Source organism: Artemia sp. Qi Xiang Cuo, chromosome 11, assembly GCF_049724085.1.
Source record: "Artemia sp. Qi Xiang Cuo chromosome 11, ASM4972408v1, whole genome shotgun sequence".
Lineage (NCBI taxonomy): Eukaryota > Metazoa > Arthropoda > Branchiopoda > Anostraca > Artemiidae > Artemia > Artemia sp. Qi Xiang Cuo.
Genome location: NC_142804.1, coordinates 19,835,093 through 19,907,181, shown reverse-complemented (window position 1 = coordinate 19,907,181; position 72,089 = coordinate 19,835,093). Strand labels below are relative to the sequence as shown.

Sequence of the window (72,089 nt, the reverse complement as noted above, 5' to 3'; positions counted from 1 at the left end):
AACAGTGTTTGACAATTTACTAAATTTTAAGGTTTTTTTTAGTTTCAAAAATGTTTTTTGTCAGTCATCATCTTTTACCATTCGCAAACAATACTAAAGAAAACCACTTTCCACGGTTTATCGATGTTAAATTATTAAGAAGGCTATTATTCCTTTGAAATATACATTTTACATTTTTAATTTTCATGCTTTTGATAAGTATCTTGTCCTTTTGGTGTAAATTGCAGCTGAAGGCTTATCTCAAAATCACTGTTTCAAGTTTTTTCATATACTAAAACTGAAGGAAGCTAGAAAATGTAAAAATTCTTGTTACCCGAATTTTCTTCAGAGCCCAACCTAACAACGATGCGATAACAATAATATAACTTATAGTTGGACAAAAAATTTTCTAAATATCTCTTTCCTGACATCATTTGGAACTTGCAAATTATTATAAGTAGTAACTAATTACTTAATTTTTAATGAACTTATAATTAATCGAACCAACAATCCAAATTTTTTTGATACCACCAATAAATGGCAAACGAAAAAAGAATATAAAAAAACTACAACATTTTAAGAAGTACAGAGTTTGGCTCATGAAATTGAATAGAACAACGGACTATGACAAATAGCTTCAGAATCAAAATCTGACCCAGTCAAATAAAGGTCCATCCGCCATTTTTAGTCATTCATCCCCCCACCAAACAAGCAGTGCAGTTAAAACCAACTTAGAATCTGTACTTAGACCTTGAAATTAGAAGAAACTAAATTTTCTGCAAAGTTATGACTAGCGTAGATTTATTAGAGTGACAAAAATGTTTTTTCCAAAACCCAAAAAAGGACATTTTTCAACTAAAAGTAAAGAGCTACTAGACTAAATTAAACATGTGCTGAAATAATAACGAATAATTGTTCAAACTTAAATTTTCTGTAAAGTTATGTCTAGTGATAAACTTATTAGAGTGACAAAAACTTTTTTCCATAAGAGAACATTTTTCAACTAAAAGTAAAGAGCTACTAGACTAAATCAAACATATGCTGAAATAATAACAAATAATTGTTCAAACTTAAATCTTCTGTAAATTTATGTATAGCGATAAACTTGATAGTGACAAAAACTTTTTTTTCACATGAGGACATTTACAACTAAAAGTAGAGCGAGGGTTGAGGCGGAGGCAGTCCCATTCATATACAGAATAATTTTTGTTCGTCCTAAGTTTTAATGTTGCTTCATAGTTCAAACTGAAAACTAATTTTTTAATTTTATGTTTTACCTTTTTTCAAATCGTGTCATAAATATCCGTTTGAAAAGACCCTCTCTTATCAGTTTAATTCGATTTGAGTACTGGATCGATTAGAGCAGCAAACATTTTTTCAACAATGCTGGCATTAGTCAAAATGCTTATGCTGAAAATGTACTATTAGTTAGCCATACTAGGTCAGGTACCATACCTGGTAACGGACCTAATTTCTTGAAGTAATTGATACTTAATGAAGAAAAAGGTGAAAATTAGAGGTTTTTCGGCAAGCAGGTTTTCCATTGAAAATATTTAAATACGATGAAAATACGTTTCTAGAAATTTTTGAGTTTGGGGGGAAGGGGAGATTTTAAAATCCGCTGGAAAATTTGAGTTTGGGGGACGGGGGTGGGGGGATTTCAAGAGCGAGGGTTGAGGCGGCTGACATCCCCACTCCTAGAGACTTTTCTTTCTAGTTTTTTATAGTTTCGACAAGCATGTTTTCCATCGAAAATATTTAAATACGATGAAAATACGTTTCTAGAAATTTTTGAGTTTGGGGGGAAGGGGAGATTTTAAAATCCTCTGGAAAATTTGAGTTTGGGGGAAGGGGGTGGGGGGATTTCAAGAGCAAGGGTTGAGGCGTGTGGCGTCCCCACTCCTATAGACTTTTCTATGAGCATGTTTCGTTTGACGCAATTACACTGTATGATGTAAGAAGTTTTGTTTTGAAACCTTTCCCCGTGAGTGCTATGAGATAATTCCTTCGAGTGTTAAGTGATAAATAGAATGTAATTATTTTTCGAAAATCATCACATAGCACGATTTTCGTAAATAGATAACCGTTAGGTCAGTATATTTCAAGATTTTGAAGTTTTAGAAATCAGTATAAGCTGAAATATAGAACAATATATAAAAATAATGGATAGTTCTTCAAATGTATGCTCTCCAACGTTTGATGTAAGTTTAAATAATATGGCTTTTCAGTGTGTTTTCCAACTAAAAATATGTAAAATACGATGAACTATGTACCCTTGATTATAATTCATATCCTCCAATTAGGGAGGTCAAGGTTTGGCTAAAAAGGAATTGTCAGTGAAAAACTCACAAATTTAGCTCTTAATATGGCTTTTCGATGTGTTTTCCAAAAGAAAATAAAAAGATGAAAACACAAGCACTCTTCTGAGACCCTAAAGGCAACTGACTGAAATATGCTACCGGTAATCCCCGTACTCGATCTTGTAAAGTAGAAGCAGTTCAAACTTAAATATGGGTATTTTTTTTTAAACACGAGTTTTAAGCAGTTCGTGGTAACGAACTTTAAGTAAGGAGTGACCCGGCTCAATAGTAACCGAAACTAAACAGCAGAGTTTTTATACCAATAGATACACCAAAAGAATCAGATTTTTATGCTGATTTCATATATATGTTTCGTCAAGTTTCTTCCAACCCATCAAAAGTTATGTGAATCTGTCTCACATAATTATTTTTTAAAACAATAAAAAAATTTAGTGTTAAAAGCGAGCCATTGAAGAGGGGGCCGCCCCTTTCGTATACGGAATAATTTCTGTTCGTTTTAAGTTTTAATGTCGCTCCTTACTTTCAGTTAAAAAAACACTGTTTTTTTTACTTAATTTAATTTATTAATAAAGAGTCCGTCCAATGCTTTTTTTAAAGGCATTTTTATCATAAGTGATATTCCACTTTTCTCAATGAGGACAAGATCTTTTTGGCATCATGGACCGTAGAAAAGCGCTAAGTTTATAGGAGGCTGATACACAATTAGTCTCAGTAGGCTTTGTGTTTTGCTTAATAGTATGAAGAATGCTCTTGAAGGTAGCATATTAATTTGTGACACATATTTCTAAATTCATAGAAAGTAGCCATTTTAATGGTAAAGGGTGAAGGTAGAATTTTAAACATTTTTTGTTACGAAATTCTGGTCTAGATTTACTTTTGATCAGAGAAGCTGTAATAATAAATGAAAAGTTATACTATTAAAATCAATTTGCAATGAGTCTTCAGATAATTTAATTATTAAGCGATTCATTTGATTTAAAATGTTATCAGTCTTAACATTAAAATCTTGGTAAATCCAAAATACCAGTGCAGTGATTTTTGCAAGTGCGTTTAGGAGTTAAATTCCAATTAATAGGCTCGTAACTTCAATAAAACCTCTAATTTTCACCTTTTTCTTCATTAAGTATCAATTACTTCAAGAAATTAGGTCCGTTACCAGGTATGGTACCTGACCTAGTATGGCTAACTAATAGTACATTTTCAGCATAAGCATTATGACTAATGCCAGCATTTTTGTAAAAATATTTGCTGCTCGAATCGATCCAGTCCTCAAATCGAATTAAACTGATAAGAGAGGGTCTATTCAAACGGATATTTATGACACGATTTGAAAAAAAAGGTAAAACATCAAATTAAAAAATAAGTTTTCAGTTGGAAGTAAGAAGAATTTTAAACATTGTTTGTTATCAAATTCTGGTCTAGATTTACTTTTGATTAGAGAAGCTGTAATAATAAATGAAAAGTTATACTATAAAAATCAATTTGCAATGAGTCTTCAGATAATTTAATTATTAAACGATTCATTTGATTTAAAATGTTATCAGTCTTAACATTTAAATCTTGGCAAATCCAAAACACCAGTGCAGTGATTTTTGCAAGTGCGTTTAGGTGTTAAATTCCCAATTAATAGGCTCGTAATTTCAATAAAACCTCTAGTTTTCACCTTTTTCTTCATTAAGTATCTATTACTTGAAGAAATTAGGTCCGTTACCAGGTATGGTACCTGACCTAGTATGGCTAACTAATAATACATTTTCAGCATAAGCATTATGACTAATGCCAGCATTTTTGAAAAAATGTTTGCTGCTCGAATCAATCCAGTACTCAAATCGAATTAAACTGATAAGAGAGGGTCTATTCAAACGGATATTTATGACACGATTTGAAAAAAAAGGTAAAACATCAAATTAAAAAATAAGTTTTCAGTTGGAAGTAAGAAGAAATTTAAACATTTTTTGTCATCAAATTATGGTCTAGATTTACTTTTGATTAGAGAAGCTGTAATAATAAATGAAAAGTTATACTATAAAAATCAATTTGCAATGAGTCTTCAGATTATTTAATTATTAAGCGATTCATTTGATTAAAAATGTTATCAGTCTTAACATTTAAATCTTGGCAAATCCAAAACACCAGTGCAGTGGTTTTGCAAGTGCGTTTAGCTGTTAAATTCCAATTAATAGACTCGTAACTTCAATGAAACCTCTAATTTTCACCTTTTTCTTCATTAAGTATCAATTACTTCAAGAAATTAGGTCCTTTACCAGCTATGGTACCTGACCCAGTATGGCTAACTAATAGTACATTTTCAGCATAAGCATTATGACTAATGCCAGCCTTTTTGAAAAAATATTTGCTCCTCGAATCAATTCAGTACCCAATTGAATTAAACTGATACGAGAGTGTCTAGTCAAACAGATATTTATGACACGATTTGAAAAAAGGTTAACCATCAAATTAAAAAATAAGTTTTCAGTTGGAAGTAAGAAGCAACACTAAGACTTAAGACGAACAAAAATTATTCTGCATATGAATGGGACTGCCCCCGCCTCAACCCTCGCTCTACTTTTAGTTGAAAATGTCCTCTTGTGAAAAAAAAGTTTTTGTTAATAACAAATTTATCGATATACATAACTTTACAGAAGATTTAAATTTGAACAATTATTTGTTATTATTTCAGCATATCTTTGATTTAGCCTTGTAGCTATTTACTTTTCGTTGAAAAATGTTACCTTATGGAAAAAAGTTTTTTTCACTAATAAGTTTATCGCTAGACATGACTTACTGAAAATTTAAGTTTTAACAACTATTCGTTATAATTTCAGCAAATATTTGATTTAGTCTAGTAGCTCTTTACTTTTAGTTGAAAAATGTTCTCTTATGGGTTGTGGAAAAAAATTTTTGTCAATCTAATATGTTTATCGCTGGACATAACTTTGCAGAAAATTTTGTTTCTTCCAGTTTCAAGGTCTAAGTACAGATTCTAGGTTGGTTTTAACTGCACTGCTTGTTTGATGGGGGGATGAATAACCAAAAATGGCGGATGGACCTTTATTTGACTGGGTCAGATTTGATTCTGAAGCTATTTGTCATAGTCCGTTGTTCTATTCAATTTCATGAGCCAAACTCTGTACTTCTTAAAATGCTGTAACTTCTTAAAAATATTCTTTTTTCGTTTGCAATTTATTGTTGTGGTATCAAAAAATTTGGATCGTTGGTTCAATTAATTATAAGTTCATTAAAAATTAAGTAATTAGTTACTACCTATAATAATTTGCAAGTTCCAAATGATGTTAGGAAAGAGATATTTAAAAAAAAATTTTGTCCAACTATAAGGTATATTATTGTTTTCGCGTCGTAATTAGGTTGGGCTCTGAAGAATATTCGGGTAAAAAGAATTTTTACATTTTCTAGCTTCCTTCAATTTTAGTATATGAAAAAACTTGAAACAGTGATTTTGCGATAAGTCTTCAGCTGCAATTTACACCAAAAGGACAATATACTTATCAAAAGCATGAAAATTAAAAATGTAAATTTCAAAGAAATGATAGCCTTCTTAATAATTTAACATCAATAAACCGTGGAAAGTGGTTTTCTTTAGTATTGTTTGTAAATGGTAAAAGATGATGACTGACAAAAAACATTTTTGAAACTAAAAAAAACCTTAAAATTTAGTAAATTGTCAAACACTGTTAAAAAGTAATTTTTCCTGAAATTGAAACCTCTTAGTTTAACTCAGGTATTGGACCTTTCATCAATGCCGAACAAAGAAAATAAATAGTTGAAACTGCGATTAAATTCTTCATCAAGATAAAATCAAAAAAATGAAATTTAAAAATGTAAAATGTATATTTCAAAGATATAGTAGCCTTCTTAATAATTTAATGTCTACAAAAAGTTGAAATTGGTTTTCTTTAGTATTGTTTGTGAATGATTAAAAGATGATGACTGACAAAAAAACATTTTCGAAACTAAAGAAAACTTTAAAATTAGTAAATTGTCAAACAATGTTAAAATGTAATCGCTTAGTTCAACTCAGGTAGTGGACCTTTCATCAATGCCGAACAAAAAAAAAATAACTAGTTGAAGCTTTGATTAAATTCTTCATCAATATAAAATCAAAAACATGAAAATTAAAAATATAAAATATATATTTCAAAAAAATAGTAGCCTTCTTAATAATTTAATGTCGACAAAAAGAGGAAATTGGTTTTTTTCAGTATTGTATATGAATGATTAAACTTTACTATCATGATCCTCATATATTATTTTTAAGTTTCAGGAGGCAGAGTCATTTGATTTCAGTCAGTGGAAAGAAATGCCAGTAACTGTAGAGGAGAAGGAGGAAAAATTATCAACTGTAGAAAATTCTGTAGACCGGGGGGGAAGTTGAAAACTCCGGTAGACATGGCATTGGATGAAGATAAAATAGAGTTTCGCCCCCCACCCACTAAAAGACGAATGATTGAACAGTTGAAATATCCAGTAGACCTGGCAGTGGATGAAGATAGAATCGAGTTTCATCCCCCACCCACTAAAAGACGAATGATTGAAGTTATTAATCGATGGTGATAGCAAAGAGTTTCTCCCTCCACCAGCTAAAAGACGTAAAGTAGATATTAACATACAGAGATCAACAATTGATGATGAAGATGATGATGATGATGTCAAAATATTAAAAACAATACAATATATAGATCTTTATCCTTTATTTCAATAAAACACCTTTTTATATATTGTGTGTCCCACCTTTTTTATATTGTGTGGAAATTGTGTCTTTTAGAATCATGCTATAGTTTTACAGATAAAAATATTAGAAAAAAGGGTTTATGATGATAACGATGTATTGATTGTAGATGACAACAATCAAATAAATAGCTTTACTCATCCTCAAATTGAGGAAGAAATTATCATTATGGAGGAGGAGGTTGATGATGATAATGATATATTGATTGTAGATGACAACAATGAAATAAAGAGATTACCTCATCTCAAATTGAGGAGGAAATTATGGAGGAGGTTGATGATGATAATGATGTTTTATATTTAAAAAGCGTTATATACACAGATTTGATAAATGAATAAAGATATTTAGAAGTATCATTTATTTTTTTTTATTATTGATAGAAAACTTGGTTGTGGACTGATAATACTCTATGGAGTGATCTAATAAAACTGAACTATTCATGTACAGAAGTCTCTGCTGATATCCTTATTCTATATATATCTAGTATGAGAAAATAAATATAGTACAATCAAATTTATTGTATGATTATAAAATAAAACTCGTTATGCATATCAATAATTAGATTTATCGTTAAATCATATGTGAGAACTCTTCCACCACGGTTTTTGTTGTTTAAAATCCATTTTGTAGAATGATCTCTTATGTTGTCTCTTAAAGGGGCACTTTTTCTCTTCTCTTAGAACATATTCATCATAATACTCAATGTTATATCTTGCACTATACGCATTTTTCTTTGGGTTTTCACTGCTGTCTTTTACACTATAGAGAAAGCCCTCTTTACCCAGTCTCTTCTTTCGATCTTCCTTTTCTGTCATATCAAGCCTTCTTTTATCTGAGCTTACTTGCAATTGGTATAGATTTCTCTCCGTATCACATATAATTTTTCTTCTCATTTCCTCCAGATTCTTCCCATCTGTCTCTCCCTCTATACTGTGTAAACATTCAGTAGGCTCATATGAATACTAAAAATCACGAAAATGACCTTTACAAATAAAACAGTCACAAAAAAGGATATTTCCAACTCAATTGTTCACTCATGTCATCATAGTGCTAACTAAAAACTTTTCCTATTTCTGGAAACTCATAACATTTGCCTGGAGTATACAACAACAACAACAACAAATACAGTTTCCTATTTCTGCATCATAACATTTGCCTCGAGCATACAACAACAAATACTATTTCCTATTTCTAGATCATAACAGTCTCCCCTAGCATACACTAACAACAACAAATACTGTTTCCTGGATCATAACATTCTCCCCTAGCGGGCACTTGGCCAAAAACACCCCTGGAGAAAGAGGTCGATTACGCAATCATTCTCCCTAATGACTCTATGCCCAAATAAGGAGTCCCCCCTGGAGTCAATAAGGCATCTCTACTAATATAATAACTAGGTTTTTGATGATGGCTTAATCTGCCAGAGTCCCCAGGGGAAGGGCTTCAAGCTATGAGCTTTGCCCATTGTATAGATATATTATTGGCTATTGGGGAGTATACAGAAGTATTCAGGGGGATTTTATTCTGGTATTTGGGGGGGATAGGTCGGTATTTCCTTCTGATGATCTTTCCATGGAGGAAGTTTTCATGGGGGAAGGAGAATTACTATGAATTGAACGCCGGATTTCCCAGCATTATTTAAAAGAAAGATCAGAAATTAAATAAAAACAATTTTTTCAGCTGAAAGGAAGGAGCACCATCAAAATTTAAAACGAACAGAAATTATTACGTATATGATTGAGAATAGTGGGAATGTTTGTTGGTTTTGGATATGATGTCCGACACGTTTGTCGGTTATGTTTGTTGATTGGCGATTATGTTTGCTGAATATGAGTGTTGGTTATGTTTGTTGGTTATGTTTTCTGGATATGACTGTTGGATATGTTTGATGGTTGTTGGGTTTGTGGTTTGTTTCTTGATGGTTATGATTGTTGGTTATGTTTGTTGTTTGTTGGTTACGTTTTTTGTTATGTTTGTTGGTTGATGGTTTTGAATGTTGGTTGTTGGTTATGATTGTTGGTTATGTTTGTCGGTTGACGGTTTTGGTTATGTTTGTTGGTTATGATTGTTGGTTAAGATTGTTGGTTGTTGGCTGTTGGTTATGATTGTTAGTTATTGGTTATGTTTGTTGGTTATGTTTGTTAGTTATGTTGGTTATGTTTCTTGGTTGTTGTCTGCTGGTTATGATTGTCGGCTGTTGGATATGATTGTTGGTTATGTTTGTTGGACATGTTTATTGGTTATATTTGCTGGTTATGAGTGTTGGTTATGTTTGATGTTATTTGGTTATGATTGTTGGTTATGATAAATGGTTATGACTGTTGGTTATTTTTGTTCGTTATGTTTGTTGGTTGTTGGTTTTGATTGTTGGATGTTCGTTTGGATATATTGATATAAAAATGGATTTACTAGCCAATACCATCCCTTGTTGTATTTCCCCCACGATGTTTTTCTATGGAAAAATCTTAGACGAATCATGTCTAAACATGCTCCCAGGTGGCAGAGGCCATTATTTTTAGCATACTAGATAAGTGAAGCTACAAGCCCCTCGAGCCATCACACCTATACAATGAGTTCACGACAGACCCCTTTAGACTCCAATGATGTCACAACACACTCCGTTTCATACGCTCAGGTCTAATATCCTTGACGCAATTTTGTGTAACCCTATCTCAGCTTCCCATGGGGGAATCCCCGCTCATAACACAACGACAACTCGCACCTTACGCAATGATTGTGCAACACTGTAACGTAATACTTTTTTTGCCATTTAATTTTGCACCCGAAACGGACAACATTTTTTTTTCTTTCTATCCTTAACTTAACAGCAGCACACACTTTATGTAACGTCACATAATGATTGCGCTACCATCACTGCCAGATAAAATCTTTTTAACATTTTTTGCCCTGAAACGCTCAATACATTTTTCTTTCTTTAGTTGTTCCTTTTTTTTCAAGAGTTCTTGATCCTGCCAGGTCTCGAAAGGTCAATTTTCTTCCAATAGATTTGCTCCCTAACCAAGAGGACTAACAAGGCATTTTCAATATACTTTATTAGAGAAATACTTTCAGTAAATAACACAATCCCCTTGACGTCACAGGTGTTCCCTAGCGAGTGCCATTGTTTCTCCATGCACCTGCAACATTTGATGCGAAGCCGGGGGAGTACTGATTTTTAAGAGACATTTGCTAGCAAGGTATGTATAGTGACAAAGGAAGATGCATGCTTTACTTGTGCTAAATAATAAACCTTAAAAACACAGACTGTGTAAATAAAAGCTTTATCGTTTCAAACAAAATCACAAGCAATATTAAAAACACGGAAAAAAACAGTTAAAACACGACAAACAAAAAATAAAGGGTGAAAAAGGCTTATCGTAATATATGCAAAAGATTCCCAGATTATAGAAACGTGATGGGATCCAGGCAAGTACTTACAAAGGAGAGGAGCTTGATATTACATGCAATTTTTTAGGCATTATTGAGCTATTTCTGAGAACCATTAACGAAACTACAGTGTTTTTGAGTAATTGCTAGATTTCAGTTCCCTTGTACCGAAAATTTATTTAGCACCTTCCACCTTATCTTTAAGCTCTAGAGTATATGAGTCCTTGGAAATGAAAACCCTGGCACTCTCTGACACCCCCATCTTCATTCCTAAGACATTTTTCAGGTATTTGAATGTTTAAAATCACGCATGAAATCCATTCGTTCATGTTTTCGCAAGCCAAGCCCGTCTTTATAACCGTGCAACTGAGCCCCTTTAACTGGACCCATCTTCAATAAAACCCCGAGTTTTTCATAACCTCCCTTTGTCTCAGCCCTAATGCAACCCAGAGAGAATTTTTCAGAAAAAATATCAAAACGTGCAAATGGGAAAATCTATTTTGAGAAATTGTTGTTCCTACCTATCCCACGTGCGGGGGAGTTCGGTCAGTGTCTACTCGTTCTGGGGACGGAATCTGGACTTCGGCTTGGAGATAAAGGAGGTTAAAATAAGAATGGTCTTGCTCGAGATAATTTAAAAGTAGCAATAATAGGGAATTAACATAGGATTGTAAATGAATGCCCCCTCTTTTCCCTTAGGACTCTAAAGACATGCCTGCTGACTCGACAGCATCCCTGTTTTTAGCACTCAGCTGGCAAGATTCCCAACCCTGACAGGCCACCCGGGATTCCAGGCGTTCTAGCATTTATTCTGTATTGGCATGATTCTACTCATTTCTGGTACATTGTTTTTCTGGAAGATCCCCAGGATTTCCGTGACCAGGTCTAATATGGATGAAGCCATCCTGTCTAACAAGCTAGACTATAGGACCCCATAGAGGAATCCCCGTGCATGGCACACACGTGGGTTCTGCGTAATAACAGCGGTGCACATCTTAAGCAATTGGGAGAGGTTGGAAGGTAAGTGACTCATTTTGCGAGACAAGTAGACACCCTGTTAAAAGGTACCCTGAAACTGTTAAAAAGTATACTTATGAGCCAGGGCGGAATGACGCTGTGACACTTTTTTCACAAACAACTGAGGGCAATTTTGACTTAGAGTTAAAAATAGAGTTGAAATTGACGATAAATTACAACTCTAGTTAAAACGACCTTTAATGCAAGACTCTGAAGTTGGAGTTCTACGGATGCCCTCCCTCCCTCCTTAGCAATTATTTTCAGAGGACAAACAGATATTAGAGCTAATTTAGAGCTAAATTTCATTAGTGCATGTTACCTGAATTCTACTGATTGCTCTTGATTTGTTTCTTATGAATTTCTCGGGCTTTCTTTGTTTTGGTAACGATTTTACAGGTTGACCGCTATTTCTGCACTTTGCCCTTGATCTCTACGGTGGTCTTGATTTCTATGGTTACCCCTGATTTCTACAGTTTGTTCTTGTTTTTTATGAATTTGTCAGGCTTCATTGTTCTGGCAATGATTGCTTAGAAAGACAAAAACACACAGACACAGACACACAAACACAAACACAGATACACACAGACACACACACACACACACACACACACACACACACACACACACACACACACACACACACACACACACACACACACACACACACACACACACACACACACACACACACACACACACACACACACACACACACACACACACACACACACACACACACACACACACACACACACACACACACACACACACACACACACACACACACACACACACACACACACACACACACACACACACACACACACACACACACACACACACACACACACACACACACACACACACACACACACACACACACACACACACACACACACACACACACACACACACACACACACACACACACACACACACACACACACACACACACACACACACACACACACACACACACACACACACACACACACACACACACACACACACACACACACACACACACACACACACACACACACACACACACACACACACACACACACACACACACACACACACACACACACACACACACACACACACACACACACACACACACACACACACACACACACACACACACACACACACACACACACACACACACACACACACACACACACACACACACACACACACACACACACACACACACACACACACACACACACACACACACACACACACACACACACACACACACACACACACACACACACACACACACACACACACACACACACACACACACACACACACACACACACACACACACACACATAGACACAAAGTGAAAGCAAGACTAATAAAAAGAAATGGAATTCTGGAAAATTCAGGAATTCTCTCCCAGTGTACATTTCCCTGGAAAGTTCACCTCCTGGAGACTTCTCTCCAGTGAAAAATTTTCTCCTTGGAAAATCCTCCAAGAAAAAAAATTCACGACAAAAACACACAGACACACAACACACAAACACAGACACACACAGACACACACACACACAAAGACACAGACACAGACACAGACACACACACAGACACACACACACACACACACACACACACACACACACACACACAGACAGACACACACACACACACACACACACACACAAACAGACACACACACACACACACACACACACACACACACACACACACACACACACACACACACACACACACACACACACACACACACACACACACACACACACACACACACACACACACACACACACACACAGACACACACATACACACACACAGAAACACAAACACACACATACACACACACACACACACACACACACACACACACACACACACACACACACACACACACACACACACACACACAAAGTGAACACACACATACATACATAGACACAAAGTGAAAGCAAGACTAATAAAAAGAAATGGAATTCTGGAAAATTCAGGAATTCTCTCCCAGTGTACAATTTCCCCTGGAAAGTTAACCTCCTGGAGACTTCTCGCCAGTGAAAAATTTTCTCCTTGGAAAATGCTCCAATCAAAAAATTCACTACCACCCCCTACCCAAAAAATGTATGCATACTTCTCAATAACAAATACCATACGTAAACAATGTCAAAATTTATAAGTCAAATAGCTTTCCTCAGGGACCGTGGGGGGTCATGTAACTCATTGTTACCTCCAAAGGCATAGTTATTGCGCCTTTGCACTATCTCAATAATATGACTCTTTCAAAGTTTTGATCGGAGAACTTTGAGGAAAAAGAGGGGTGGGAGGGGGGCTAGTTGCCGTCCAACCTTTTTGGTCACTTAAAAAGGGTACTAGAACTTTTAATTTCAATGAGCCCTTTTCCATATTCTTGGACTATTGGTTTGATGCAGTCACCCCTTGGGAAAACAAAAAAAAATACAAATAAATAAACAGGCATCCGTAATTTTACTTTTGGCCAAAAATGCAAAAATACACATATTTTCAGATGGGAGCTTGAAAACTCTACAGTATGGTTCTTCAATACACTGAATCTGATGATGGGACTTTCGTTAAGATCCCTCAATGGGATCTTTACTCCTGCCATTTAATCGTGCCCCAGCACGAAATACTTGATATCTTTAATTCCTTTATTTTTAGGGGTTTTCCCCCTTTTTCGAAAATCAGGCAAACTTTCTCAGGCGCGTAGCTTTTGATGGGTAGCACTAAAGTTAATGATAATTATATATTTGGAATCAGCATAATAAGCCGATTCGTTTGATGTATTTGTTACGGTTAAAGACTGAAATCTGGTAAATGTCGACATTCACCAGTGAATGTCTGAAATTCCCTTTTCTCTGCTTAGTTTCAGTCAGCTTTGTCGGTCATCTTTGTCAGTCTTATGCATGGTTTGAAGGTAAACGTTAAAGCCAGGTTATATTGGTTTATGTTAGGTTAAATCAGCTCACAAATCCCAGAAATGGGTTAAAAACCTAACGTAACCTGTTACCATCAAACCTTGCATAAAACTCAAAAAGCTGACCGGCGTAGCTGGATAAATCCAAGGAGAAAAAAAAAAGTAATTTCGGACATTCACCGGTGAATGTCGACATTCTCCAATTTCGCTCTTTCACAGTAACATATTTATGGATATACAAATTACGTGTTTTAAAGATTCGGTTACTATTGAGCCACGTTGCTTCGTACAACAGTTTGTTACTACGAACAATTTGAAAATAGATCATGAAGATCGAATTGTGACTTAACAAATATTGCCCTGATGATACTTCATTTGAATGCAACTCAGCACGCTATTTTTGGCAATCACTTCAGAAATGTGAAAATGTCAGATACGACCTTTAGTTGTAAGAGGGACGATATGTTTCTCACTGTAAAGAAATGTCAAAACTTACCCAGTGATTTTTTTGTTCCCTGAATCCAACGACTTTGTACTTCAGAAGTCTATTCAGAAGTTTTACAGTCAGAAGATGTTATTTGAGAAGTTTGAAAAGTCAGACGTGACCTTTAGTTGTAACAGGGACGATATATTTCTCATTGTAAAGAAATGTTAGAAGTTACCAAGTGATTTTGTTTGTTCCCTGAATCTGACGATTTCTCACTTCAGAAATAATTGCCATAAGCTGTTTTCTAAGCTATTCATAAAGAGAAGATTAGCAGCATGATATAGATCAGGAGAACTGGACTATTATTGAACAAACAGTTCCCTACTGATCATCCCTTTGAATGCAGCTCAGCAAACCGTTCGTCGACATTTATTTTAAAAGTTTGAAAATATTATATACGACCATTAAGCCTAACAGCAACTATATTATTTTAGATGTTACCTTAGGATATCTTGCTTTAAGTCTATGTTTCTAGAGCTGATATCAGACAGGGTAATTACTGTGATTGTTAACGTCTTGAAAACCTCGTCGTCATTTGGGCCCGATTCTTTTGTTACTAAGGTTGTTAAAACCATTTTTCTCAATTAATTTTTCCCCTAACAAAACTTGTCAGTATTTCATTAGAACGTTGAATTTTCGGAAAGCTCTCAAGCCTCCTTGAAAATTGCTTTTTTTACAAAGGGGACAAAGAAATGAACCAGCAAACTATCGACCAATTTCCATCTTATTGTTATGTAGTACGACAAAATGGGGCGTTGGAGGGGATTCATTAGCAATCATTGATAAGAATCACTTGTCAATGAAATTTGTTTTTGAAGATTATTCTTAGTCAAGATGTGGTGAGTTAACAATTGTTAGTATCATTTTGAAGTTTGGTTTAGATTGTATTCACGTTCGGAAGGTCTCTATTCTTTGTTCTCTGCTCTTTCGTCTTCTTTTTTTTGCAGCTGTTTATCCTCAGTGGAGGTCCTATAGGTAAATTTATAGTTGCTTTCTATTTTGATGCTGTGGAAATTCTTGAATTTGTGGTATAATATTAGCCATGACTCTTTGTGTTCAGACGTTTCATGCTTTTCTTTTTTGTTTCATGTCTGCCTAAAATAAAAGAGCGTATGCATTGTTTGCATAAGTACTTTACAAAGATAACATGATGTTACCTTTGAAAAATCTTTGCTCTCGCTTCTCATTGCTTTTCCAAATCCTAAACATTTCATTTATGAATTTCAGTTTGGTTTTTGAATGAAGCACTCAGAAGAGCATGCGTGGGCTGCTATTTTGATTTATTTTTTTTTATGTTTTTTGTTTAATTCTTGATTAACTCCTGCTGCTCTATTCCTGGACACTTGAGTCTCTAACCCATGAAATTGTTTTGACAAAGCTGGCTCACTTTAAGGCAAGGTGAAATATATTTTCTTTGTTTAAGGCTAGATTAATCCATATTTATCTGCTTTTACGCTTATCTTTAGGGGTGAACTATGACGTCTCTCAGGGATTAGTTTTAAGGCCTGTGCTATGTCTAGTTTTTATAAATAATCTTGCCTCATTTGTCTTACAAGTAGAAGAAGGAACTGATGTAGCTAAAGGGCTGGGCACACGTATCTGATTTTGGGAACTGATTTCCAAATCAGTGCCGATTTTAAAAGAAATCGGCGTCGATTAGAGCTTGAAAAATTTTCTAGTTCTCGGTGCCGATTAAAAAAATCAGCGCCGATTTTCATCATCTTACCCTAAAACTAATGATCGCATAACAAAGTAATGTACTATATATTTTTAGTGAAATAATGACATGTAGAATAGTAATTTAAAAATATTTTTCATATATTATTATACATTATTAACATCATTGAACAACTTTGGGCATTTTGAATCTGTTCCATAAAATAAATCAGCATGTTCTCTCTTGGTACTATAGTTACTCTCTCCTCTTAGTTCGTATTTAGGAGAATAATCATTATTTAATTTTGAGTCTTGTACTTTTTTTACTGGGGTGTCATCTACAGGTTCAATATGCGTTTCATCTTTGGTATTATTAGGTTGATTGATTACATGATCAATAGTAGTAATAACGTTCACTTGCGCTTTATCTTCCATCGATTCATCTTTATATTCATTAGTGATAATATCTACCAATGACATTTTTATTTTGCTTTCGATTTCATTGTCTATTGCCGCCTTATTTTTACATAGCTGACAATTTTGTCATACATATAAGAAATGATTTTTAATATTGGTGGAGAAGTATTCCTTTCTTTTTCTCTTTGATTTCATTTTAATGCTAATGCCAGAACGGTGGTGATAGAGTACCAACAGAAAACGCGTTTCCCGCACTATGGGAAAGAAGTTGCCCCTCTTCATCAACTATCTGGTTCAGGCTTGCATTCTCATTGAATACGATCATCTCTGGGAATAATATTCTCGCAAATCCACCACGAATGCTGTTGAATGGTTTCGGTACTCCAAAGAAATCTAATCTCTCACTGTCATTACAATACACACATACATTCCCAATAGTGTTACCTCTAGAGCTTCTTTCGTAGTTCAAATATCTTTATCAACATTCATTGCTACGACAACTCTATTATGTTTACCCACTTTCTTGGAATAATTCATTTTCAAATTTTTTTAATTTGATGCAAGTGTTTATCCTGACAATGTGAGAAAACCACTGATTTAATACGCATAATAAACAAGGTAGTCTCGATCAGTACCCATAGAGTACCACTGGGAAATCCGCGTCGTGTCTAAGAGTAAGCATAGAGTACAATTGGTACAACCACAAGCATATTTCATGTCATCTTAAGATTAAAAAAAAGTTGAATAGTTTTTTCCAAGTCCAAAAAAATTAAGTCCAAAAAAAGTGCTACTACAAACATTATTTTCTAATAATAAAAGTCACTACTAAAATATCTATATCATTCTCATTTTGAATTCAGAAAATAATAAATTTGAATTTATTATGTTTTAAGTATGCTTCATGTCATTCTAAGACAAGTAAAAAAAGTTGAAAAAAATTATCATGGTAAAAAAAAATAAAAAAAAGTTCAAAAACAAAACTTCAAAAAAAATATAAAAAATGGGGGGATGGGCCCAAAAAGCTGGATGGAGGGGGGACCCTTGGAGGTTGGTGATAGAGGACCCTTGGAGGTAGAGGTCCTTGCGGGTTAGGGTCATTGGTGGTTGCGGTCCTTGATGGTTCAAACCCATAATCATCTCACTAGTTGATTTCTAAGGATTTCTAAGGATTGTTCTGAATTTCTTTATTAAAATTCTTTTCTTGGCATCTACATCTTTATTAGTATCAACTTTTTAGTATACTACAATGTTAAAGCATATTTTATATTGGCAATACTGCTAAAAATGTTACTTGCGTATTATACAGAACACAGTCGAGAAGTAAAGCTAGGCCAAGTCATAATGTTCTCTTGACACCGATGACTCTATTACTTTCCGTTTTTTTGCATGCTCCATTGCTAAAGAATATTATACGTTGCCCCCATCCATCATTATGTACTTGTGTATTATACAGAACACAGGCAAGGAGTGTGGCCAGGTAAAGTCGCAAGATCTTCTTCTTATTGCTAACCATATCCATAGAGTGATACATATGATGGCATTTTAATATTTATGTTACATTGCATAAGACTTACCACGCCCTCGGGCTTACCTTAACTAGTAAGCAGTTTAGCCCTTTTAGCACTTTCATACAATCCAATTAAACTATTTCTCGAGCTCTGTTTCACCTCTATTATTCAATCACTAATTAATATCATTCAGAGCAGAGTTATCCAAATGGAATACCTTTTTCACAAATTGAGATAGCTTTACGCAAATTGAATCCTTTTTACCACTTTCATAGAATCCAGTTAAAATAATTCTCGTATTATTCTCTTCTTGGCTACAAACCTATATTCGTCGTAATGTTACAAGTTAAAACAATTCTGCCTGCATTACTTTCCTCGTTCTGTAATTAGCCGCCACGTATTCTTAAGCAAACCTGAAAAGATGCAAGATACCTTTTAAGCTAGAGGCTATTAATCTGTTTTTACAAGTTTTGTCTCCAGAAAATGGGTGCTGCCTCAGAAACCTGTTTGGTCGCATTATACGATATCTTCCTTGAATATCTAGTTCCAAAATGTAACGTGTTTGGTCGCTTTATGGGTCCATAATATAGAGTGTTTGATCGTATTATGCAACCTCCGTTCAAGTCTTATACATGCACACTACGACCTGGTATGGTAAACAAAAAAATGGCATGGTGAAGGTAAAATATAGAAAACAAAAACCCTAAGGATGCAAAATTTCCTGTGGTCATAGAGACGAGAATAGACATCATTTTCTTTTTAACCTGTGTAAACTAGAAGTAAAATGAAAACTGTCGTAGCTTAGAAAGAAATTTTTTATGAAATATTTAACGTCGGACTAGCAAAGAGAATGACGTTAGCTGTTTGAATCCTGAGATAAGAAAACCTTCTGTCTCTTCCAATTTTGCATGAAATAATTTGGAAAAAAAATCAATCTGTAAATTACATGCTCTAATTTTTTTTTATTGAAAATTTTCTATTTTGATTGAATTTTTTGAAATTAACTGTATCAGTCTTACCCCTAGAAGTAGATTGAAGCAAGTCTAACCATGATCCGAATCAGAGATGGGGATAGGAAGAGGATTCCAGTATCTGGTCATTTGCAAATCTACAAGAAGAGGCTATCCTCAACCAAAATTGATAGAAAGTACAACTAGAAAGCGTTCTAGTTTTACCTTTAGGTTGTTTTTACGCTATCCGATCCCTGCATGGGACACGGGACTGGGGAGGAGTGCTTCCTAAATTCTTGCCATAGGAACTATCCTCTCTACTAGAGAGGATAGATAGGCCTTGACGAAAATGTCGGTAAGTAAGAGCAAGTGCCCTAAAGTCCCTTTCTGAGATTCACTACCTGACCCAACCTCCGTGAGGGACGGAAAGGTGAGAGACTAATTTTTGAAATTACAACATCTAACAGAATAGGTTGTCGGATCTCAACTTAACTTGGTGCAAAATAGGAGTAAGCGCTCAAGCTGCGCTTAATCGAAATCGTAATCGCAATCTGTCCTCTCTGGAGTGGGGGAATGGGTTCCTGGTCAGTATAACATCTAACGAAAGAAGAACCGAACTTTAAGGAATCAAAAGGAAGCGTTCCAGTCGGCTCTTTTGAATTTCCAAAACGGCTTATGGTTGCCAAGATGGACACGAGAAAGATTAGGATAACAAGCTCTAAAGCCACTTATATGTTTGTTTCGGCTTTTACCTCATGAAAGGATCATTTACACAAACTAAACATAGTACAAGCCTTAAAACTGACCCCTGAGGGACGTCATAGTTCACCCCTAACGGTAAACGAACAAGCAGATCAATATGAATTAATATACCACTGAAATAAGACTTAAACAAAGAAAATACATTTCGCCTTGTCTTAAAATCAGACAGCTTTGTCAAAATAATTTCATGGATTAAAGACTCAAATATCCAGGAATAGAGAAGCAGGAGTTAATCGAGAATCAAACACAAAACATAAGAAAAATCAAAATAGCAGCCCACGCATGCTCTCTGAGTGTTTCATTCGAAAACCAAACTGAAATTCATAAAAGAAATGTTTAGGATTCGGAAAAGCAATGAGACGAGAGAGCAAAGATTTTTCAAAGATAACATTATGTTATCTTTGTAAAGTACTTAACAAAACAATGCACAAGCCCTTTCATTTTAGGCAGACATGAAACAAAAAGAAATAATGAAACGTCTGAACACAAAGAGTCATGGCTAATATTATAGCACAAATTCAAGAATTTCCACAACATCAAAATAGAAAGCAACTATAAATTTACCTAGAGGCCCTCCACTGAGGATACACAGCTTGCAAAAAAAAAAAAAGACGAAAGAGCAGACAAAAAAGAGTAGAGGCCTTACAAGCACGAATATAAGCTAAACCAAACTTTAAAATGAGGCTAGCAATCGTAAGTCCCCACATCTTGAAAAAGAATAATCTTCAAAAAAATGTTAATTGACAAGTGATCCTTATCAATGATTGATAATGAAGCCCCTTCAACGCCCCATATTATCGCACTACATAATAATGAGATGGAAATTGGTCGATAGTTTGCTGGGTCATTTCTTTGTCCCCTTTTTAACAAAGCATTTTCCGACGAGGCATGCTTCCGACGAAAGCATTTTTCGACGTGGCATTTTCCGACTACGCACGCGCGCGTACGTAGGCTAACCTAGCCTAACCTAAATTAACCTGACCTAACATAATCTAACCTAACCTAACCATACACCTAACTTTTTGCCTGTCTCTCGCCTAATCTAATCTAACCTAAGTGATGCGTACGTAGGTAAATATTTAAATATGATGAAAATACGTTCCTAGAAATTTTGAGTTTGGAGGGGGGGGGGATTTTGAAATCCTCTGTAAAAGTTGAGTTGGGGGGGGGGGATTTCAAGAGCAAGGGTTGAGGCAGGGGGCAGCCCCGCGTACGTAGGCTAACCTAGTCTAACCTAAATTAACCTAACCTAACATAATCTAACCTAACCTAACCATACACCTAACTTTTTGCTTGTCTCTCACCTAATCTAATCTAACCTAAGTGATGCGTACGTAGGTAAATATTTAAATATGATGAAAATACGTTCCTAGAAATTTTTGAGTTTGGAGGGGGGGGGGATTTGAAATCCTCTGGAAAAGTTGAGTTGGGGGGGGGATTTCAAGAGCGAGGGTTGAGGCGGGGGGCAGCCCCACACCTAAGAACTTTTCTTTCTAGTCTTGCATATCAAAGCTAGAAACCATAGTTTTCACGGCCCCTCCTGTGAATTGGGTGCTAGCCACTTTAATTTCCAATCAAATGAGCCCTTTTCAAAGTTTCTGTGACGACTCCTTCTGTGAGTACTTAGATAATATAAAAATGATATATCCAGGATATTCTTAAAACCTGATCCCCCCCGCCCCGCGCGTCATTTAAGTTGTAATAGCTCTGATTTTGGGGCATATTTCAAAATATCTTTTATCAATTTTTCTTATTTTTTCTTTCTGATTACACAAGAAGTGTGAAATCACAGAGTTGATCAATCTTTGATAGTTTTACAGAAATTCTCACTCCCACCGATGCTTTCCTATATCCAAAACAAAATCGAACGTAACAATTAATTAATCTGCATTGAAGATGTCTCGTTTGACGCAAATAGACTATGTGATGTAAGAAGTATTGTTTTGAATCCATTCTCCGTGAGTGATAATTGGCAATTCTAGTGAGTGTTAAGTGATACATAGAAAGGTAATTATTGTTCTAAAATCAACAGTTTACACGATTTCGTAAATAAATAACCGTTGGGTTAGTATATTTTAGGGATTTGTAAGGTTTAAAAGTCAGTATATGCTGAAATAAAGGACAAGATAAAAAAAAATGGAAGGCTCTTCAAATATAAGCCCACCAAAGCTTGATGCAAGTTCAAATAATATGTCTTTTCAGTGTGTGTTCTAACAAAAAATATTTAAAAAATTATGAACTATGTTCCTTGATTATAATTCATATCTTTCAATTACGGGAGGTTAAGGCTTGGCAAAAAAAAAAAAAAAAAAAAAAAAAAAAAAAAAAAGGAATTTTCAGTTAAAAAAAAATTCAAAAATTTAGCTCTTGATATGGGTTTTCGATGTGTTTTATAAAGAAAATATACAAAATACAATGAAAATATGCCCCCCCCCCCCAGAAATTTTTGAGTTTTGGGAGGGGGAGATTTTAAATTGCTATTATATTTGCTTTTTTGTGTGCACTTTTTGACTCTAAAATGTGAATTCAGCCCATCTGGGTCTGTGGTAGCTGGTACGTCCACACAGAATTTGCTTTTTATTCCAATTGCAAATATTTAAAATGAATTAGTCCCTACAAATTACATACCGTAATCAAGTTTACTATGCTTGAAAAGTCTAAAGACTAGAAAGAATGTTTGCTGTTCGAATTGAACCAGTACTCAAATCGAATTAAACTGATAAGAGAGGGTCTATTCAAACGGATATTTATGGCATGATTTGAAAAAGGTAAAACATCAAATTAAAAAATAAGTTTTCAGTTGGAAGAAAGAGTTTTCACGCTCCCTCCTGTGAATTGGGTGCTAGCCACTTTAATTTCCAATCAAATGACTCCTTTTCAAAGTTTATGTGACGACTCCTTCTGTGAGTACTTAGATAATATAAAATGATATATCCTGGATATTCTTAAAACCTGATTCCCCCTCCCCTCGCGTCATTTAAGTTGTAATAGCTCTGATTTTGGGGCATATTTCAAAATATCTTTTATCAATTTTCTTCTTTTTTCTTTCTGATTACACAAGAAGTGTGAAATCACAGAGTTGATCAATCTTTGATAGTTTTACAGAAATTCTCACTCCCACCGATGCTTTACTATATCCAAAACAAAATCGAACGTAACAATTAATTAATCTGCATTGAAGATGTCTCGTTTGACACAATTAGACTATGTGATGTAAGAAGTATTGTTTTGAATCCATTCTCCGTGAGTGATAAGTGGCAATTCTAGTGAGTGTTAAGTGATATATAGAAAGGTAATTATTGTTCTAAAACCAACAGTTTGCACGATTTCGTAAATAAATAACCGTTAGGTTAGTATATTTCAGGCCTTTGAAAGGTTTAAAAGTCAGTATAGTCTGAAATATTGGAAGAAATTAGAATTGAATTGTGTTCTTTGGTAAAATTCCGAAGAGAACTTGAACTTTTTTATCTTCAGTGAAAAATTTGGAACAGTATTTTAAATTTTTCATCTCTTCGAGCCAGATCTGCACTAAAGTGGAAAATTTTTATATTATTTGGAAAAATAGAAATGATCAATGACTAATTTCTTTTTCATTGAGAAAATTCAGAAGAGAACTTGAACTTTCCTTCACTTCGTTGAGAAAATTTTAAATTGAACTAGAACTTTTTATCTTCCATGAAAATATTCACAAGTATGGTATTACTTTTTTTATCTTCCACAGACAAATTTAGAATTGAACTTTAAATTTCTTTATGTCTTTGTGAAATAAGGAACTGAAGTGGAAGATTTTTATTTTCTATGGTGAAATTAGAATTGAATTGTGTTCTTTGGTAAAATTCAGAAGAGAACTTGAATTCTTCTTCACTTCGTTGAGAAAATTTAAAATTGAACTAGAACTTTTTATCTTCCCTGAAAATATTCACAAGTATGGTATTACTTTTTCTATCTTCCACCGAAAAATTTAGAATTGAACTTTAAATTTTTTATTCGGGAAATTAGAATTGAATTGTGTTCTTTGGTAAAATTCAGAATAGAACTCGAATATTCACGATCAAAGTATAACTTTTCCTATCTTCTATGAAAAATTTGGAACAGAACTTTAAATTCCTTCATCTCTTTGAGAAAAAAATCTGAACTGAAGTGGAAATTTTTATGTTATTTTGGGAAAATAGATTTGATCAATAACTTATTTCATTTTCATTGAGAAAATTCAGAATCGAAGTTGAACTTTTCTTCTTCCGGAAAAATATTTGGAACAGAACTTTAATTTTTTTCATCTCTTTGAGAAAGGTCGGAATTAAATTAAAGAAAATTTAGAATTAAAGTGAAACTTTTTATCTTCATGGAAAATAATCACAATCATAGTATAACTTTTCCTATCTTCTACGAAAAATATTAGAAGTATCCTAATCAGAAAAACCCGAAATAATATTTTACATAACTCAAATAATGATTACCTAAAGAACAAAAAAATGACAGCCTAAGATATCTAACTTCGAAAAGCCAAAAACAGTAAACTGCATATCCCGAACTAAAGATTTGAGACAACAAACACATATGATGGACTAAGAATCCTAGCTCTGAAAAGTCCAAAAAGCAAACTACAAATCCCAAATCATAATTTTCTGACAACACACACCTATGAAAGGCTAAGAAACCTAGCTAATAAAAGCCGGAAATAGCAAATTAACCATCCCAAATCATAAATTTCAGACACCACTCACCTATGAACGGCTAAGAAATCCAGCTCGGAAAAGTAAAAAAATAGCAACCCACACATCCCAAATCATAGGTTTCAGACAACACAACCCAATGAAAGACTAATAAATCAAACTAGGAAAAGACCGAAATAGATATTTACATATTCCCAAATCATAGGTTTCAGACAACAAACACCTATGAAAGGCTAAGAAACCTAGCTCAGAAAAGCCTGAAATAGCAAACTACTCATCCCAAACTATTGGTTTCAGACAACAAACACCTATGATGGACTAGGAAACCTTAGCTCAGAAAAGCCTGAAATAGCAAACTACACATCCCAAATCATAATTTTCTAACAACACATACCTATGAAAGGCTAAGAAACCTAGCTCAGAAAAGTCAAAAATGGCAAACTACACATCCCAAATCATAGGTTTTAGTCAACACATACCTAGGAAAGGCTCATAAATCCAGCTCAGAAAAGTCCAAATTGCAAACCACTCTTCCCAAATTATAGGTTTCAGTCAACACATACCTATAAAGTACTAAGAAATCCAACTCAGAAAAGCCCGAAATAGTAATTTACAAATCCCAAATCATAAGTTTCAGACAACATTTACCTAGGAAATACTAAGAAACCTTAGCTCAGAAAAGTCTGAAATAGCCAACTACTCATCCCAAACTCGAAGTTTCAGACAACAAACACCTATGAGTGACTAAGAATCCTAGCTCTGAAAAGTCCAAAAGCAAACTACACCTCCCAAATCATAATTTTCTGAAAGCACACACGTATGAAAGGCTAAGAAATCTAGCTCAGAAAAGTCAAAAATAGCAAGATTGAAAATATAGGACAAGATAGAAAGTATAGGACAAGATAGAAAGTAATGGAAGGTTCTTCAAATGTAAGTCCGCCAACGTTTGATGTAAGTTCAAATAATATGTCTTTTCATTTGTGTTTTCCATCCAAAAATATGTAAAATATTATGAACTATGTTCCTTGATTATAATTCATATCTTTCAATTACGGGAGGCTAAGGCTTGGCAAAAAAAAAAAAAAAAAAAAAAAAAAAAAAAAGGAATTGTCAGTGAAAAAAAAACTCACAAATTTAGCTCTTGATATGGGTTTTCGATGTGTTTTATAAATAAAATATACAAACTACAATGAAAATATGCCCCCCCCCCAGAAATTTTTGAGTTTGGGGAGGGGGAGATTTTAAATTGCTATTATATTTGCTTTTTTGTGTGCACTTTTTGACTCTAAAATGTGAATTCAGCCCATCTGGGTCTGTGGTAGCTGGTACGTCCACACAGAATTTACTTTTTATTCCCATTGCAAATATTTAAAATGAATTAGTCCCTACAAATTACATACCGTAATCAAGTTTACTATGCTTGAAAAGTCTAAAGACTAGAAAGAATGTTTGCTGTTCGTATTGAACCAGTACTCAAATCGAATTAAACTGATAAGAGAGGGTCTATTCAAACGGATATTTATGGCATGATTTGAAAAAGGTAAAACATCAAATTAAAAAATAACTTTTCAGTTGGAAGTAAGAGTTTTCACGCTCCCTCCTGTGAATTGGGTGCTAGCCACATTAATTTCCAATCAAATGTATCCTTTTCAAAGTTTCTGTGACGACTCCTTCTGTGAGTACTTAGATAAAATAAAATGATATATCCAGGATATTCTTAAAACCTGAGCCCCCCCTCCCCTCGCGTCGTTTAAGTTGTAATAGCCCTGATTTTGGGGCATGTTTAAAAATATCTCTAATCAACTTTTCTTCTTTTTTATTTATTATTAAATAATAAGTGTGAAATAACAGAGTTGATCAATCTTTGATAGTTTTACAGAAATTCTCACTCCCATCGATGCTTTCCTATGTCCAAAACAAAATCGAACGTAACAATTAATTAATCTGCATTGAAGATGTCTCGTTTGACACAATTAGACTATGTGATGTAAGAAGTATTGTTTTGAATCCATTCTCCGTGAGTGATAAGTGGCAATTCTAGTGAGTGTTAAGTCATATATAGAAAGGTAATTATTGTTCTAAAACCAACAGTTTGCACGATTTCGTAAATAAATAACCGTTAGGTTAGTATATTTCAGGGCTTTGAAAGGTTTAAAAGTCAGTATAATCTGAAATATTGGAAGAAATTAGAATTGAATTGTGTTCTTTGGTAAAATTCCGAAGAGAACTTGAACTTTTTTATCTTCAGTGAAAAATTTGGAACAGTATTTTAAATTTTTCATCTCTTCGAGCCAGATCTGCACTAAAGTGGAAAATTTTTATATTATTTGGAAAAATAGAAATGATCAATGACTAATTTCTTTTTCATTGAGAAAATTCAGAAGAGAACTTGAACTTACCTTCACTTCGTTGAGAAAATTTTAAATTGAACTAGAACTTTTTATCTTCCATGAAAATATTCACAAGTATGGTATTACTTTTTCTATCTTCCACCGAAAAATTTAGAATTGAACTTTAAATTTCTTTATGTCTTTGTGAAATAAGGAACTGAATTGGAAGATTTTTATTTTCTCTGGTGAAATTAGAATTGAATTGTGTTCTTTGGTAAAATTCAGAAGAAAACTTGAATTCTTCTTCACTTCGTTGAGAAAATTTAAAATTGAACTAGAACTTTTTATCTTCCGTGAAAATATTCACAAGTATTGTATTACTTTTTCTATCTTCCACTGAAAAATTTAGAATTGAACTTTAAATTTTTTATTCGGGAAATTAGAATTGAATTGTGTTCTTTGGTAAAATTCAGAATAGAACTCGAATATTCACGATCAAAGTATAACTTTTCCTATCTTCTATGAAAAATTTGGAACAGAACTTTAAATTTCTTCATCTCATTGAGAAAAAAATCTGAACTGAAGTGGAAATTTGTATATTCTTTTGGGAAAATAGATTTGATCAATAACTTATTTCATTTTCATTGAGAAAATTCAGAATCGAAGTTGAACTTTTCTTCTTCCGGAAAAATATTTGGAACAGAACTTTAATTTTTTTCATCTCTTTGAGAAAGGTCGGAATTAAATTAAAGAAAATTTAGAATTAAAGTGAAACTTTTTATCTTCATGGAAAGTAATCACAATCATAGTATAACTTTTCCTATCTTCTACGGAAAAATTTAGAAGTGTCCAACTCAGAAAAGCCCGAAATAGTAATTTACATATCCCAAATCATAATTTTCTGAAAGCACACACCTATGAAAGGCTAAGAAATCTAGCTCAGAAAAGCCTGAAATAGCAAACTACTCATCCCAAACTATTGGTTTCAGACAACAAACACATATGATGTACTAAGAATCATAGCTCTGAAAAGACCAAATAGTAAACTACACATCCCAAATCATAATTTTCTGACAACACACACCTATGAAAGGCTAAGAAACCTAGCTAATAAAAGCCGGAAATAGCAAATTAACCATCCCAAATCATAAATTTCAGACAGCACTCACCTATGAACGGCTAAGAAATCTAGCTCTGAAAAGTAAAAAAATAGCAACCCACACATCCCAAATCATAGGTTTCAGACAACACATACCTATGAAAGACTAAGAAATCCAACTCAGAAAAGCCCGAAATAGTAATTTACATATCCCAAATCATAGGTTTCAGACAACACTCACCTATGAACGGCTAAGAAATCTAGCTCAGAAAAGCCTGAAATAGCAAACTACTCATCCCAAACTATTGGTTTCAGACAACAAACACCTATGATGGACTAGGAAACCTTAGCTCAGAAAAGCCTGAAATAGCAAACTACACATCCCAAATCATAATTTTCTAACAACACATACCTATGAAAGGCTAAGAAACCTAGCTCAGAAAAGTCAAAAATAGCAAACTACACATCCCAAATCATAGGTTTCAGTCCACACACACCTACGAAAGGCTCAGAAAAGTCCAAAAAGCAAACCACTCATCCCAAATCATAGGTTTCAGACACCACACACCTATGAAAGACTAAGAAATCCAACTCAGAAAAGCCCGAAATAGTAATTTACAAATCCCAAATCATAAGTTTCAGACAACATTTACCTAGGAAATACTAAGAAACCTTAGCTCAGAAAAGTCTGAAATAGCCAACTACTCATCCCAAACTCGAAGTATCAGACAACAAACACCTATGAGTGACTAAGAATCCTAGCTCTGAAAAGTCCAAAAGCAAACTACACCTCCCAAATCATAATTTTCTGAAAGCACACACCTATGAAAGGCTAAGAAATCTAGCTCAGAAAAGTCAAAAATAGCAAGATTGAAAATATAGGACAAGATAGAAAGTATAGGACAAGATAGAAAGTAATGGAAGGTTCTTCAAATGTAAGTCCGCCAACGTTTGATGTAAGTTCAAATAATATGTCTTTTCAGTGTGTTTTCCATCCAAAAATATGTAAAATATTATGAACTATGTTCCTTGATTATAATTCATATCTTTCAATTACGGGAGGCTAAGGCTTGGCAAAAAAAAAAAAAAAAAAAAAAAAAAAAAAGAATTGTCAGTGAAAAAAAAATCACAAATTTAGCTCTTGATATGGCTTTTCGATGTGTTTTCTAAATAAAATTTACAAACTACAATGTAAATATGCCCCCCCCCCAGAAATTTTTGAGTGTGGGGAGGGGGATATTTTAAATTGCTATTATATTTGCTTTTTTTTGTGTGCACTTTTTGTCTCTAAAATGTGAATTCAGCCCATCTGGATCTGTGCTAGCTGGTACGTCCACACAGAATTTACTTTTTATTCCCATTGCAAATATTTAAAATGAATTAGTCCCTACAAATTACATACCGTAATCAAGTTTACTATGCTTGAAAAGTCTAAAGACTAGAAAGAATGTTTGCTGTTCGAATTGAACCAGTACTCAAATCGAATTAAACTGATAAGAGGGTCTATTCAAACGGATATTTATGGCATGATTTGAAAAAGGTAAAACATCAAATTAAAAAATAAGTTTTCAGTTGGAAGTAAGAGTTTTCACGCTCCCTCCTGTGAATTGAGTGCTAGCCACTTTAATTTCCAATCAAATGAGTCCTTTTCAAAGTTTCTGTGACGACTCCTTCTGTGAGTACTTAGATAATATAAAATGATATATCCAGGATATTCTTAAAACCTGATTCCCCCCTCCCCTCGCGTCATTTAAGTTGTAATAGCTCTGATTTTGGGGCATATTTCAAAATATCTTTTATCAATTTTTCTTCTTTTTTCTTTCTGATTACACAAGAACTGTGAAATCACAGAGTTGATCAATCTTTGATAGTTTTACAGAAATTCTCACCCCCACCAATGCTTTTCTATATTCAAAATAAAATCGAGCGTATCAATTAATTAATCTTCATTGAAGATGTCTCGTTTGACACAATTAGACTATGTGATGTAAGAAGTATTGTTTTGAATCCATTCTCCGTGAGTGATAAGTGGCAATTCTAGTGAGTGTTAAGTCATATATAGAAAGGTAATTATTGTTCTAAAACCAACAGTTTGCACGATTTCGTAAATAAATAAGCGTTAGGTTAGTATATTTCAGGGCTTTGAAAGGTTTAAAAGTCAGTATAATCTGAAATATTGGAAGAAATTAGAATTGAATTGTGTTCTTTGGTAAAATTCCGAAGAGAACTTGAACTTTTTTATCTTCAGTAAAAAATTTGGAACAGTATTTTAAATTTTTCATCTCTTCGACCCAGATCTGAACTAAAGTGGAAAATTTTTATATTATTTGGAAAAATAGAAATGATCAATGACTAATTTCTTTTTCATTGAGAAAATTCAGAAGAGAACTTGAACTTTCCTTCACTTCGTTGAGAAAATTTTAAATTGAAGTATAACTTTTTATCTTCCATGAAAATATTCACAAGTATGCTATTACTTTTTCTATCTTCCACAGAAAAATTTAGAATTGAACTTTAAATTTCTTTATGTCTTTGTGAAATAAGGAACTGAAGTGGAAGATTTTTATTTTCTCTGGTGAAATTAGAATTGAATTGTGTTATTTGGTAAAATTCAGAGGAGAACTTGAATTCTTCTTCACTTCGTTGAGAAAATTTAAAATTGAACTAGAACTTTTTATCTTCCGTGAAAATATTCACAAGTATGGTATTACTTTTTCTATCTTCCATCGAAAAATTTAGAATTGAACTTTAAATTTTTTATTCGGGAAATTAGAATTGAATTGTGTTCTTTGGTAAAATTCAGAATAGAACTCGAATATTCACGATCAAAGTATAACTTTTCCTATCTTCTATGAAAAATTTGGAAAAGAACTTTAAATTTCTTCATCTCATTGAGAAAAAAATCTGAACTGAAGTGGAAATATTTATATTATTTTGGGTATATAGAATTGATCAATAACTTCTTTCACTTTCATTGAGAAAATTCAGAATCGAGGTTGAACTTTTCTTCTTCTGGGAAAACATTTGGAAAAGAAATTTAAATTGTTTCATATCTTTGAGAAAAGTCAGAATTGAATTAAAGAAAATTTAGAATTAAAGTGAAACTTTTTATCGTCATGGAAAATAATCACAATCATAGTATAACTTTTCCTATCTTCTACGGAAAAATTTAGAAGCGTCCAACTCAGAACAGCCCGAAATAGTAATTTACATATCTAAAATCATAATTTTCTGAAAGCACACACCAATGAAAGGCTACGAAATCTAGCTCAGAAAAGCCTGAAATAGCAAACTACTTATCCCAAACTATTGGTTTCAGACAACAAACACCTATGATGGACGAAGAATCCTAGCTCTGAAAAGTCCAAATAGCAAACTACACATCCCAAATCATAATTTTCTGACAACACACACCTATGAAAGGCTAAGAAACCTAGCTAATAAAAGCCGGAAATAGCAAATTAACCATCCCAAATCATAAGTTTCAGACAGCAGTCACCTATGAACGGCTAAGAAATCTAGCTCGGAAAAGTAAAAAAATAGCAACCCACACATTCCAAATCATAGGTTTCAGACAACACATACCTATGAAAGACTAAGAAATCCAACTCAGAAAAGCCCGAAATAGTAATTTACATATCCCAAATCATAGGTTTCAGACAACACTCACCTATGAACGGCTAAGAAATCTAGCTCAGAAAAGCCTGAAATAGCAAACTACACATCCCAAATCATAATTTTCTAACAATACATACCTATGAAAGGCTAAAAAACCTAGCTCAGAAAAGTCAAAAATGGCAAACTACACATCCCAAATCATAGTTTTCAGTCAACACATACCTACGAGAGGCTCAGAAATCCAGCTCAGAAAAGTCCGAAAGGCAAACCACTCATCCCAAATCATAGGTTTCAGTCAACACATACCTATGAAATACAAAGAAATCCAACTCAGAAAAGCCCGAAATAGTAATTTACATATCCCAAATCATAAGTTTCAGACAGCATTCACCTAGGAAATACTAAGAAACCTTAGCTCAGAAAAGTCTGAAATAGCCAACTACTCATCCCAAACTCGAAGTTTCAGACAACAAACACCTATGAGTGACTAAGAATCCTAGCTCTAAAAAGTCCAAAAGCAAACTACACCTCCCAAATCTTAATTTTCTGAAAGCACACACCTATGAAAGGCTAAGAAATCTAGCTCAGAAAAGTCAAAAATAGCAAATTAACCATCCCAAATCATAGGTTTCAGTCAACACACACCTACGAAAGACTAAGAAATCCAACTCAGAAAAGTCAAAAAATAGCAACCCACACATCCCAAATCATAGGTTTCAGACACCCCACACCTACGAAAGACTAATAAATCTGGTTATGAAAAGTTGGAAATAGCAAATTAAATATCCCAAATCATAAGTTTCAGTCAACACACACCTACGAAAGGCTAAGAAACCTAGCTCATAAAAGCCTGAAATAGCAAACTACTCATCCCAAACTATTGGTTTCAGACACCATTCACCTACGAAATACTAGGAAACCTTAGCTCAGAAAAGCCTGAAATAGCAAACTATACATCCCAAATCATAATTTTCTGACAACACACACCTATGAAAGGCTAAGAAACCTAGTTCAGAAAAGTCAAAAATAGCAAATTAACCACCCCAAATCATAGGTTTCAGACAACACTCACCTATGAACGGCTAAAAAATCTAGCTCTGAAAAGTCCAAAAAGCAAACCACTCATCCCAAATCATAGGTTTCAGTCAACACATCCCTACGAAAGGCTATGAAATCCAGCTCAGAAAAGTCAAAAAATAGCAATCCACACAATCCAAATCATAGGTTTCTGACAACACACACCTACGAAAGACTAAGAAATCTGGATATGAAAAGTAAAAAAATAGCAACCCAAACAATCTAAATCATAGGTTTCAGACAACACACTGCTAAGAAATACTCTGAAATCTGACTTTGAAAAGCCTGAAATAGCAACTACTCATCCCAAACTATAGGCTTCAGACAACAAACACCTATGAGGGACTAAGAATCCTAGCTCTGAAAAGTCCAAAAAGCAAACTACAAATCCCAAATCATAATTTTCTGACAGCACACACATATGAAGGGCTAAGAAATCCAGCTCAGAAAAGTCAAAAATAGCAATCCACCCATCCCAAATCATAGGTTTCAGACAACACACACCAATGAAAGACTAAAAAATCTAGCTTAGAAAAGCCCGAAATAGTAATTTACATATCCCAAATCATAAGTTTCAGACAACATTCACCTACGAAATACTAGGAAACCTTAGCTCAGAAAAGCCTGAAATAGCAAACTATTCATCCCAAACTAGAAGTTTCAGACAACAAACGCCTATGAGAGACTAAGAATCATAGCTCTGAAAGGTCCAACTTGCAAACTACACATCCCAAATCATAATTTTCTGACAGCACATACCTATGAACGGCTCAGAAATCCAGCTCAGAAAAGTCAAAAATTGCAATCCATCCATCCCAAATCATAGGTTTCAGACAACACACACCAACGAAAGACTAAGAAATCTAGCTCAGAAAAGTCCGAAATAGTAATTTACATATCCCAAATCATAAGTTTCAGACAACACACATCAAGGAAAGACGTGGCTCGGGGAGAGCCTTTGAGGGTCTGTGGGACCCTTGAGGGCCGGGTGGTTCTTTGGGAGCCCGGTGGACCTTTGGGGACCGGTGGAGGGCCTTTGGGGGTCCGGGGGGCCCTTTGGGAGCCTGGTGGTCTTTTGGGAGCCCGGTGGACCTTTGGGGACCGGGGGAGGGCCTTGGGGGGTCGGGGGGCCCTTTGGGAGCCTGGTGGTCTTTTGGGAGCCCGGTGGGCCTTTGGGGACCGGGGGGCTTCCTTCGGGGTTGGGGTGGGGTATGAGGAGCCTTTGGGGTTGGGGTAGAGGACCTCACAAGACTGTTCAAATGGAACTTGTGTATTATAAGGACCACAGAGTTTTACCCTCAAATTCTCTTCTAAAATCATCTTTTAAATCATCTTTTAAAATGTCTCTAACCGTTTCGCCGAAATAATTCCCTAAAATAATAATTTGTTCTGAAAAGATATAATAAAGCCTTAAAAAAGTATTAAAATGGGGGCTCAGGGGCCTTTGGGGCGCCGGGGCCCTTTGGGAGTCCGGGGGACCTTTGAGGATCGGTGGCTTCCTTCGGGGTTGGGGTGGGGGGATCGGAACCCTTTGGGGTAAAGGTATGGGACCCCATAACACTGTTCAAATGGAACTTGTGTATTATAACGACCACCGAGTTTCACCCTCAAATCCTCTTCTAAAATCATCTTTTAAAATGTCTCTAACTGTTTCGCCGAAATAATTCCCTATAATGTCTAAAATGGTTTCGCCCAAATAATCCCTAAACGTAATTTCTGCGTGTTCCTTTTGTTTGGCATCCCTGTGCTTTCACATTTGAAATTACAAAGAAACCTGATTCGCGCGCTAAGATCAAAACATTCGCTTGGAAATGATTCTCTTTAGAAACAACAAATTAATTCCCCTTTCATGCCAATCAATCAATCATGACATCATCTGTCATGTGTGATCTAAACTTTGCCCCGGAAACATTCTCTTTGGAAATACATTAATGACATTAATTAACTTGACGTCATCTGTCAGACATTCCCTGGAAACAATTTGATTAATGACTCAATAATCCCTGAAAGTGAGAAAGTTCCTGTTTTTCCATTCTCACTGACAAAATCCATAAAAACAGACATAAATGTGAGAAAGTTCCTGTTTTTTCATTCTCACTGACAAAATCCATAAAACATCCATGAAAAACATCAAATAAATCGACAAACACACATAACCATCCATGAAAACATCCATAAATGTGACCAAATTCCTGTTTTTTCATTCTCACTGACAAAAACCATAAACCACGTGGTTCTATGCCCATATATGGTGTGGTGATCGTGTCAATAGGGTCATCTCTACTTCCCTGTTACAACTAAAGTTCGTATCTAACATTTCCACATTTCTGAAGTAATTGCCAAAAATAGTGTGCTGAGTTGCATTCAAATAGAGGATTAGCAGGGCAATGTGTGTTCAGTCACAATTCGATCTTCATGATCTACTTTCAAATAGTTCGTAGTAACGAACTGTTGTAACAAGCAACATGGCTCAATATTAACCGAGTCTTTAAAAAACAGAAATTTTATATCCATAAATATGTTACTGTGAAAGAGCGAAATTGGAGAATGTCGACATTCACCGGTGAATGTCCGAAATTACTTTTTTTTTCTCCTTGGATTTATCCAGCTACGCCGGTCAGCTTTTTGAGTTTTATGCAAGGTTTGATGGTAACAGGTTACGTTATCTTTTTAACCCATTTCTGGGATTTATAACCTAATTTAACCTAACCTAAACCAACCTAACCTAACTTTACCTTTTATCTTCAAACCCAGCATAAGACCGACAAAGGTGACTGGCAATTGAATCTAAGCAGAGAAAAGGGAATTTTAGACATTCACCGGTGATTTGTGTCGGTGACATTCACCGGTGAATGTCGACATTTACCAGATTTTGGACTTTCACCGTAACAGATACATCAAAAGAATCGGCTTATTATAATGATTTCAAAAATATAATATTCATTAAGTTTAGTGATACTCATCAAAAGTTACGATCATGAGAAAATTTGCCTTATTTTCGAAAAAGGAGAAAACCCCTTAAAAGTCAAGAAATCCTAACAAAAATCACACAATAAGATTCAACGTATCAAAAGAAAAACCTGATGTAGTGGTTTCAAGCTTCTATCTACAAAAATGCTGAATTTTGCATTTTGTGGATCGCGGATGCATGATTCCCAGGGGTGATCGTATCGAACCAATGATCCTAGAAGATCGGCAGAGGGCTCATTCAAACGGAAATTCAAATTTCTAGTGCCAATTTTCAGTGACCAAAAATATTGGGGGGCAGTTAATCTCCATCCCTCTCCCCAAATTTTTCCGATAAAAATTTTCAGATAACCATTTTTTTTATAATAGTTCAAAGGTCCAATACCTATGCTTTTGCTGATGGTATGACCCTTCTTAGTCCCTGGGGAAAAAGCTGTAAGTTACGCAATTGAGGTGACACAAGGGGAATCATCTTCAACCAATGCTCCTAGAAGATCAGCAGATGTCACATTCAAACGGAAATTAAAAGTTCCAGTATCCTTTTTAAGTCACCCAAAAACTTGAAGGGCAGTTAGCCCCCTACCCTGCCCTATTCCCCCAAAGTCGTTCGATAACAATTTTGATAGCCATTTTGTTCAGAATAGATGATTGGTCCATTAAATATAACTTTGGGGATGACTTGACCCCCATAACACCTGGAGAAAGGGCAGTAAGCTGTGAAATTTGTTCATATTGTTCACATATATTATTCGTAATAGCTATTATATAATTTTCAGCATATTGTCCCTAAATCCATAATCGCTATGTTTTAAAAACTCATTTACCATAGTATTAGTACCAAAAACCTTGTTCTTTTTTAAACCTTTGAAACTTGTCTCTGATTTCCCATTACCAAACAAACCTTTTATTACTTCCAAATTATTAGAAATACTGTTATTATTTGTGCATGACTTTCTATAAATTTGTCATGTCATTACATTCCCAAACTGTTCTACCAGTCTCTTTTGTACTTTCAGTGCCAGTAACTGAGGCCCCCATGCCCCATGAAGCCATCGTACTGACTACTCTCTTTCAATCTCTAAACTGTCGATACAGTATATATGCATATTCCAGATCCTATGCAATTTGTCCATATCTCTATTTCACATTTCTTTTATTCATATTTCAACTCCTTCCCTCGCATGCGAAGCATAAGGCCTTCGACAATTTTAAGTGTGAATTACACCCTACACCCCTTCGTCCAAAAGTGTGTGAATGATCCTTCCCCTACTACCAAACCTATCGCCAATTTCATTATCAGTTGTACACTCAGTAATTGTTCTAACAACAGTTTTTTTCCAATGAGCCCCCTTTTTCTGTTTAGGCCAGCGTTTCTCGATGTTTTTGGTTTACGCAGATCCTTTAAAATAATATATATTTCTCAAGAAACCTGTTAGCAATTTATCTTTTTTATATTTTTTTTCGAACTCTACGTGATTTCATCATAGCTTATCATTTCTCATTGGACCTCTAGGAACATCTGTTCTCGGGTTCTTGGGAGCACCGGTTGAGATATTCTTATTTACGATGCTTCATCATCGTTCTGTATTTTCTGTTGTTACTTTAACAAAAATAGATTTCAATTTTTCTTAAGACTATTGTCTTTTGGTGATTGTAATCTCTTATAAAAACACCTTTTATAATTCCTTTAATTATATTTAGAAACCGATAAAAATCTGCGAAAGTTACGAAATCGAAAACCTAATAATTTAATTCAATTTTTCCCCTGATTTATACAAACGCTGGAGGGACGTAATCATTCGAATAATTTACAATAGAATAACCATAAATTCTACCTAAAGTACTTTTAACGGCTAATGATTTTCATAGTAAAATAAAAAAAGATCTTGCCACTTTTACTTTTTTGTGATTTTCTCAAGCTGGTGAAATATAGAACAATGTTCATGGTTCTAACTTCATTGTCTCCCTCTTTTACTTTATTCAACCATTTAATTAAGATTTAAATACGAGGTATTACCTTCCAAGATACCAGTTTAGAAACGAAATCTAATTAAGTGGCACCCTAAGGAATAGACCCAAATGTTTTTGCTGAAATTTCTCTGCTTTATTTTTCTGCTATTTGATTTGTCATTTGCTGGAGTTTTAAATACAGATGAAGGAAGCATATTAGATGATACAAGCGAGGAAGAAAACGGAAGATTTCTCATTATCCTTCCGAGTGGCGCCTTGAATGCATCAACATTTGGCACCATGTTAGGACCACTTTTGTCCTTAGTTGGCACGGCCTCACTGTTGGCTGCTCTAGCATTTCTGCTTTATTGGGTAGTTGCTGCTAAATTCAAAAGTTCAGGCTCGTCTGGCCCAACATATGCAATTGCTTCTTATGGATCTGGAACTGGAGGATACGGAACTGGCGGATCTTCTTACAGGTAAAATTACATGTATTTTTTCTTCCACGAAGATTTAATTTCTCCTCTTTATTCATCACATACGCGCAAGGCCGTACCCACAGGTAGGATTAGGGGGGCTTGAACCCCCCCCCCCGAAATGTTCGTTTGACTCGTAAAACGTAACAAAAATGGATATAAACTAATTTTCTATGTGTTTTTTGGATTTTTTGTGTAACTCCCCCCCCCCCGACAAAAAATTTTTGAGTAAAAAAACCCTAAAACAACCTACGCGACTGCATTTCATAAACAACTTACAGTATATCGAAATATTTTAATGCACTAAACGTCGTAAAATGGTAAAATCTAAAACTAGTTCCATAATCTTAAGCAGAGAAACCATTAGTTTGTTTCTGTTGGTTGGCAGTATAAAACCATTACGAACAGGGGCACGAATTGAGGGGGTAGAGGGGGGGGTTAGAAATTACCCCTCCTCTATAATTGGGAAAACTTTTTTTGTCTCTTCATTAAAAGTCAAAAAAATTATTGGGTCCTTCTCGCGTTTTCGAGAATTGGAGCCATTGCAGGCAAATCTTAAAAACAAACGATATCGACATAGGTATCAACAATAAAAAATATACAAAAATTGCATAAATTATCTAGGGGGGTTGGGAAATCTTGAATAAATATTTCAAGAATATTTCCTAAGCGATGTGCACAACTTAAAACCGAAATCCACCTTTTAAACGAAGCCTAACTATACTTACTTTATTTGGGTATCGTAAAGTTAAAATCTTATTAAAGCATTTAGAAGCTAAAAAGCGTACCTCTTCCTAGTATTCAAACCAAATGGCCAACGTAACAATGCTTTTACTATTTTCCTAGGAAGCGAGATCGAGTCACATTTTGTCGCACAGTTTAGCAATGGATATACGGCCAGTCTAACGAGTGTTTAAAGCCCTAATTATGGCTTTAGTCCTGCTTAGGCGAGTACCTAAAAGCCTGTTCAAGGCCCTATTATGGCTTTTTAAGATGAGTCCCCCTCCAATCTGGGATAATGTGCTTTTCAATTGGCCCCTGCAGTGGTGTATCCAGGGGGCGAGGGGGGTGCCCTCCTAGCGTAGTCTAAAGTAGTGTAATTTACTTAATTAATTCAAGTTTGCGTTAGTTAAACCTGCTCCTAACGCAAGTTTATCGGATCAACCTATTTTGCGCCCCCCCTCCCAAAAAAAAAAATCCTAGATCCACCCCTGGGCTCCGGATTAATATCCAAAAAGTAAAATCTTTGGCAATCTGTCATCTTCCATTGGCAAAATGTTATCAACTATAGGAAAGGGTCACAGATTTTACCCCAGCTGATGACATATTTTCTATAAGACAGGCTCTCCATTATGAGGGCAAGATTATGCCTTGAACCTTTTGAGTGGGTAGTGGGTACCTTCTCGTCACTCAAATTTACCTTCATATCTATATGTTTTGTTTTGCAACGATCTAAAAATAACCAAGAATTTACAACCCAGTTTTAATAAAAATTTAATAAAATTCAAAGTTATGTGGATAGTACTGGAAGTGTGATCGCCCGAAAGGCACGGATAAAGTTGTTATTAGATAGTTACATACACAGGATATTAGAATGTTTCTTTTGCTTTTTCGATTCTCCTGTTTTAAAAAATCTCCATCAAGATAAAATTTCATAGATTTCTTTAAAGTCATATTGATTGGTAACATGATATTTAATTAATGACCAATTTCCATCTTCATCCTTAATTATTTTGGGTCAAATGAGGACTTCTACTATGAAGACCGTCTTTTAAAATTCTCAAAGATAGAAATCAGATGAAACTCAATTTGAACTTGTAGGTAGGCATTCCGAAGCCTTACAATCCCATTGCCTGAGGTTTTCCGATTATTTGGCTTCTGTTTAAATCCTGGAACCATCAAGGGTGCTACGGGTTTGGCCATCATGCCTGGAAATCAAAATCAGCATGCCATTTGTCTTCATAACAAATAACGCAATATTTCGAGATGTTAAAATAACTTCTATATATCAGCTGCCCTGAGAAGCACTCATCGTCAGATAGTCCCTTATCTCAGGGCAAAGACCACAGGAAAAAATCTAAGTTACTTTAAATATCCCTTATATCCTCTTTTGTTTCTGTGATTAGTCTGCGTTTAGTTCTATGCAACATTAATAATCAGCAGTCAGAAACATAATACTTTAATATTCTCTACACTACTTTAAATTCTAATGCAGTTTACAAAAACAAAACTCTTACTTTTAATAGTCACTATGGATAGTCAAGAGTCTCCCAAGGGAGAAGGGGGATAGGAAATAACTGAGCGTTAATCATAAATGAGAAACTTAGGCTGTTCCGAATAAAAACCCTTTATAAAAGTATTTTCAAATAAAAGCTCTTCACACTCAGAAAAATAGTAAAGAAACTCTGACCCTCCCCCTCAACCTCCCTTGATATTTAATACAATGCAACCAATATTAGGAATGGATATTCGTTCTCTACTTCCTCCATTATTTCTTATGGAGCTGTTCAATTGGCATATGATCCACTCATGTGGACCTGCTGTTTGACTCCAATATAATAGGGTTATTCCCTTAGACTTTACGAGCACATATCTGCACGTGTCGTTACGTTATTTACCTATAAATTACATACACGCACCATCTAAATATTTAAATACATATGAGAAATATGGAACGGAAATTACATGGAGCTTGAATGTGCATTGTTTTCTATTTATTTTCTTATAGATTTTGATTAATAAAATAGTTAGCAGTATAAGAAATCGTACCCTTCAAATATATAAATGCTTAAAGCTGTTTGTCTAGGCCTTTTGTATTTCTTCTCATAAAATAAATTTTAGAACCTTTTTTTAATATAAAAACGGTAAAATAATTCTAAAAATTTTGAAAGGAATATGGTTACTAAACAAAATATACATTACAGATTTTTTTTTTTATATTGTTTTGCACATTCCACGGTAGAGAAAAAAAAACAATGGTATGAATGAGATGTATATTGTTGCGAAACGGGACCAATATTTTTTTAGTAATGTTTACTAATAAATACTTAATTATCCTTTAAAAACTATTTGCTTGAATAGCTTCAAATTTATAATTATGAACTCTAAGAGAGAGAGAGTAAATACCAGATCTAATACAATAGTTAAAAAAAAGAAAATAGTTTCTTCATGTTTAGTGAAAGGAAACCCACCGGTGAAAGTAAAAGGTTAAGAGTTTGGCTATGAATTTTCCAGCTGGCTGCATATCCTAATCTCCAAGTTTGGAACTTGGATCTTTGCCTCTGTAATAATGGTGTCACAATGGCTAAGTAGGTTTATCTACTACTACTACTACTACTACAACTACCAGGGCCGTATTCAGTTTTTTTTGGAGGGGGGGGGGCACAAAAAACCTTAAAAAAATGCATTAAAAATTAGGTTATATTCATTTTTGTTACATTTTCACGAGTCGGCAAACATTTAGGAGAAGGGGGTTCAAACCACTTAACCCCCTGGATACGGTTTCGACTACTACTAACAACTCACTTCAGCTCCAAACCGCCTGAGGCCAATACAGCTACGGACACTCCTACTCCATCCAAATCCATTCAAAGCCTCCCTCTGTCTGTACACCCTCCCGAGAAGTCCCAATCTCTCTTAAATCTTTTCTTACACCTTCCCACCCCATTTGAGGACGACCTGCTTTCCGTTTGACCCTAGACGGTTGGCCAACAAGGGCTATCTTTGGCAATCTGTCATCAGACTTATGACTCTGATTTTGGGTTTCTAGCTGGGAGATTATTTTATTTTTATTTACTTTTTTAGATGATGAATCAAATACTGCTCGTTTCACACTGTTCTGTGATTTGTGTTCCGTCAAAAATGTGCAATTTTCCAATCTGCCAACAACTGTAACTTGCACCTAGAAGTCAAGATCCTTACATAAATGAATTCGTTCTTCTCAGATATATACATTCACCGAAACAGAATTATAATAATACTTTTGTTTTCTAAGAGTACGACCTAAACTTGCTTAGAAATGGGAAAATTAATCTTTTCTCGCATGTTTTCAATGCATTTTTCGATCTAAAAAACAAATTAAAAGCAAATTTCAAAAATATATTTCGGTAGGTAGATAAAGTTTCAGCTATCGAATGATATCAAATGGTTATCTTACATTGAAGTATTATTATCGTAGAACAGCAGAAAAATAACATACAAAACGCATAAGGAACTTAAAACTTAGGTTTAGGCTCACTATGCAACTTGTGAAACCTGTGATTTTGTGATAAGCTTACAGGTGAATGAAAGATCAGTATGCTAGTACCAAGATTCATTAGTTTCATTTCTATCCATTCAGCACGACAACACGACAACGGTATTTCTTAGACTTTTTCATAAAGGATGACCTAAACTGGATTAAAAATACAGGAAAATTGTCCTGCTTTTTTCTTTACAGCCTGTTTTCAAAGTGCTTTTCAGCCGAAAAATATATATAAACTAAATTGGAAAAAAATGTAATTTGGCAGATTGATACAGCTGAATTTCAGCTATCGAATGATAGCTAAACTGCTATATTGTACTCAGAGCTGTCCCAAGGGCTGGTGGCCCACAGGAAAAAATAATTATAGCTCTCCCTCCTGGCTCAAATAAAGGTCAAATCAGAGTTAAAATTTTTATCAAAGTGGGAAACCCCCGCGACCCCCCCGTCTACGGCACCAGTGCAGATTGCCCCAGTCACTCTCCTCTTTTGAACGGCTCTGATTGCATAGAAACATCAAAATCGTCGAAGGCTCTAAGGAAACATTTCCAACAGTGTTATGATATCGTCAGCAGATGTTTTGTATTATTAGAAACATATAAATATAGAACCATAATAGACTCAGGTCGTAAGCCAACTCGAATTTAAACGGTATACGGATACAATAAATAAAAGTTCAAATAGGGATAAAATCCTTTTAATAGACAGTGTTTCACAAACAGTGATAAGAAATTCACAAAAAATACCAGATATTTCGGTCACATATGCAGTGACCGTCATCAGTAGTAGAACATCAGTTTTACTACTGATGACGGTTTTACTACAGTAGTAAAACATCAGTTTTACTACTGATGACGGTCACTTCATATGGGACCAAAATATCTGGTGTATTTGTGAATTTCTATCACTGTTTGCGAAACATTGTCTATTAAAAGGATTTTATCCCTATTTGAAGTTTTACTTATTGTATCCGTATATCGTTAATTTCAAATTCAAACAATTTTAGTGTATGCAAATAAGTATTGAAGTAAATCTAACCCACTAAGAAAGTGAAAAATCAGTGCTCCAAAATATAGAGATTGGTTAAAATGTTAAAGCTAGCAGGATAGAATCATTCTATTCTAAGAGGAAACCTTTTGCTCATTTCTATGTTTCATCACAGGCGAAACGACGATATTGATTGGGGCAACCTAAACATTCTTGACTATATTGCAATGATGGAAGAGATGTGGAACAAGTCCGATATCACAGATCCAGAATGTCAGAAAAAGCTAATTTGTGAACTTCATCAAGATCAACATACAATTGGTGGCATCGCTTCAAAAGTAGTATCCCTCTTTAAGTAAGTCCTCTTCGCTTTTTTTTCAGACGTGACCATCCGACAAAGAAAAACCAATTTGACTATACTGTGGTCGAAGGATCCCAGGAACTATCTTAATGCAAGCCAAAAAGATGATCTGTTTTATTGAATAGCCTCACATCATTAGTTACCTTGATTCAGAAAATGTTTGGTTCAATAAACTATCTGCAAAATCCTTTAGTAGGGAATACCAGAAGGTGACAAGGTCTTTCCACTTTACATTTAATTAGAGATAAAGTAAAAAACACTCAATGTGTTCTCCAATAGCCTGGAAAATCCAACATCTAATAAGAGATTTGTGGATTTTTTTAGCCCCAAATCTTTGGTGGAGTATAAGAAGACTTATGTTTCGTGAGAGGGGGGAGTTATATAAATCAAGCACATTGGAACCTACTTATCTTTGAATCCTTATGGCCAATCAAAGTGATATTTACTCCTCTATGCTCCTGTGTAAGGGTAAGGTTTTAACCCTCAAATTCTTTCGTAAATACTACCCCTTAGATTTGAGACATAAAAAACTCGAAGCTACTTCTGATCATTTGTCGTCAAAGCAGATTTCTAGAACAAAAAGTGTTTCGAAAACTCGATCTATATATTGAGCCTACTAATTCAGGTCTGTGTAGGGTTCCTACTTGACGGAGGATTGTGGTGCTTTCCTATGACACAAAAACGCCTTTGCGACTAGCCCTTGTCCTATTACAATTTTGTCTTGAAATTAAACAAATTGTTAAACTTGTGTCAAAAAGACAAAGATTTCACTGAAACAATACATATATGAGGGCACAAGCGGTTTTTCTTCTCTTCCCTTGAGATATACCTGGCTCTTACTAGCTTCTTTCCACAAAAAATTTGACACGGCGTCTCTTGGTCAGTATTCGGATTCAATCGATGGGTACGCACTTGTATAATGACGAAATCGATGCGTGTTGATGTCCTGAATCCCCTTCACGGTAATTCACTCAGTTGTACAATTTCAGTTTCATTGTCCTAATTGGACAATTTACTAAATTTCAATGGTACAGCATTGGAGACACATTTTTCTTTTTTTTTATGATATTGCCAGTCGTTTCTTTTACGTAAACTATAAAAATTTTCTGTTTTAGATTGTTATGACGCCAAAACAGATGCTAGAAACCAACGTTTCCACTTTTATTTTCAAATAATCAGCAAAACCTTGACGATGATTTTTGAAAGAAATTCACTAGAAGGCTCATCTACCGATTTTCTACCGATAACAGTTTCCGTATCTTCTTTTTATTCGGGAAATGGATTGGGGATTCAATGGATATCCCCGAAATCGGTAGAATTGGAAACACTGCTCGAAACTGAGTTAAAAATCACAAGAAGTTGTCAACCGAAAACCTCAAATCTACTTCAAACATTCTAATCTCTCCGCTGCCGAGAATATTCGAGGTCTACATGTTATCTTTTCACCTGATATTCGACTTCAGTGAATCGCCCAGTTAACATCTGGTAAATGTGACACTATAAACATGGTGAAAAGGACAATTTTAAATGAATTACCGAATAGCTTATAAACAGTGAAGGGAGATTAATATATAGTAGGCTACGCTTTTTCATTTGCAGCAGTTAAAACTTTTTACAGCAAAAGGATCCAAGCACAAAATATGTTACATGTTTGAAATTAGAATGAAATTAACAAGCTATTTCAAATATTATTTGAACTAGCAGTCTTCGAATCTGTAATGGTCAAACAGTATCAACAATTATGTTTATTCGTTGAACTGCATGATTGCAAAGGGGTAGTCAAAGTAGCTCACATTGGCAGAGAACTTTGTGCCAAAGAAGTTAGCCTAAAGAGAATTTTGAAAGAGGCAGCCAGCAACTCAACCAAAACAATGCCAATGTTTTCGTCTATAACACTAGGGAATGCCTTTATATAATGCGGTTTTCAGACTTCTTCGTTTCTAAAGGGAACTATGAATGAAAATGTTTCAGTCATGAATATCAGATAAAACAAATACAAAGGAAATGTCTTGGCTATCCCAGCTTAAGTAATTTTTGTCAATGTTAAGCCTGAATTCACAACACTAAAATGGAACAATTTTAAGAAACTTAAATTTTACAGGAGGATTTGACAACTTACAATTAATGGTTTCAGGTTCTCATAAGTACGCCGGACAACCCTCCAATCATTACTGCTCACATATCTACCTATTCTTCCCCAAATGTTCATAGAGTTACGATTTTCATAAATTTATCGCATTATTCATCTGTTTAGGGAGATTTTGACGAATTTTTTCTCTCGCGATACTTGACTTTTACTTGATTTATGTCTGTAGAAAACCGAATTCCTGCTCCCCTCGTGAAATTTTGATTTCACAGGACTTTGAATTTCCAAAATAAGCAATGCTCTAAAAAAAATATGTCTAGGGACCAACCAAGCATTTTAACTACATACAACCAACTAATATTTATTATATTTATAAAATGTTATTATTTTTCCTCCTGGCCATAGAGCCTTACGGAGAAAACTATGTTGAAGTGTTTTTGTTGTGGATTTATTGATTGAATAAACTAATTGATAACTTTATTTCAGCTATCTACGGTACCTACGGCTCATCAAACTTCCTGACGAAATTCATGAGACGTTTTCAGACTTACTAACAGCAGCTGACGAAGGACGAAAGAAACAGAATAATTGCTCCAAAACATACGCTTCATGTCCATTCTCAGTAAAAGATACTTATGACAAATACTTTCCAAAGGATAATAATATAGACAAGAAAAAATAGTGTCCCAAATATGAGCGTTAATGAGAAAGACAGGTGTGAACAAGAACGCCACTACCATTGTTTTTAACTTTTTATTTATATGATTATTTATTGAACTTTTATAATAAAGCGTAAAACAATACAAAAATTATACAAGAGTAGGCCCTCAGTGCCATCTATGTATCCCGCTCCTTTGTATGATAATTACCCTAAAAACTTTAAAAAATACTCCAAAGGAAGAAGAATAATATAGTAAGACTGGATAATTCATCCTGAATTCTTTCAAAATTGGAACGAAAATACAGCAAGATTTTTTCCCGGATATGAATAAAAACAAAAACATGTTGTAAATGATTTGTTATAGCCAATATCTGTTACTGCAATTGACTTGTGAAAAGAAAAATGGAGGGTGAAGTTAGATGACTAATTGCTCGGTAATTAATTTAGTTGTTAATAGTTGCTAAACATTTTGTTCTACATAGTTTCCTTACAATCTTGCTTGCTAGCCACTTGATAGAATAATTCTGTAAAATAAGCAGTAAATATAAGACTCATTAACAAACTTTTAAAATAAGGAAAATTGCTAGGGTGGAACTTAGATGATAACAAACGGTTGCTTGGATATAGCTTTCTGCTGATTAAAAAATACTATCCATTTTTTTGCCAAAAAGACCTTGGAGTATTGATGCTTGAAGTTCTATTTTCACGGTAAAATAAGAAATTTCTTAAAGAACTAAGAATGGCTATTTAGCTTCTAATTTCGTTTAATACAAATTTTAAAAATTATTTTCTAACACAGTTCACATTTTCACCAACAACTGGTTTGCATGATACTCTTTTATTCTTCTTCTTCTTTTGAAAAACAGCACCTGGAATCTACGATAGACTCCTTTCGGCTTCTAGGAGGTTTCATCTAAATACACAATTAATACAACGAAAAGCAACAACCAACAGATAAACAAACAATTTTTTTTTTTTTTTTTTTTTTTTTTTAGCAACAATAATTTTTTTTTCCTTCAATTCTTAAGGAATATAATACTCTTGGTTTTCATACTATTCGTTTTTTTTTGCGAAGTTTATTCCATCTTTAACGTTTTTTATTATAAACGTAATTTCTCTTCTATTAAAGAGCCGTAACTTATTATTCTCCTGATGTGATTTTTTTTTACGCTGAATTTAAGAAGACGAACAGTCTTATTATTCACACCCATAGCTGCTATATATGATCCAAATTTGAAAAATAATAATAAATATACCTAAAATTTATGATTATGAAAAAAAAAAAAAAAACTGCGCACAGACAAAAATATCGGCAGAATTTACGACATGAAATATTGCACAAAACATTGCAAAACAAACATTTTAATAGAACTTAATGTGCATAGGAGTTATACCCATAAAAAATACGAAAACTAAGACATAAAAATCCGCATAAAAACGACTTTCCAAAAAACTGCAGTTGAATGAAGGAATCACAAGTTAACACAGAAACGTCCATCACTGAAAGTAAGAAATGTTGAACTGGTAAAAATCTTATTGAGCTTGTAACTTATATTTTTTACTAAAACTATTGGAAGGGCCTCAACTACCCTCTAGACGTTGATTAAGCTTTTAGTCCTGCCGAACTAATTGGTTCGCAGAAAATCAACCCATGATCATCACAATAAGAACCTGATAACCTAATGCAAGAGATTTGTCCATCCATTTGCAACCAAAATCCTGTTTGGCCTCCTTTGGCCGCAGGGACTGAGAATAATTACCAACTTTACAACAGCTTATTCGTCATTAACATTACGGCATAGGGATTCTTTAATATTCCCTTAATATATGTACTTAGGCTACTTCTTTAAGGCGGGGTTCACATGCAGGCTATAAAAGGGCGTAACCCATTTCCTTCTACCTAGTAAACATCACAAAGCACTAGGTATACCGCACAGCTTCGCCACGCGTGGTACAGCTCTTGCGACGCTTGGCACACTCTCGCCTCTCTTGAGATGCGCCACCTCGTGTACGTGATTTCTGAAAGTCGATGACCCGTCAATTCTAGCTACAATTCCACGCCTAGCTAGACTTTCATGTCAAAACGTAGCTATTTGGCCAGGCTCGTGCATGTACATGGAAGTCTACCCAGAGATACACGTGAATGCCGCTTGTATCACACATTATGTCTGAAAATGATCCCTTTAACAAAAGAATGTTCCTCATCGGGTAATTTTTAAGTCCTAAATATAGAGTTCTAGACCCTAGAACTGGACGCCTGGCTGTGACTGGTTCCCTCCAAGAACCAAGTGTTATGTTTTAATCGGGGCTGCCTGGATACAGATGTCTGACCAAACATCTGTGTCTGAAATTAAAGCTAGACATGTTTGTGAATGCTACTTAAATACCATCTGTATTACAACGACTACTACTAACAATTCATTAAAGCACAAAGCTACCGGAGGCCAACTCAGCTATGGACACTCCTCTTCCACTTTAATATTTTAAAACCTTTTTTCTTTATCCCCTCCCAAGAGCTTTCCTATAAATTATGACTCACGCCCAAATAAGCTCTCAGCCCCTCCTTATTTTTTAAAACTGTTGACTCCTGAGTAAAATACGACATACACCTTTGTTGCTTGATTTACAAGAATGGCAAAAATAATCAACTTCTGAGCCCAACTTTTTTATCTCTAGAAAACACTACTAAAAGATATTAAATAATTTATACTCCGCCTACTACAAACAGATTACTCATGGCACGAACCTTATCCGAAACTGACTATAGCTGTTAAAAGCCCATTTATAATGGTATTTTACTATTAATCAGATTTAGCATGCACTTATTTGAGCCAGTCAGAATATTTCAGCCAATCAGAGAATTCTATCAAAAATCTAGTTGGCTCAAATACGCGGTAGCTCAGCCTCGATCTTAACTAATTCTTATTAAAAATGGGGCTTAATAGGCTTGACATTTTCACGTGCAACTGAATATCGGCACATATATAATTTTTTGTGTATGCTTTGTGCAAAACTCAGCTGGCTGGATGTTTTCTGCACATCTAACCAAAATTACACTTTTAGCAATTTTTCAAACTTTTTCGTACAAAGCATCTTAAACGGCTCTGAAAAAAAAACTTCATTTCCCATTTATTGAAATCAAATGAACAAAAGCAAAATAAGAATGGAATCCATAAATAAGCATGAACTACATTCTTGTACTTCCTAAAGGTCAGGCGCAAGCTGACGATCAGATAAAACAATCTTCTCTCCGGGCTTGAAAGCAGGCATACCTAAATACGGACAGCTGGCACATCTGAAAGCATCTCCAAGGTAGCACTGGAAAAACAAATCAACAATTTGACATTTCGAAAAATCATTTTCTTTTTTCAACCAAGACTCACAGTACAATCAACAAAATCGATATACAACTTGTCATCAGCTATTATCTGATAACAGATTGATACTCTTCTCGGAGGAATTAAAGATGGCTTGATAAACAGGGAGGGGGACAGTCCTGAGCCCCAAGTCCTCCTCTGAAAATGACCAGATTTTTAAGTGATTGTACAACTTGTCTTTTTATGTTTCGGTGCTTTTAGTTATACGAGTCTCTTTGAATTTGTTGATTGAAATGTAGTATTTCTTCTTTTTCTCTGCTTCAATTTTCTGTTGCAAAAAAAAAATTAAATGTGAATTTAGAATATTCAGAGGCCCTTTGTATCGTATTCTCGACATTTTTATCAAAGACTACTGTTACTTTTATTTCTTTTGAATTTTTTCTTTTGGTTTTACAAAGTAAGGCAGTGCCATCCAAAGAATAATTATCAAAAAAGCTTATAAAACATCATTAACATGTTTTCAACTGAAATCGGACATGATTCTTTTGGCCAAAGTAAAGCAGTTTAATGGTTCTTACGATCAATGTTTTGATAGAAGAGGATCGCGAAAACATTTGATGGTAAAATAGAGAGCTTCATATTTTTCTGATAATTACCAGACACTAAGTAAAAGTTATTACAATTCAACTCCTAAAAAAAGAACTTTCGACTTCTGATCCAACGAGCCCTCTCCTAAGTTTGTTCGACCACCCCTTCTACACGATATGGTCTGGGGAAAAAAATACATAGAGGCCACGTCGCTATTTACCAAGTCCCCTTAGCGGGGCACTTGACGGTGAACAATGAGGAAATAATAATTCACAATGCCATAATAAAAGAAAGTGTCATGTCTTAGTATTTTGTATTAATTTTTGGAACATGACTGTACCAGCTTGGAATTCTTTTTCTAAGAAGACGCTTTGAATAACAGCCCAAGAACATAGGCATGTATACGAAGGGGGGGGGAGGGCTCCTTTGGATCCTTTTTGTCATTTAGTAGATTCAAGAAAATCTGAAGTGGAAAACGACCTTGAAAACCACGAAGCCATTCTTTGATAAATATAATATAGACAGTACAAGTGATAAACTTTCGGCTAAAGCAGAAACTTTGGTTGAATAAAAGTTGATCGATCATAGCACTAAGCCTGCCCCCCCCCCGTCCCCAAGACTGCAAAAAAAATATATCTCCTTTACAACAAGTTTCTCCTAACTCCGTGCTTTTTCCTCCTTTAAAGGATTTACTACTTGGTTGAAAATATCAACAAAATTGCTTGGATCAATAACAGGAAGCCTCAGAAGGCCGTTAAAATTGAAATATTACTAAGTGGTACAGAAAAGCCCTCAATATTGCTTGTCTGCAACTTCCGTTGTTGAACATCTTGAGGCATGGAATAAATTGCAATAAGGAGACAAATTTATAAAGCTTTGGTTGTGGCCAGCGGCAATTATTCAATTACTCATTTGAATGAAACACTAAGCACGTTTCGATTCCTTGTTGCTGCAAGTACATCTTAAAGGATATTATGAATAATGTCTTATCAGTAACTTGGTACACCATACAAGAGACAAGCTTGTTCGTTGGATACTTTGCTTGGAGAAACATTTTGGCAATAATAAGGCAAATCTAAGCAGATTTTCAATTCTTTTTTCTTTCAGATATTTAGAACTTAAAAAAACACTAATAGATCACCTTTCCAAGTCAGTATCAAAAACCAACAGGCCCTTTTTTCACATTTGTACAAAATATCCATCACTATTTGTGCCGATTTTTGCTATTATGCTATTAAAATTCCTGTTCAGTAACAACCCTCTTTCAACCCTCTTTTTCGTCCCTTCTTCTTCTTTCTAAAAACAGCACCTGGAATCTATAATAGACTCCTTTCGGCTCCTAGGAGTTTTCATCTAAATACACAATTAATACAACGAAAATCAACACAACCAACATATAAACAAGTTTTTTTTTAACATCAACACAATCAATGTTTTTTTTTTTTTTTTTTTTTTTTTAATTTTTTTATTTAAATTTTTAAGGAATATAATACCCTTGGTTTTCATTCCCTCTTTTATTTTAATTTAACCCTCATTTCTTTATTACATTTTAATTAAATTAAACTCTTTTTTTCTGTAATTTAGCCCTCCTTTCCTTTTAAACTAAACAAAAACTTACACTTCCACAGGAAGATTTAACCTCCGTTTTGACAGTGCTCTTAACTCCTCCTTTTTCAACTTCTAGCTCTTCTGCTAGGCCACATGAACAGTCCTTACAGGCTTTTCGCTTGCCAGTCGTTCCACACACTGAAATTGTATAGCATTGATGAAAATCTATTGCTTAAATTGTATATTATAACTTAAAATTTCAAGAGTATTGTAGCCCATAGATATGTATAAGAAATTAAGCTTTAAATTTCCAGTACCTTTGTATGTCTTTCTGAAAAAGAAAGCTTACAGAATATGATTAAAAAATTAAATTACAGCCTCAGACTACACTGAGATTGCTGAATATAAATATTAACTAGTCATTTTTCAAAAATTCTCCGTATTTGCACCAAAAATATATGATATTATCTTTCCCTGATATTTTGTTTCTCGATTACGCTTTTATGAAGAAAGCGCCGAGGAATCTCGAGCCAATGTCCCTGATATATTGAGATTTTCACGATTTTTCATGTAACTTTTTACATTATCCATAAAATTTACTATTTTTGTCCCCCCCCCCAACCAAAAAAAAATTAACTTCGTGCGTACCTGTATGTATATCATGTCTATTTGCTTTTTGTGAATTTTATTGAAATTTATTTATAGTTATACATTTGTCGTTTTTTTACTTTCTTTTAGCAATTCCTTTTCAAAATATAATTTGGCGAATTTTTAAATTTCAACTAACTATTTTAGTCCCTGTGTAAGAATTAACATGCAAAATTTTAACTTGTCTCTTTTTGTAAAATACGTTCTATTTTATTCCAAAGTAAAAAGTAAATACTATCTTCTCTTTTCTGTTTATTCTTCTTCAATAATTCCAGAACTTTCAGCAGCTGAAATCAAATCCCAATTCCGCTTTGCAAAGTAGAGTTTAATCCTTTCTTCCATCACAGCGTTTTAAAATATTTTATCATTTGGATTCATTAATGTTTAGCTATCTCAATATTCCAGGTTATAACTCTAAATTATTTTAAAGAATATTTAATACATTAAAACACTTCAGGCTCTGGAATGTCATAGGTTTTATTGAGTTTTTCGAATTAATCAGTGGAGTCGATTTATAACCAATCACTAGAATCCATGTATAATTCAATAGAATCTTATTTAACCAAATAAGAAATGAAAATGTTATCAGTCAATAAGAAAAAGGGAAGATGACTTACTGAGTCCCTGTTGAATTGGAACCCTTTATGCAATGAATGTAAGACACAAGCAGCTAGACCTTTTTAGGAGCACTTAGAAATTTTTCAGTCTGGTGTCTCACCGAAATGCACTTTTCAGACAAGTACAAAGACTGTACTGCGATCTCCATTTTGAAAAAATTGAGATTTTGGACAAAATCTATATTTTACCGCAAAATGTCCATTTTGAAGCAATTTAAGATACGGGGAATATCTACGAGTCTGTTGCTGCTAATCCAAAGACGTTCTAAAGCTCGTAATTGAAAAAGAAACAACAGGAATAACCTTAACAATTCCTTAAAGTAATGGAGGGATACGATTTACCCCCAATCGGTAAAGGTAACTAAAAGGAAGGCAAAGTTGCCGGTGGCTCTTGACGGCAACTGACATGCTCAAACAGATGAATGCTCCAGATATGATAGAGCAGGCAATCGAGTACACTCCCCAAGAGGATGAAGATGTGCATAAAATATACAATTTTTGTAACGTTCTGTAAAAAGACGACAACGTCTTGCAAAATAAGCTATTTTAAACCTTTCTCGCTACCCCATAGAAAATTGTACATGCTTATTTCCCCTTTTTGAAAAACCTTCTAGGCAACGACAACATATTCTGCCAATATTCCCAATTTTTTTACCTTTCAAAGATTCAGCAGTCGGTTTGACTAGATCTATTTCTTCTAATAGCTCATCTGGGTCCATGTAATCAGCATAGGGTTCCTCATCTAGTATCTCAGCAAGATCACCATTACATTCATCCAGTTGCTCTGCAGTGAAACGCAATTGGGAAGTTTTAGGATCAACGCCTTTAAGCTGTGCTGATGATCCAAGCTGAGAAAATTTCAAATATTGATAATTATTCATTCTTTTTTAAAAACCTCAATATAAAAAAAGCGAGAAGAAAAGCGAGAATGAGATTTTATAAGGCCAGTGGAAATACTGGAGGCAACAAAACGGATATTTTGAGAGAAGACAACTGCTTCCCTTCTTCAGTAATATTAGAGAAAGTCTCAAAAAATCAAGTTCATATTTCCTGAATAAAAATGGGAACGAATTAGACGAGAAAAAAATAATAAAAAAACAAAACCAAACATCGTGGAGATCAAAATGAAACAAAAAACCAAATTGGAAGAATTAAAAAGCTAACAACGCGGAATAAATAAAAGGTAACAAAAATTATAAACAATAAACCCAAATCAAAAAGGTCAGCCTGTCAGCCACTTACCCAAAACCTAACGACTAACAATGTTCTCATTTAGAAGCTAGACAAGCGACTAAGATTCTTTCAAGTGAGGTAAAATAACAAAGCAGAGAACTATGTCGCATCAGTCTAATTTTAAATAAAGCTTGTTTAGCACAGGGTCTTTTAGATATTACAATAAAATTATACACTTAACACATATCGAAGCATGAAGATAATACATTAAACTCTTGCAAGGATTATTGCCAGACGTACTGAAAGCCGTGTTGTCACCAGAACTATTCTAGTACAGTATATGTAGTACTTTATTTTAAATTTGCGACAATAGCCTACAGCACATCTAAAAACACTTTCACAGTACCTTTTTCTGAAAGTGATATAATCCTGGGAAAACGCATTTTTTGACATCCCATTTATTCTCGACAAGCTTCGCGGTCAATGCACACTTTTGATAACATAACCCATTAAAAATTTAAGAAAAAAGTATAGCTAAAATTTTTAGGAAACAGTTGTAGTTTTAATAATTTATTATACTTAATTTATTATATTTTATTAAATAATTTAACATATGTAGTTAATAATTCTGAACTATGAGTAAAATAATTCGACAATAAACATAGCTTAGTAAAAAATTCACCCAGCTTGTCCCTTCTAAAGCCTATCATATAATTAAGCACACATAAACATTCCACTGTACCCTTGTGAAGGCATCGTTACATTTCCACAGCTTTGCACAAGAAAAATACACATTTACCAACTGAGGAGTAAACCTCAGTTGGAGTAAACCAACTGAACACATACACATTTACCAACTGAATACACAAAAGCCAACTGAGGAGCATAATATAGCGAGAAAAATTATTTGGTGAAAACAATTCAGAGCGAACAGATTATTTGAATCAAACATCAGAAATGTGCAACTTTTCTTTCAAACCATTTTTCCTGCATTGGCGTAGCTTCCAATCCTTTTCCATGTGAGTGAGAGGAGGGGGGAGGGGACAGGTAAGTGCAGGAAATCCCCCCATCAAACTATTGATTTAATCATCCACGAAAGAGAAATCTTTCATCGGCTTCACTACAATCCAAGTTTGAAAGGAGCACTGTGATTTAGTTCTTCACTTCTTGGGTAAGGAAAACAGGAATAAAAACATGACCAAAATAGGTCACAGAGATCATACGAAGAAAATAAAAATTGGCAGATATTCTGCATTGACTATATTGCTAAAGCCATCGGTAATGCTCGTATTACACAATGCAAAACGCGCCCAAATTTTGTTATTGAGATAGGACTTTTCTTATCGCCAGATAATATCCTTTTGCTGGTAAAATCGTGATTTCATGTATTCAGCCCAATGGTGTATTTATTGGTGTATGTACAATCGACTATGCATCGGCACTTTTTTTCTTTTTTTTTCGGACAAATGGATAACAACAGAAAGCCTGTTTCCCTTCTCAGCTCTTCAACGAACTGAAAACCAAACCAAGAGCAAACCAACTAGCAAAAACTAAATGGGTTTAATCACATTTTCATTTAGAGGTTAATCGAATTCGTGTCCAAAACAATAAAACAAGTTTTCAACTGCCAGTTTTGAACTGGATATTTTCTGACCTGATTTTTAAATATGTTTTGTATTTATATCTCCAATACAGAAGCCTATCATGAGTTTAGAAAAGCGTTGGACTACATGAATTAAATTTCCAGGAGCAGATCTACAGGCCCAGGTAAGGACCAAGGGAATATTTTTGAGGTCCTCTCACCCTTTTCATCAGGCCTTACTTGAAACATTGCTTAAAATTATGTCTATAGATCTAATTCCATTGTCTATAGGTCTAATTCATTAATTATGTCTAATTCCATTGACTTCGAGAAACCGACTTCAAATTTTTGTCAGAATCTGGCTTAAGTCACATAGCCAAGATCTGCAGTGCAGAAGAAGCAAAGTTCTACATATGCCAAAATTTACACTGCAGAAGAACCTGAGTTTATAACAGATTTTTCTTTCCTTTATAACACATTTGTTTGGTTTTAATACCACCAAAAGCAAAATAAAAGGCCTAATTTAACAGCTATGGATTTTATGTAGCGTCCATAAGGCTAATTTTCACGTTTTGGGAGTAATGTTTAATCTAAGCATCAGCGCTGTTAAAAAAAAAAAAAAAAAAAAGGAAAACCCAAGTGGCATAAAAATATAACTATTGCTGTTTTTTAATTTTTGTAGTATTTAAAAAGGCATCTATAATTCATTTATATCCTTAAACACTGTTTAGCTGACAAATCTACTTTATCTACTAATTGCTAGAAAACTGTTCCCTATAGTAGTGCTAGGCACATTAAATTAAAACGAAATGCATTTAGATAAAATGAGTGAATGAAAAAAAAAAAGAAAAAAAAAAGGAAAACCCAAGTGGCATAAAAATATAACAATTGCTGTTTTTTAATTTTTGTAGTATTTAAAAAGGCATCTATAATTCATTTATATCCTTAAACACTGTTTAGCTGACAAATCTACTTTATCTACTAATTGCTAGAAAACTGTTCCCTATAGTAGTGCTAGGCACATTAAATTAAAACGAAATGCATTTAGATAAAATGAGTGAATGAGAAAAAAAAAAAAAAAAAAAAAAAAAAAAAGGAAAACCCAAGTGGCATAAAAATATAACTATTGCTGTTTTTTAATTTTTGTAGTATTTAAAAAGGCATCTATAATTCATTTATATCCTTAAACACTGTTTAGCTGACAAATCTACTTTATCTACTAATAGCTAGAAAACTGTTCCCTATAGTAGTGCTAGGCACATTAAATTAAAACGAAATGCATTTAGATAAGATGAGTGCAGAAAAAATAGCCTATTAGTAGATAAAACGGAAAGAAAAATTCCAATATGTGCTAGCAAAGTTCAGAGGCTGGCTTGAGTCCTAGGAACCCCCTTGCCAATTTCTACAGTCCAATAAAAGCTAAGTCTAAACCAGTTCTTTCCCAGAGCAAAATGTGACTCTAAATTCATGAAAGCTTCGCTGGCCTAGGGCACCTGGATAAGCTACTAGTTGAGAAGCAACTCAACCTTACTATTGCCACCTGGAAATTATCTTTGACGATAGGTTTATCAATTGATGAATAGCAGTGATGTGTCCTACATAATCGAATCACAAGAGATTTCTATTTATAACAAATGTAAACTGATAACTTTTTATTTTCTTAAAAGAACTTAGATTTTCTTGATACTACGTTTTGACTGTTGATACTCAACTATTGTTTGAGTTTATAAATAAGTTCGGATAGCACACTAGCTAAACTTCATACAAGAAAAAACAAATAAATGATGTCCTATGTTGACGTCAAGAGACACAAGCCCTCAAAACGACGTCAAAATTTAACATAAAAGTAACTATTTTTAGATTGAAAGACACTAGGCTACATTTTTTCAGCTTCTGGATCTTTAAAAACAAATGAAAAGATATAGAAACTGAAAAAATTAAGAAATAAAATTTAACTGCATAAATTCAGAGATTAAATTGCCAGCTTTTGGAAATAAATAAAATTTCCTGCTTTTGAAAACAAGTTCTTTTTCTCCTAAGTTAACATGTGTCTTCAAAGGAATGTCCAAGTTTTATCTTGAGAAGTAACATTTAGATGCTGGAAAACCTCTTTAACAGAGCAAAATCTGACTCTAAACTCATTCTTGAAAGCTTCGCTGGCCTAGGGCACCTGGAAAAGCTACTAGTTGAGAAGCAACTCAACCTTACTATTACCACCTGGAAATGATCTTTGACGATAGGTTTATCAGTTGATGCACAGCAGTAATGTATCCTACATAATCGAATCACAACAGATTTCTATTTATAACAAATGCAAAACTGATAACTTTATATTTTCTTAAAGGAACTTAGATTTTCTTGATACTCAGTTTTGACTGTTGATACTCAACTATTGTTTGAGTTTATAAATAAGTTCTGAGAGCACACTAGCTAAACTTGATACCAAGAAAAAACAAAAACAAATAAATGATGCACTATGTTGACATCAAGAGACACAAGCCCTTATATAATAGGAACACTGAGGAAACTTCTTTGAGCCCTATTTATAACAAACTCATAGATTTTTGGCATCCTTCTTACCATTATAATAGAACCCCATTTATGAGAATTATTTCACAGTCTCGTGAAAATTCAGACACGTATAGTTCTGGCAACAGAGTAGCTCTTCTAAATTCCTTAAATAGAATAAATTTCCAAATTAATATTTTAGCATTCCTTCTCAGGGGTGTAGCTCCGACATTTTTATTTTTTGTTTAGGGGGGGGGGGGGCAAGAGGGGTCTGTATCCGAAGAGTCAAGGGGCATTGGCTATATAAATTTTTCCCATAATTGTTGGGGGGGGCAACTTCCCCTTCCCTAGACGACACCACTGTTCCTTTTACATCCATGTTAACTTCACAGTTGCCGTATTGCAAGTGCTATAATACAGAAAAGAAGAGATAATAATTGTTGGTAAACAATACTTTCATTTTGGATAATTGAATGATGAATGTTAAAAGAAATGAGTTAATCAGGCTAACTCAGACATATAGTTTGAAGTTGACGGAAACTAAATCATGTTGTTTCACTGTCAAATAAAAAGGATTTGTCCCAATTGAACTGTTATTTGTACGCCATGGAAAGGCAGTGTGGTCTTCGAAAATACCCAAGTGAGAAGGGAATTTTATTATGGCGGAATCATTGAACTAAATCAAGGCCCATTGTCTCCAGAGAGGAAGAAAAATAGAGGGGGGGGGGGGTGTAAAAAAGAAAGGGGACAGAGAGAGAAAGAGAGAACAGACGCTTTGATCAGTTGAACTTTTAAAACTAAGAACTGACCTTAAGGTAAAATTAACATAAGCGTAACTATTTTCAGATTGAAAGACACTAGGCTACATTTTTTCAGCTGTACAGCTTCCGGATCATTAGAAACAAACAAAGAGAAAAAGGAACTGAAAAAATTAAGAAATAAAATTTAACTGCATAAACTCAGAGATTAGATCACCAGCTTTTGGGAATAAATAAAATTTCCTGCTTTTGAAAACAAGGATATCTCTAAAAAATAATAAAAAAGACAAACCTCAAAATTTGGTTTTTCACAACTATACAGTAACATTTTCTTTCCTTTGTAGTCCATAGACTCTATCTCACAAATGTTGGTAAATCCAGCAAGAATCAATTTGGAAGCAGATTTTGATTTTTCTAATCCCAAGATGAACAAAAGCCCTTTATTTTTCAATTTATGAAAAATCTCTTCCAACAGAAGATCAGACAGATTCAAACCAAATGGAGGAAGCACATTGAAAAGAGCTGCTGCCACTGAAGATCTATCAGCAGCACCTTGAATTAGATGGAGTAATAAAATACAGCTGATTCAGTCAAGTCTTTGACTAAAAACCAGAAGGTTCTAAATTCATATAAATATTAGGAGAAAAAAAGGGATAGTGCTTTACAGTCCAACCTGCATAGAAAAACTCACAAGATATTCATAATTTCATCCAGATATGTAATACAAATCAACCAGATCATGTTCAAGGTATGTTCCCTAAATGTTAAGTTTTACGTTAAATTCCCAAAATTCTTGAAGTTGTATAATTATGGATTCTTCCACACACTTCCCAGTTATTTCAAAAAAACTGTGCAAAGACAGAGAAAGTAGTAGTATGTCTTATGGCTAATTTCATGGATTTGCAGATTTTGATGAAATTTAGTAAGTTATTTCTTTTTTAGATTGAAGCAACCATTTATCTTTTAGTTTGGTTTCATTGTCATTCAAAATTTTGACTTTGGGCATCAGGATGGAGATATATTAAATTTTTGACAACAATCTACATCTTCCTTGTGTATAGGCTAATTTCAAAGAAAATTATAAATATGTTGACTAACCTTTTAAGGTATAAACAAATAACAACTTTAGTTTCTAAATATTTCTGAAAAGCTCAAACAAACTATGCTAATTAATAATGTGTAAATGTTTTCAAAAAGATAACAACCTCAACCTAAAGGGATTATACTCGGAATTCTTTTTGGGTTCAGTGTTTCATAGATTCTATTCTAGACTATGAGCAAATAAACCTAATCCCCCTTCACTGTTTTTTTCTGTTCACTTTTTTTGTGACATTTCTCAGCATTTATTAGAACACTTACCATACTTTAATTCTCCTTTGACCAAATTTCAGCATTATTGTAATGTCAAAATTTTGTAATCTTGTTACGTTCGCATTAGCAAGGTATAATGATATTCAAGGCTACTCCATTGGGGAGGATAGAGATGATGTTCGCTTAAGATATAGTTAAAGATTTACCCATAGCTCAAATTGTCAGAACACATCACCAAGAGGAAAAAAAACAAAGACAACTCAATAGCATTTTGTTTATTTTGTGGACAGGCATGCACATCTAAATGAGTGTGGTGGGGGGACTCTTGACCTTCCCTCAAATTATAGAATAAAATATTTTTTGTTGCTACTGCCCCACCCTTCAAAAAAATCCCTGTTGTATACATCCCTAGGTGGATGTGGAGAGACCATTCATCCTCCCCCCTATCAACCCATCTCAAATTTTGAACATTTTTTATTGTGGATGACACTAGTTGTGCATCATTATCTCTTGGCAGCTAAATCCTGAATATAATTGAGATCCATAGTAAAAGGATACACTGAAACTGATTTTAAGCCACCTCACATCTAAAATAGGGATATGGAGTGAAGCCAATCAACAGACTAAAAATTAGACGAATTATGTTAAAATTAGAGAAAAATCTGGACATTAGGTGGACAGGTTTCAGACAAGATCCTAGCACTTCCTAATGGTAGAACCCCACAGAAGAGAGTCTATGGCCCTTATAGTATATCCATTGACTCAGCTAAACATCAGGCAAGTATGATGTTCTACAGGGTGCAACCTTGGGTCTTGCATTTCAACACTGTCATTAATGATTGCTGCACCACAAAACATGTTTTGAACTCTAACAATAGAGCTATTATTCAACTCATAACTGGGAAAATCCCACATTTTCAGAGTTGGACACACTTTTAAGTAGGCTACTTCAATAAAACCTCTTCTAAGCAATAATTGCTACTTAAACAATCCAGGAATGTTTAATTGCATGAATGAAACTCCAGGGAATGGGTCTAGTGTGTAAATTAGGTCCTAGGAGTGTTTATTTAAGCTTCTACATGAACCCCTTATCCCTCCCAGCTATTGGAAAAAGTTACAGTATTCTATGACCTAATTTATGCTAAAGTTATGCCTTACTGTTTTTATATAAATCATTCTTTTGTTGATTTGTATTTTAACACTCTCTTTATCTAAGACACTAACCCATGGTTAATAATCAATAGTCTTTTCACAAAGTACTCTGCCAAACTAATCCACTTCTGACAGCCTATAGCCTAGTTGTTTCTTCAAGAAACTTCCTTGTGGCTGTTTTATAACAAACCCTTCCCCAAAGGCAATGGCTATCTCAAGGTTTTGATTGGATGTCTTTGTGGAAAAAAGGGGTGTAAAAATAAAAAAGCAAAAAATAAAAAATTTCACACTTTTTGCAGATCAGAGCTTGAAACCTCTACTTTAAAATTCTCTAATATGCTGAACCTGACAGTGTGATTTTCATTAAGATTGCTTGATATTTTGAGGGTGTTTCTGTTCTTTTTCACATATCAGCCACATTTTCCAAGGCTTGTAGCTTTTGATGGGCAACATTAAACTTTCAAAATCTTTTGATAGTATAGTCCACTCACACGCACTCTATTCACTTTTTTCTAATAATATTAACCTTTCCATTGTTCTTTGTTACAGTACTGGTATTCTAACTCTTTTATTTGGGTAAGATGTAATAGAGTAGTTTAAGATTCAGAGTTTTTCCTTTGGCATGGGGTCCATCCAGGTGGTGTGCTTTCTCCACCTGCTTTTTAAGTTGTTTATTGCTACTATCCTTTCATCTTTGCCTTCAACTTTCATTTCTGTTGGAATTGATGTCTTGTATCTTGCTTACATGGACAATGTGCTCCTTGTCAGTTGTTCTAGGGCTGGGCTCTCACATTCTGTCAGCTGGATCTCAGACCAGTTCAGATGGATCAGGCTTATGCTGAATGTTGATAAGTGTGAATATATTTTGTTTAATTCGAGTGCAAGTCTCCCTCTTAACTATGGTTTTTCCTCTATTCCCTGTGTCTCTTCTTATTGGTGGCTTAGTCTTCACATTGCTAATAATCTCAAAAAACTTTGGGCTCTGACAGTTTCTAATGCTAAGAAAAAAATTCTGATCGGATATTCAAAAATTGTTGCAAACAGAGGGAGGTACAATAGAAAAGCGCTTGGAAAATTATATTCTTCATTTTGTGATCATTCTATTCTTATTTTTATCTGGGTTTATTCCAATTCTGAAGCCTAAAGATCTCAAATCTCTCAGGACTTTCTATTTAAAATTTTCTTGGTACCTTTTGTGCCTCCCTCCGTGGTTCCAAAACCAGCATCTAATATTGCAATTCAGCCTCCATGGTTTACAGGAAAAATTGACTTTGCTTACGGGAAAGCTGTTGGAATAAGCAGGTCTTACTGTGCACCATAATTTACATTGTTTTATGTAAATAATTGTCAAGTGTGCAAGTTTGCTTTTTTGTTTTTTATGTACTCCACTTTTTTTTGTTCATAGTGAGTAATAAATAAATTATTATTATTATTTTAATGATTTTTAAATATCAGCATAAAAAGCCAATTGCTTTGATGTATCTTTTATTTTCAAAATTTTGCTTTTTAAGAGTTTTGGCTGCTATTGGGCCAAGTTACTCTTTACTCACAATTCATTGCCACAAACTGTTTGATGAATAGCAAATGAATATTAATCACTATTCAAAAAAAAAATGTTCAGCAGGCCAATTAGACATGACTCCAAAATAAGGATGAACAAGGGGTAAAAACTGCTTAAAAGCTCAACCAAAAAAGGCAAAAATAAAAATTCAACTCAGTAGATAATCAAATTTTGACAGCTTCTACTTATTTATTTAAACAATTATTCATGTCTTCTATATACACATCTGTTTGTATCTTGCATTATAATTGACTAGGTTTGATATATAAGCTAGAGTTATACCTGGGCTTGTTAAGGGAGAGGGGGGGGCTGTTATGAAACTGAATTGTGGTAATTATTACATTTGTAAAGAGTACCTGAATAGATAATCTTTCTTTCTTTTACTACCTGATTTGGGTAGATTCTGCAGCTTTTCCATTATTTAGTCAGGTAGAACAAGAATATGCCATTAAACATGTCTTTTTACGTTTTTTTTTAACAGACTAATTGCTTTCTTACTACTTTGATGTTTAAACTGATACCTTCATCTCATTATTTGTCAGTAGAAAATGGTAAATAAAAATTCTGAAGTCTACTTTAGAACAATGACAGACACTTATCTCAACAATAAAATGCATTACTTCACACAGCCCCAACACCTTGACAGATACAGCCCCCCATAAACGTTCAGACTATTTTTTTGTTTTGTTTTACAATAGCACAAATATTTTGTCCTGCTCATTAATTGGTGACTATAGTAAAATAGTAAAGAATAAAAGAGTCATGCTATGGAAAAATATAGCTTGACTATATAAGGTGAAATGTGAATTAATCCATCAAGGAGGGGAAGGGGTATGTGAAGCAATACACTTTTAGAAATATTAGTAAGTAATTAATTATGGTTGCATTAAGGTACTTTTCAGAATTTTTGGTAAACATTTTCAAATAAAAAACAAGGAAATACTTTAAGAGCCCCTTCAAGGGCTCACAATAAAATTTGTGAAAGAAATAATTAGTATATTTGGAAATACCGTAAAAAGGTACATTCAGAATTGTGTTCATTTGCTACCTAGCTAAGTAGAATCTACATCTAGAAGTTCACACTAGAATTTTACAACAACCAATATTTACTGTATATTCTATCTAAACACTAATGTTTTATAGGATTGTAAGGCTAAAAGCTACTTTACTGACAATTTTAATTTGATATTTTGAAACTTCCATGAACCAGCTCAAATAAAGAGATATCAGTTTAGTTGTTGCCCACTTCTAAAGCAAACATGCTAAAAAAAAAAGTAGTACTATTACATTCTCTGCTAGATGAATCCAATGATAACTCATAGGTTCTTTATTAAATGGGTGTTCAGCAGTCTTAACTTTTGTCTGTAATTGATTGTAATGTTACCAAAACATTATTTGAAATTATTTTGAGAAGTGGATAACAATACAAAGAATTAAGATTATTGGCTTAATAGCAACATTCTTCATGTTATCAAGTGATAAATTTATTGTTTTACTATTTTCTTTGGTCCTCTGTTTTAGATTATGATTAAGTGTTTGATTCAGCCATCACAAGAGCTTTAGCAAAGGTCCTATCCATGTGTGGTATACCAGATAGATAAATTATATTCATTAGTGTTCATGGGTGTAGGGAGGGGGGCAGGTGGAGCAGCTGCCCCCCTAGACCTTCAAAATTACATTAGATATGGCTGAAAAAGCAGATGGTTGGAAAAGCAGTTGATAAAAGGCCTTCCATCACACTATCGACTGCCCCCCCCCTAGACAATATGCTGCCTACACCCATGTCAGTGCTATGTACAAGAATAACTTAACTTGTATGGATGATTTTGATGTACTTTGTCCTAAGGAACACAGCAAAGACAATGGAGAACACAAAACCAAATGGGGAGGTAAAACTCTCCTAGACTTATATTATGCTGAGGATTCATACATCCTAAATAGAATAGTTAGTAAAATGAATGAGTTCTTGAAGGTTTTGAGAGTTCAGGGTGCAAGAATGAATATTAATGTTCAGAAGACTAAGTTGCAAAGACTGGGGATAAGTGAAGGTGAAGAGGTGATGTTGTATAACAAGTAGATTAATCAAGTGGAAAACCTTAATTACCTAGGTAGTATTAGGCTATGAATAAAGAGGGTGGGTGCAGTGACCATTTTAAAAGTAGAATAGCCATGATCCAGGGCATTTTTTCTCAGTTAAAAAAGTTTTATTTCTGATGTAAATGGGAGGTAAGTTTAAACTTTACCCCCACCCCCCCTAATGTAAAAATATATACCCTGAATTGGCATATATAGAAGGGGGGGGGGCTAAAATTCATTTCCAATAGAAATGATTGTTATATTTGTAATCAGCATAAAAAAACGCATCAAATGGTGTATTCACTTTATTCCAACTCAATAATATGATTTGGTGAGGATTGACCATATCTTGTACCAAGTAAAAGTGATTATAAACAAATGAATATATTCATTAGAAATAAAACAATCTTACGGCTTTGGGTAAGAATGTGTTCGACATTTCCAGGTTGAAGCTTTTTAGCCTCTCCAATATTAGCCCTCAAATAAACTGCTGACTCCTCAACATCTTCTTGAGGATTATCTTTTGACCAGAGTAAAAGTATACTCCCTGTTGCTTCCTCAAAGCCCTTATGTTTCAGCAATTGCGTAAATACTTCCTTGGAAAAATCCATGTTAAACCTTCAGTTTAAATACTTTTCTACCAACGCTGTCGAAATGATGTACTTCTGTCAAAGAGACGGAAAAACGGACATAGGCCATATTCTGCAAAATTTGGCGTTAAGATCTTCGCCGTTAAGCATGGAGGCTTCGATTCTTGATTTTTGTGATGGAAGAAAATGATCTTGGAGATATAAAATCAGATAAAGGCCTGATTTAGCCAATTTTTAAGGTAACGTAATTTTGTAATCAAAAAAATACATCTCCAGGCCTCCGTTCTATTTTTTATCTCTTTGGGTCACATTGTTGCTAGCTTTGACTGTTTATTCTGTCTTAAAATCACCTAGACTCGATAAATGATAATAAAATGGCATAATAAAACAGTATAATTAAGTAACAGGATAGATAATAAAATAGCACGATTCGGTTTTTGACAGTGAAATGCGAATCCAAATTTTGCAAAATCTGGTCTCTAATCATGTCTATATCTTTGTAGTTTTAGCCATCCCGATGAACCAAATTACAAGTCATAAAGATCACCAGGAAAAATTTTTGAAGAAATATTTTCAAATCTTCAAATCAAAATTTTCATTTTCCACCACACTAAAACTTAAAGTTTCAGCATGTTTTTTTAAGTTTCTAGTGAATTTTGTCGGACAAAAGCAATTTGTAATTTGTCTCATTGGCTCTAAAAATGTATATTCCGCACAATTTTAGAAGAAACATTTCTGGATTATATTATTAAAATCTTATGAAACGACAGGGTGCGACGAAATTTTATATTCTTCTTTTTTATTCGCGGTTAATTTTGTCACATACAAGCAATTGTAGCCAGGCTTATCGGTCCAAATTATTTTAAACTAGCTCGCTGAAACAGAATGACTCACTGATAAAACTCTGGTTTCAATACACTGCAGGATTTTACTAATTGAGGGGAAATGTTCAAAAATTGGGCTTTCAAATGTGAACTAAAATATAAAACACTACTTCAAGCTTTAAATGAGAATAAAAATGCAATATAATAATGTGCAATATAGTACGACAAGCTTGATAAAGCTTACCGTATTTTGGTATTAATAAATGAATATGAAGGTGGTCAATATTAGCAGCCATGAAATGAAAAATACGAAAATTACTTTTATTTGCAGTTCGTCACCGCTAATTTTTTAACTGTTTTATACGTTTTAGAACTTCTTATTGAAACATTCACCCATCAGACCACAAATAAGTCCTTCATTTTCTTTATGTTAAGTATTTTATTAATTTTGTCAGAAGGAGCTATTTGTAATTTAGCAATGTGAACATCAAATAAAAACATTGTTGATTCATATCTATTCCCGTTTATTTTCCAAATGTGTAATTGGAAAGAACCATTGAGCACGTTTTTATTCCTTTCATATAGCAATAATTTGATTTTTTGAAGCTTGTGATATACATTAACATTTTTAAATAGAAAAAGTCTTCAGAAATTTCCTCGAAGGCACGCTGAAAAAGATTTCTTTGGTAGTGTGGATAAATTTGTTTGGCAGTGGCACGCCACTTGCCAATCGGACAAAGTCAAACCGAAAATTGATCGCCGTGTGCCTATTTTACGGAATTTACTAAAACTATATTGTAGATATCTCTACTAAAGTGTACCTAGAGAGTAACCTTAATAGTGCTTGCGATGTACTTCTGATAAAAACCAATAAAGGAGCACTCGTACAGAAGGTTTTGTAAGAAACCTTCGTCGTCTATTATAACTGAAATGTATGACAACTAAAAATGACAAGTAAAGAAAAAAAAAGTAACGAAAACCTGTTATACTGATCAAAAGATAATTTCTTTGAAAGCCTTAACAAGTTTGTATGCACTGAGGTTAAGGGTAAGTTTCTTCAGTCTTTGCGGTACCAACATGGATCGTTAAGCTGTATAATCAGTCTCGTATATTGGAATTCCCTTTCTGCTAACACAGTGGTAGGCGGCATAGATTTTACCTTCTGTGTCAAAACCACTATCCGTAGAATCTGGGACAAATACTTTTTTCAAAAGGCTACAGAGGAATTCATAGCTTTAGCCAAGTTAGAATTCTTGGCTATTTGCGTGTGCTGCCAAAATTTGGTAGAGACCCATATCGTGTATAATCGCGCCATCGCTCTTATTTTTACCGTTGTCGTCAACATCTTGAAATGTTATTAGCTCAAAATGCTACGTTATATTACAACGTATGATGCTACAAACAGATTTGGAACTTCTAAGGAGCGATCATACGCATTTTATGTTGATTCACTAACGGTTGAAACACTTTTGGTTTGTGTCTCATCTTTTTCGTTAAATCTTTCTTGTTCAAACATAAAAATATTTTAAAGTACCGTGACTAAGAGGAGAGAGACAAAGGAGTGTTTTTTGAAGAACAGAGATGAAATCTATGAATTTTTTTATAATGAAAATCAAATCTTTTTACATTTGAAAATCAAATCTTTTTGTATCTAGTTAAATATCAGGTCCTAAGAAGTCAAGCCTCTGGTATTAGGATGTTAAGATTATCGTTAGTAACTAAATAAGATTTTTTTTTGTATAACGGGTTAATTATTAACTGACAAAGATTCACAGTTTCTCGTATCTTGGTCAATTCAAAGGTAATAATTTTAGCTACGGTAGGTAGGGGTGTCCTTGAGGGGGGCACGGGGGTCAATTGACCCCCCCCCAATAATTTGGAGAAAAAAATATTAAGTTGATTTAAAAATGTCACTCGTTTTAAGTTTTAACCTCGTTCTTTACTTTGAGCAGATGACTTTTTTTTTAATTTATGTGTCCTCATTTTTAATATAAGGAAAATGCAAAAAACAGTGGTCCATTACACTTATTAATATGTTCTACATTAGTATTTATACAAATATACCGCCTTCGAAACCTTATCATCAAATAAATAGGTGATGAGCCTATTTAATGGCAAAATTAAGAAAATGTAATATACTTCCTGTTTTACCTCATTTGCTCAGGTCAAATTGTTTCCCCTGATAGGTAATGGTCTCTTATTTCCTAAAATCTATCATTTCCATATAATATTTTCTTTTTTTAAAACTTTCAAAAATGGATATGAATCATCTTCATGTGCATATACGACATAAACGGAATCACTGAAAAACAAGAAACCACTGATAACAGGATTTTTTTTTCATCGAAAAACATGAAAAGAACTCATTGAAAAAGAAAATAAGACGTATAATACCATACTGACTTCTTGCTATTTTTCTTTTATAAATGTTTCTTATAACCACTATTACTACGAACAACTCACCGCAGCACCAAGCGGACTGATGCCAACACAGCTACGCACGCTTCTCCTTCATCCCAATCTATTCAAAGCCTCCCTTTTTACACCCTCCGAGGAAGTTCCCGTGTCCTTTAAATCTTTCTTTATGACGTCCTCCCACCCCAAACGAGGACGACCTGCTTTCCGTTTAGCCCTAGACGGTTGGTCAAAAAGGACAATCTTCGGCAATCTGTCACCCTTCATCCACACAACGTGCCCTATTCATCTCAACCTTTGTTTAATTATAGCCATAAAAAACGGGATTGAACCACATTTTTTGTACAGCCTACTGTTTGAAATACGGTCAGTCAGCCAGGTACTCAGAACAATCCTCAGGCAATTTCTCTGGAACACATCTAGCAAATCTTCATCCGCTTTTCGGAGCGCTCATGCTTCAGAGTCGTATTTGACCACTGTCATCACCGTAGCTTCTAGTAATCTAATCTTGGTTGGCAGACTTGTCTTCCTATTCTTCCAAACTTTTTTTTAACTGTGAAAGAAAATACCCTGAGCCTTGGCTATTCTACTTCTATCATCTTCAGTTCTAAAAAAAAAGTAATTGACATAAATGTGCAGAGGATTATTACTGTTATTAGTTGCATTTCACGTAACACCAGTGCTACTTACGTGAAATTTATCTCTGCGTCAGCATGCAGTAGGAAATGTCTGCTGCAAGCAGGTCAGTCACGTATTGGGGGACCACGAAAATACTGAGCTGCCATCTACGGAAATTCCGAACTTGGACAGTAAATGCAGCAGTTTTAGCGAAACCTATTCGTGATATTATAGATGTTTCCACAATTCTCCATTTGATGAAATAGACACCATTAAGATAGTGACATGATACTTACCGAAATCTGAATCTCGGCTGGTCAATGCAGCGTTTTACCGACTCATGCAGTGATTTTGTAACATATTGTATTCGAAACGGAAATTATGCTAATTTTTAACAAAAACAGTTGGTAAAAATGATCAGCCAGTCGGTAAAATCTCCCCCCCCCCAAACATTTTGGCTAGTAACGACGCTGGCTGCGAGTAGGATAAAGTGAATCCGAACAACACATGTATATTTTTCTCACAAATTAGAAATTTTATGCTCACAAATAAGCAGTACCAGCAAATGATTTTTATCTTTTGTTATCAGTTTTAATATGCAGCACTAGGAGATCTATCTTCGCTTGGTGAAGGAATTTAGAAAAAAAATATTCAGGGCTCTCCTTTCCCTTCCAGAAATGTATACCTCCCATACCCTGATTTACAGAAGAAAAAAATTGTTGTGTAGTTTTTCTAGATTTTTTTTTCAACAAAGATACACAGGGAAAAGTGATTTTCAAACTATAGGCGTCAATTTTTTTCATCTGATTGGCATCCCTGGTAAGTTTTAATTAATGTAAAGTTCTACCACAATGCTGCCAAGAATCGTTCAGAGTTTCTGGATATTCTTAATTAAACAATGCTCAACGAATAAGTTAATAGTTCACACATTTTTTTCGAATACTTTAAATTAAAAGCACTGTCGCTATTTCAAATGTAAGGAAAATTTTCAGGGCAATAACGCTGGTTTTAATGATTGCAAATAAAATTTTAATGTACTTTTTTTACCTGGATATTGGAATAATTTCGGCTATATTTTGGACCAAGACTATTTTGGGCTGAGCTAAGCAAAATTATAATGTTTTCGCATTCAGCTATACTTAATTTTATTCAATCAAACATTCGATCGGGTATTGAAGATAAAGTTATTATTAGTCATATAGTAGAGTTTTTCCTGAAAATATTCCCAAAGATGCTAAAGTTGATTTATGGGCAGAAATATACCCTAGTAGCAAAACAGCACCAAGGAGACAAGGTGATAATGCTTCCGCTTGGGATGTGAAAGATATGATTGATTTGCTTCGGAAGTGCGAAAAGGAGGAGCTAATAGTGCCAATATACGTAATTATCTCACCCATGGAAGTGCCTGTAATTCCTGCTGTTGCTTATCATAAACATACTTCCAAAACTTTTGCTCTGGATAGTACCCTGGACTTCATCAAAGAAAGGTAACATCTTATGATTTAAATTTTCCGTCGCTTTCCGTTCTTTATACTAGTCCTCATATTGAAAGCACTGCCGCCGTTATCATTTCAAAAGTGCCTACTAAACTTGACGACCGTTCAAAAGGGGCTCATGCTATTAATAAAATCCCTGGCCATGAAGCTATTCACAACATAAAGCCTTCTTGTAATAAGCTGTTTGTTCAAATTAGTCAATCTGCAACTAAGATTTTCAGCGATGCGGTTCCAACTATATTGAATATCTGTGACGTCATGATAATGATAGGTAACTTCAATATGTGATGTTCATAACTCCTCTACTCGTACCAACTTAGTTTTAGATTCGTTGCCAATTGGTTACCGCTTAGTACCCAAAACTCTTAATTACAGTTATATTCATAATAGTGGTACTGTGACCAATATCATTGTATCTGTTCCACCGATGTTCCCTGTTCTGTCGTTAATGTTGACGAAGGCAAGCGTGATTTTGACCACCTTCCCCTTTCCCTTACTGTGACATTATTAATTTAAAAAGACATGCCTTTGTGTCCCTAGGCCCGAACCATAATATTATCCGTGTGTTTTTGTCAGTGATTAAGGTTTAAGTTATCTTTGTTTCTGTGTATTT

General features: G+C 34.4%; 2 protein-coding genes across 2 annotated transcripts; one reads left to right on the top strand and one right to left on the bottom strand.

Moving 5' to 3' along the window:
• The first annotated feature begins 37,978 nt into the window (after positions 1-37,978).
• LOC148946742 (uncharacterized) lies at positions 37,979-46,835 on the top strand. Its single transcript, XM_089097101.1, has 3 exons — positions 37,979-38,362; positions 43,762-43,941; positions 46,520-46,835. Exons 1-3 carry the CDS (start codon positions 38,013-38,015, stop codon positions 46,713-46,715), a joined length of 726 nt encoding a protein of 241 aa, XP_088953227.1. The 5' UTR covers positions 37,979-38,012; the 3' UTR covers positions 46,716-46,835.
• Positions 46,836-49,810: 2,975 nt separating this feature from the next.
• On the bottom strand, positions 49,811-66,177 carry CIAPIN1 (cytokine induced apoptosis inhibitor 1). Its single transcript, XM_089097100.1, has 5 exons — positions 65,946-66,177; positions 59,726-59,985; positions 54,068-54,260; positions 52,218-52,345; positions 49,811-50,012 (listed from the first exon to the last, which is right to left on the bottom strand). Exons 1-5 carry the CDS (start codon positions 66,142-66,144, stop codon positions 49,899-49,901), a joined length of 894 nt encoding a protein of 297 aa, XP_088953226.1. The 5' UTR covers positions 66,145-66,177; the 3' UTR covers positions 49,811-49,898.
• Positions 66,178-72,089: the final 5,912 nt, after the last annotated feature.

What these genes read in the sequence shown, in the direction of transcription:
- LOC148946742 (XM_089097101.1), top strand. Translation starts at nt 38,013, where the DNA reads ATGTTTTTGCTGAAATTTCTCTGCTTTATTTTTCTGCTATTTGATTTG. An exon ending in ACTGGCGGATCTTCTTACAG is followed by an intron (nt 38,363 to 43,761) that starts GTAAAATTACAT and finishes GTTTCATCACAG; the next exon opens with GCGAAACGACGATATTGATT. An exon ending in AAAGTAGTATCCCTCTTTAA is followed by an intron (nt 43,942 to 46,519) that starts GTAAGTCCTCTT and finishes ACTTTATTTCAG; the next exon opens with CTATCTACGGTACCTACGGC.
- CIAPIN1 (XM_089097100.1), bottom strand. Translation starts at nt 66,144, where the DNA reads ATGGATTTTTCCAAGGAAGTATTTACGCAATTGCTGAAACATAAGGGC. An exon ending in GTGAAAAACCAAATTTTGAG is followed by an intron (nt 54,261 to 59,725) that starts GTTTGTCTTTTT and finishes AAATTTTCTCAG; the next exon opens with CTTGGATCATCAGCACAGCT. An exon ending in GACTGCTGAATCTTTGAAAG is followed by an intron (nt 52,346 to 54,067) that starts GTAAAAAAATTG and finishes ATACAATTTCAG; the next exon opens with TGTGTGGAACGACTGGCAAG.